Here is a 72,089-nt window from a genome sequence, read left to right on the forward strand (position 1 = left end):
GCTCACAAAATGACTGGGCAAGCTGACCCGCAGGGGCAGGGAGAGGACAAGGAGGGACAAGAGGAAATTGTGCAGTTTTCTTCAGCTTGCTGCCCTGCAGGAATATTGTAACATGATCCTATTTGCTGGTAATAAGGTGAGTCACAAACCCATCAGGAGGGAACGATGTTGTCATATCATTCTCAGCTTCTAAGAAAGAGGTGGGCGACTTTCTGCAGGCTGTTGCAATCCTAAATAAGGTTTCAGGTCAGGAAGCGATGCAATCCACAAAGCCAAAAAAGGAAATAGAGGTGAGGCTGTGGACAGGAGCAGTGTTTTTCTCCAAGACAAACCCACCCACCCCTGGATTTTAGAGGCCTTTCTTTCCTCTTTGACCATCTTAAGCCTATTGCAGAGCCTCTACTCTCAAGCAGGGAAGGTTAGCCTAGTTCTGAAAGGAAGGACGCCACACGAAAGGTAAACCACCTACATCGGAGTGAATTTGCCCTTTCACCCTCAAGAAACCCCTCCGCCAGCTCTCCTTACGCCCCCGCAGGATGATTGGCAGATGCGGTGGGGCTCCTCACCCGCGACAATAAAGGGACGTGAGGAAAAGCAGCCGCTTTCTGCCCTGACGCGCCCTTTCTTCCTGAATTCAAGGGCGGCTCCGGGTGCGGAGGCCGGCAGGCAGTCACGTGCCGGCAGGCGGCGCTACGGCTGCTCTCGCTGCTCCTCCGCGGCAGCTGCTGCCGCCGCCGCCGCCACCACCTCCGGCTCCTCAGTCCCAGTTAGGGCATCCACCGGCGTCGCCTTGTGCTGGGAGCGGCCGCCCGGGAGAAAGGATGCTCGGCTGGGTGCGGCGGCGGCGAAGGCGCAGGAGACGGAGCTTCTCGGGGGCCGCGCGCCTTTTGTAGCCGAAGCCGCCGCCTTCTCCATGGCGAGCGTGGCGGCGGAGCCCCCCGCCAGGTTTGTGCGGCGCGGTCCGGCTTGGAGGAGGAGGAGACGGACGAAGACGGTCGGGGCCGAAGGTGCCCGGGCCCGTTTTTACTCCCGTCTCGCTGCGCCCTAAAAGCGCAACGGCAGTAGCGCCATGGCCGAGATGGAGCGTCCGGAGGAGGCGGCCCGGCTCTGGCGAGACGCCGCCCTGCGCGCCAGGAAGCTGCAGAGCAACCTCCAGCAATTGGAGCTAGAGCTGGGCTCCCGGGGAGAGAGCGGCCCGGAGGCACCGCCGAAGCTGAAATCCTCGCAGCAGCAGCAGCAGCAACAACAACAACCGCCGCCGCCGCCGACCTCGCCGCTGGAGGCATTGAACCTGAGCGGGCGCGGCCTGGATGAGTTGCCGGAGGGCTTGTGCGCTGCCGTGGGCAGCAGCCTGAGCGTCCTCTCGTTGCGGAGGAACCGACTAGCTCATCTGCCCTCGGCCGCCGCCCTTCGGCACCTGGGCCGTTTGGCCGAACTCGACCTCAGCCACAACCGCTTGCGCTGCCTGCGCGACGACGGGCAGGCGCTGGCGCTCCTGCGCGGGCTCCGTAAGCTCAATCTCAGCCACAACCAGTTGGGAGGCGAAGGGACGCTGCCCAGCGGGTTGGGCGAACTGCGACAGCTGGAGGAGCTGGATCTGAGTTTCAACCGCCTTAGCCACCTGCCTGCTGAGGCCCTGGCCCACCTGCGACAGCTCCGCACCCTGGACGTGGACCACAATCAGCTTTCTGCCTTCCCTCAACCGCTGCTGGAGCTGGACGCCCTGGAAGAGCTGGATTGCTCTGGCAACCGACTCTTGCAGTCTCTTCCGGAGGGCATCACATGTCTTCGGCACCTGAAAATCCTGTGGCTCAGTGGCACTGGCTTGGAGGCCTTGCCCGAGGGCTTGTGCCAGCTGGGTACCCTCGAGAGCCTCATGCTGGATGGGAACCGCCTGAGTGTCCTGCCTGCTGGTTTTGGCAGCCTGCAGCGTCTCAAAATGCTGAACCTCTCATCCAACTTGCTGTCTGATTTCCCAGCAGCTGTGCTGGCCCTTCCTGGCTTGGAGGAGCTCTACCTCAGTCGCAATCAGCTTACCCTGTTGCCCGCTGGACTTTGCCAGCTTTGCCAACTCCGCACGCTTTGGCTGGACAACAATCGCATCCGCTACCTGCCTGATTCCATAGTCAAGCTTCATCAGCTGGAGGAACTGGTACTTCAGGGAAATCAGATCGCCATCCTTCCAGAGGGGTTTGGCCAACTCAGTCGTGTGAGTCTCTGGAAAATCAAAGACAACCCCTTGATCCAACCCCCCTATGAGGTCTGTATGAAAGGCATCCCTTACATAGCTGCCTACCAGAAGGAACTGGCTCATTCTCAGCCTGCCCTTAAGCCCCGGCTCAAACTAGTCCTCATGGGCCTGAAAAATGCAGGCAAAACTCTGCTTAGAAAGTGCCTCATGGAGGAAGAGGAAGAGGAGCAGGTAGAGTCATCTTTTGGTTCAGCTAACAAAAATTTTGAAAGAACCCAAAGCAGGGGGTGCTTCATACAACCCCTGAGAGACCTGCCCCAACCTCTGTCTCCAAAAGCACAGGCAAACCATTTTCCCATTGTGGAACAGCCCGAGGCTTCCCCTTTGTCTGTCTCACCCCTGAAATGTTCCTGTTTAGGGTATAACTCCACTGAGAAGAGGGATGTGTTCAGTCAGCCCCCCAAAGTTATTGGTCAGACCCAGGCAGGAGGCTCTGCTGCTGAGCAGCAGGATGATATCCCATTGTCCCCATCAATTAAAATACATAGAGAAACCTGCTTGGGGAATTATCCCCTGAGGCCTCCAGGCTCACATGTAACAGGGTTGCCAGGCAGCAGCAAAGGTATTGAAGTGGCAGACTGGACAGCAGATGTGGAGAGAAGTCTAACCTTCATTGTATATGAGCTAGCAGGAGACCCAAGTTACGATGTGATCCAGCCGTTCTTCCTCTCTCCTGGAGCCCTGTATGTGTTGGTAGTAAATCTGAGCACTTACATGCCACAGGGTTTTTATCCTTCTGTGGGACACTTTCTTCACTGGCTGGGGGCAAAGGTGCCTCATGCCGTGGTATGTATGGTGGGAACACATGCAGACCTGTGTCCTGAACGGGAGGTGGAGGAGAAATGTTTAGACATCCACCGCCAGATTGCCTGGCAGGAGAAATGTGACTATGAAGGCCTCCAGATTTTGGCCCGGCAGGTGGATGAAGCTCTGGGGCAGGATTTTGATTTGCGCTGCTCTAGCCCCCATGTTGCTTTCTATGGGGTATCGGACAAGAATCTACGGCGCAAGAAAGCTCAGTTCCAATATCTGCTCAACCACCGTCCACAAATCCTCTCCCCAGTTTTACCTATAAGCTGCTGGGATTGTGTTCAGGTCCGGCGATTGCGAGAGAAGCTCCTTTCAGTGGCAGAGCATAGAGACATCTTTCCAAATTTGCACCGGGTTCTCCCAAGATCCTGGCAGATGCTGGAGGAGCTGCACTTCCAACCCCAAGCTCAACAGCTGTGGCTAAGCTGGTGGGACTCTGCTCGACTTGGCCTGCAGGCAGGGCTGACTGAGGATCGTCTCCAAAGTGCACTTTCCTACTTGCATGAGAGTGGCAAACTGCTGTATTTTGAGGAGCACCAGACCCTACGAGAATATGTTTTCCACAATCTGCCCAGGCTCATTGACATTCTCAATGTCTTCTGCCAGCATGATGCCTCAGTATTGCTCCAGAAACTGCTCAGCAGCACCCATATGGATGAGATGAAGGCCACACAGCTCCACCACTATGTGGAAGGATTTCTGCTTCATGGCCTTCTCCCTGCCCATGTTATTCATCTGCTTCTCAAGCCCCACATCCAAAGCAGAGAGGACTTGCAGCTTCTGCTGGAATTGTTAGAAAAAATGGGACTCTGTTACGGGGTTAACAAGCCCAAATCAAAACCCTTGAATGGAGCTACAGCGTGGTACAAGTTCCCCTGCTATGTGAAGAACGAGATGCCTCATGCAGAGGCATGGATCAATGGTACTACCCTGGGTGGGCAGTCTTTTGGGGCAGAACAGCTGCAGATTGAGTACAACTTTCCCTTTATTTTTCCCCCTGGATTGTTTGCTCGCTACAGTGTGCAGATTAACAGCCATGTGGTTCAGCGGTCAGATGGAAAGTATCAGATCTATGCGTACAGAGGGAAAGTACCGGTAGTTATAAGTTACAGGCCTGCCAAAGGCACCCAACAACCAGATACATTGTCTATTGCTAGCCATGCATCTCTACCAAATATATGGACAGCTTGGCAAGCCATAACCCCATTGGTGGAAGAACTAAATGTACTGCTTCAAGAATGGCCAGGCTTATACTATAGTGTGCATGTCCTCTGTTCCAAGTGCCTTAAAAGAGGGTCACCCCACCCACATACCTTTCCAGGTAAGAAACTTTAGCTGATTGTCAAGATAATGTCTCCTTTGCATTGAGTTTAGTTTCCTAATTCATATATGGGCACTGCCAACTTGTTTTCTTGGCAATGGTGCAAAAGTGTCTCACAGTTGTCTTTTTCTGGGATGTTTTTGAATATACAAGTCAAATCTACAGTCTTGGGATTTCCTGGTTATTTTCCATCTAATTAACTCCTATGCTTTTGTGCATTCCGCCAATTATGTGCTGCCAAATTTTAAATCTGCAGTGTTTAGATTACAGTTTGCCAATAAGTGCAGTTAGTTGCCTGTAAAAAGGTAGATATAAGGAGCCATTTACCACATATCTGCATGAATTTTTTGATTAAAATCCCGCCTAGCAAGAGTATGTAGAGGATTACATCATGATAGTCCGATTGTTGCAAAAAGAAGAAAAATATATCCAAAAGTAGGTTTGATGCTCTGTACAGGCAAATTTACTTAATTCAGATGTGGAATTTCAGCACTTCCCAGTGTTCTAATACAGCTGGTTCTCAAGTTATGACCAATTGAGCCTAAAATTTCTGTTGTTAAAGTTGTGTCCCATTTTGCTATCTTTTTTGCCATAATTGATTAACGAATTGCTATAGTTGTTAAGTGAATCATGTGGTCGGTAAGTGAATCTAGCTTCCCACGTTGACTTTGCTTGTCAGAAGCTTATTAGGAAGGTTGCAAATAACAATCCCAGGACCTTGGGATGTGCCAACCATTATAAATACATGCTAATTGCTAAACATCCGAAGTTTGATCACCCGTGGATGTCATAAGTGTGAGAACTGATCATGACACTTTTATTAGTGCCATTGTAACTCTGAACAGTCATTAAATGAAAGGTTGTAAGTCAAGGACTCTGTAAATTGTAGAAATATAATAAAAGTTTTTTTGTATTACTTGACATAATAGCATATAGATACCTATAGTAGTTATATATTGAAATTGGTCCACAGTGAAGTAGGTAAAAATGAAGAGTGTTCAAATTTTTGTGCACTATAGCTTGGCATCTATATTACCTTACCAAATGTCAAATGGATCTACAGTATGTAATAAAATATGTGTAAATGGCTATCTGTTATCTTTTCCCAAAATAACCCTGAAATAGTTTTGGTAACTTCTCCTAATTGATGTATTCAGTAGTTATATTGCTGTGGTAAATTATTGCTTAGTAAGTAATCATTAATATACTCTTTCTTGTTGAGTAGATGCTGTAGCACTGTGAGAAAAGGTTCTAAACTTTATGTAGAATGTAGAATGCAACCTGAATGCTGCTTTATTTTGCTCTGTGAGTATTCATTTCCAGGCATTATTCACATTTTGATTGCCGCTGAATCCATATCCTTTTTACAGGTGCTTCTGCAAATTGTTTATGGTTGTGTTTGCACAATATGTTGAGTTAAAATATGGTTGGCAAGGTTGTGGGGAACATTGCTGTTTAATTTATGATTCGTTGTATTGAATCATTGTATGAACCCAGCCAATTTAATTAACTCAGGAAACAGCAATTAAGTATACAGGTTATTCCCTTCCCCGGTGTGTGGTGTGTGTGTGTGTGTGTGTGTGTGTGTGTGTGTGTGTTGCTACTCTACATCTTAATAGGCCTATAATGTTTATGGATCCAAGCCTTGTGCAATGGGCATCAATTAGAAATTTCTTCTATTCCCCAATACTTCTTTTTATACGTTTGTGCCTAAAACAAATTCTTTATATATTGCTACCATGTGGCTTGTGCTGTTTCCAGTGTCACCATGTGATTGACTCCCCACTTAATTTCTCTGTGTGTAAATGGATGGGTGTGTGCTTGTTGCTTTCACCTCAGGCAGTCATAAGTTGTACAGGCCTGATGAATAATATGCAAAATAATTCTGAATGTTTTTGAATGCTCATAAAGCAAACAGCCTCAAAATGTTAAAAAAAAGCAATATTAATTGGTTTTCAAACAGTATAACGGAAGCAAACATATCTCATCAGGACTTTCATCTAAATTGCACGTTAAGGGGAAAATTAAAACCATTAAGTAAAGTGGAGCCTATTTTTTTCTTCTGGAAATTTGATCATATCTTGAAAGAGTTTGTTGAACATGCTCAATATAGGCTTTGTTTATGGATTTATGATATACCTATCATAGTCATTAGATTTCTATCTAGCATTTCATCCTGGAACTCAAGTATTATACATAACATTCTCTCCTCTTATTTTTCTCTCATTGAAAACCATATGAGGTTCTCACATCTCCTAATCCAGCATTTCCATTACTATACTTTCTCATTGTGTGCTCTCATTGTGCAAAATCTATTTCTGTATACACTTCTAAAGCATTGCATAGCTTTCCTAAGCCAATATAAATAGCTAATGATTTTGATGTTTATTCATTTAACAAGATTTTTGTATTTCTCCAGTCTCTGTATATTGGCAATTTGCACTAAGAGCTCTCTACCCATAAAGCAGACCAGTGGCTCCCCAAGAGCCAGACATAATTATTTTAAGTGCATTGTAGCACAAAATAAAGTGCAACAGATATATCTAAGATGTGGTGCCTTTGACAGTATGGGAATTACTACAGAGAAAGATGGCTTTCAGATGGACCCTCTTCTTTCCTATCATGGGGATGAAATCTTAAACAGGCCTGTATATTCTTACCACATAATATATAGAATTTATAGGCAGGATTATAAGCTTGCAGTTACTAAGGGGCAGTTCACAGATCATGCTCATCTTGGGCACATGGTTCAGCATGGAACACACACACACACACACACACACACACACTTTAGTTGATCAAAGTAGAAACCCAAAGAGAAAGCTAAGGCAAATTCTGGTACCATTTCCTGGTTGAGGCTGGAGGTAGTGTGCATTATACATTCAGATAGTATGCTAGTGGCTGATACTTGCTATCCACACCTTTGGGGGCAAAAGGTAAATATGTATGTATGAATGTATAAAAGCACTGTATACCATCAATGCTGCCATTGCCTTATGCTAGGCATCATCAGCCACAATATTAAAGCTTTTTGCTCTGCACAACCAGGCAATATCACATATTTTGCAGCTCTCAGCCGTGCCCAAGATTACATTATCTTATAGGCCTTAAAGGGAGCCACTGAGGCATGAATTATTCCTTTTTCTAGCTTAACCTCTTCCAGAATCTGAGAAATGGTTGTGAAGACCTCTGAACATAAATTAAGTCAGACTGTGAGTCATTGTTCTGAAGAATTGCAAAATGCTATGTCTATCCCATTTTTTAATTGTTTGAGTAGGAGAGACAATCACCCTTCTCTTCCCTCCCCCATACCCGAGACATGACATAGTGTGATGATCACTCTAAATTTTCAGTACAGTATGACAAACTGATTTTCTGATAATGGGTTGTCTTGAATCTATTGCTTTTACATCATGATTGGTACTTTTTGGATTTGTAATGGAGACTTGAATCAGAACACCAAGAGTATTTTTGGGAAACAGAACATAATATGCTGGCAAAAAGTCAAGACAAACATCTGATCTTAATAAGTAATGTGTTTAGAAGGGCTTTCTTTCAGGCCATTCAAGTACTTGAAAATGTGTTTCATTAAGATGGAGAAGAAAAGAATTGAGCAGATTTTACTTTGTTCAAATGGTATGTTTTTACTTTGCTAGAAATGCTGACAAAGAAACATTCAAAAGAGCATCCCAAAGTTGAGGTCATCACATCAAAATATTGTGAGATATCATATTTGAGATGTCCAGGATCATTTTTATCCATTATTTTCAAGGCCTAACTGTACATGTCAATTCCCTAGAATACAACACCTCTTATGGTGTGGTAAAGCAATATGCTGTCTGTATATAGCATCCCAGTATCACATTTGCATCTCTTCTTAATGCCATGAAATTGTTCACTTAAAATTCAGCAATGAAATGGCTGTAAGATTGCAAGAACGGAAATCCGAATGACTTATTTCCCAAAGCTTCCTGCTTTCCAAACTTCACCTTTACGTACCTGGAAAGACCAAAATAAAACCCAAAGAAAATTTGACCATCCCTTTTGGGACATCCTTTTGTATCAGTAGATGATCTCTTGTAGCTCTCTAAAACCTTGAGAGGCTTAACTTCAGTTTCTGAACCTGCAGAGGATGCCCTTCTCTGCTCTAGTGTACAAGGTGAATTATTAAAAGAAACAAGGAGCATAGCTATCCTGAAAAAGTAACTACTCTCTTATCTCATCTGTCATCCATATTATGTGAAGAGAAAGGACTTTAGTTTCTCACAGCACTCACCCTTTCACGCCTAGACTACTGTAACACTCTCTACATGGGGCTGCCCTTGAAGAGCACCCAGAGGCTCCAGCTGGTCCAGAATGCGGCCCATGGGTTGTCATGGGGGTACCTAGGTGCTCCCATGTTACACCCCTTTTAGGCGGCTTACACTGGTTGCCCGTTGTTTTCCAGGTGCGATTCAAGGTGTTAATTATGATCTTTAAAGCGCTCCATGGCTTAGGCCCAGGGTACTTGCAAGACCACCTACTGCCACCAGTAGCCTCCCACCGTCCAGTACGATCCCAGAGTTGGCCTCCTCAGGGTGCCTTCGGCCAGACAGTGTCGGCTGGCGACTCCCAGGGGGAGAGCCTTCTCTGTGGGAGCGCCTTCCCTTTGGAAAGAGCTGCCCCCGGAGCTTCACATAATTCCCGACCTCCGGTCCTTCCGGTGCGCCCTAAAAAGTTGGCTTTTCCAGCAAGCCAGCCTGGCCTGAATAAAATAAATTATTAATTTTAATTGTTAATTTTAATTTAATTTCTAAATCTCATTGTAAATGTCTATTAGGTTTTTTAAATATTCTATTTAATCTTTCTTTTAACTTTTGTAATATGTGTTTTTATGTTACGTACGCTGCCCTGAGTCCTTTGGGAGAAGGGCGGCATATAAGTCCAATAAACCTAAACCTAGATGGGTGGTTCTGAGAAAGTCTTGTGAAGTGTGTGATGGTTATTATGTTATAATGCTAGCTGTCAGATCCCTAGCAGTCATTCAGCACCTCATTTATTGGTAAGTTCATTAGGATGGAGAGTCTTTGATCTTTTTGCTAACTGCTTCTTGAAACAGTGTGGAAATTGCTATTTGGTTTTCTGCTACAGGAAGAATGCGTACTTATTCCAGCCTTGTAATATTTCCCAAACACTATTCACTTGTACAGGCTCCAAGTGACGCTCATTAAGCTAATTTAGTTTAGAGTCATTGGGAATTCTTTTTAACTTCCTGCTTCTAGATTAAATAATTGATTCTGAAAGCTCATTCCTTATATCTCCCTACCCTGGCATTGGAGATGGTGATTCAGCAAAAATGTTTTAATGAGAAATAGCAATAGCAGTTAGACTTAAATACCGCTTCATAGGGCTTTCAGCCCTCTCTAAGCGGTTTACAGAGTCAGCATATTGCCCCCAACAATCCGGGTCCTCATTTTACCCACCTCGGAAGGATGGAAGGCTGAGTCAACCCTGAGCCGGTGAGATTTGAACAGCCGAACTGCTGAACTTCAGTCAGCTGAAGTAGCCTGCAGTGCTGCATTTAACCACTGCACCACCTCGGCTCTTGGAACAAGTCTTTCTTCATGCAAGTATTTTGGGTTGTGCATAGGAAGAATGAGGGAGATTGGGTACTTTTAAGACTCCAATTGACTTCTTGCATGATTGCTGTCACCTATCTGGCTGCTCTGTGCTTCCATGGCTATTTTTCCTTTGGCTGGAAAGACCACACTCTCCCATGTAATCAAGTTTTTAGAATCAAGGAAAGGTCTGAGTGAGCACCTTAAGTCAGTGTTGATTCTGGGTGACTGCCTAGATGCATTGCTACAGTTTTCTTGGCAAGACTTTGAAAGTGGTTTTCCATTGCCTTCTTCCTAGGGCTGAAAGACAGGGACTGGGCCAAATTCACCCAGTTGTTTTCACATTAAAGGTGGTTTCTAGTCTGATGCTTAACCACTACACCAAATTTGAGTTTCCGCATCTCCAAGGGAATAATCACCTCATGGAAAACTTTCCACACAGTCATTATTCCCACCGGTAACCCCTGTGTTGCAACCCAACACCTACCATCACAATGATCTTCCCACAACAACCTCTTTCGTCTGCCCATTCTTCCTTTTCCTATCTGTCTCCCTGTCCTCTAGACACCTTTACCTCCCTTGCTTTTACTATCTTTGCTGACCCTTCCCTTTTTTTTTGTTTACTATCATATGTCATTGACACTCCCAACAGTAGAAGAGCTATCTTCACGTTTGAAAGAATCTGTGCTTGGACTGGATGTTGCATGGGACAAAGAGTGCAGCAGAGCTAAGGGAAAGCTGAAGATTTGTCCTTGGTTGGTAGGGGTGGGGGCAGGCAGGCAGCAAAGGGGAGAAGAATCCTCTTCCCTGCTCATCATTCCCCCAACAGTGGCTGCAGCAGTGAACTGTTGCTCCCTCTTAGCCTTCTTTCAGAGACAATACAGGTAGCTCTTGACTTACAACAGTTGGTTAATGACCGTTCAAAGTTACAACAGCACTGAAAAATGTGACTTGTGAACATTTTGCAGTTTCGACCTTTGTAGTATCCCCATGATCATGTGATCAAAATTCATCTGCTTGGCAACTGATTCAGATTTATGAACTTTGCTGTATCCCACGGCCATGTGATCACCTTTTGTGACAAGCAAAGTCAACAGGAAACCAGATTCACTTAACAACCAGGTTACTAATTGATCAACTGCAGTGATTCACTTAATAGCTGTTAAGAGCAAAACACACTGAACAAATGTCTCACTTAACAACAGGAATTTTGGGCTCAATTCTGGTTGTAAGTCGATGACTACAACTAATAAAAATAAAAAGTGCAATTCAGGGACCACAGTGTTCCAGGTGGTAATATCTCCTCCCATCTGAAAGAAAGCCTGCTGCCAGGAGTGTGGAGAAGAGGCCTAAAAACATACTCTTGTGAATCTCTTGAAATGTATAAATTTAATCCCATCCAACCAATAGCAATTAATTCAAGAAACATTGAGGTCCAGTATTTTGAAATTCTGGAATTCCAATTCAGAATTCTTATTGGAAGCAAATTAAGCTGCCTGCAGTCCAACTGTTCCCATATAATTCCTTTTGTTAGTGATAGTGACAAAACAAACCAGGTAATCTCTATTTTACCTTGTTAGGATAGTAAGAAGTAGAGATCTTCATTCCAGCGTAAGCTAAGCAAGGTATTAAATCAAGGTGCCCTTGATCCGTTGTGTTCTGAGCACTAGTTAGTTTATAACTCCCTTTTTGATAGCTCATATAGCCAAGACAATTGGGTGCAAATTGCAATTTCCCCATTTATTTCAGTTGTGCAGTAGCTTTCAAAAAAGTGGGTGATTGCACTTTTTATGAAATTTTGCCTCTCTGAAGGGTTCTGAATTACTATCATATCAAAACTGGCCTACAAAATTATCATGAAATATTAATTTTATTCAAATTGTGGGTTGTCACATGGTTTTATACAAGATTGTTTAAAATGATATTTTGTACTAAGATGTTATAGTAAACCACACTGGAATCTGTTAGATCTATTAGTTAGCCTTAGGATCAGAAGACAGGAAAGTGTCAGTTTAGCCTTTATTCTGTTCAACTAATTTTCCACAGGCAGGTATATTTTAAATGTAGCTATAGCTACAGGTCAAGGTAAAAAATGCCTTTGAATCAAACACAGCTCCTGATGATTTCATGAATATAACCAAAGCCGTAAATTAGACTGAGAAGTCTAATCAGCTTGGAAGATGGGGAAAGCAAAAACACATCCATACTGCTGCTATGAAAACCATATGTAGCCTGTCTAGGAAGCGGGTAGGAGTTGGGCTTAACTCAAAACGGACTTTCCTACTTTGCTGCAAATACTGAAAAGCATTAAAATTAAGAGAAATTATTGACATCAGTTGTGGTGTTTCAGAACTGAATCTTTACATAAAGCAACAGAAAAGGCATTATTTTTCTAACAGAAAAGCTACTGTGAAACTTTGTTTGCTCGCTGGAGTTTTAAATGATGAATTGTATCTTTATAAGGATCTCTATCTGTTATTCCTAATGAATAGGTCCATAAAGTTATTCTGTTATTGGAATTAAATTGTTCAGCTGATCTCCAAAATGCAAGAATCAAGCTGTTTCATCCCAAGGCTAACAATGAAATAGAGAAAATATTTTGCAGCTTGTTGGGAAAGGGACTTTATAAAACAGAAAGAAACATCCAGTGAAGAGTCTCACACAGACAAATTGCATTTCAACAGAAATATATTAAATGCCTTGTTAATGATAGATTAATACAAATTTTTGATAATGTTGATCTTGTCATCATAAAAATAGCACCAGTGACTATGATTCTTCTAGGAAATTTAACCTAAAGTGGCTCTCAGGACCCTAGTCTTCATTTCTGGGGTGAAATGTTAAAAACATTGTATAACATTCTTTTACATTTATTTCCATCGGTTGCAAATCACATGTCTCAGGAGTAGGTAACCTGTTTCAACTAGCATATTTGAAATATTGAGCGCATGTGGTAGGCACATTCACAAAATGGTTGCCACAGGAGACCTTGTTTGCATCATAGGGAACAAGATGACTCATGAAAAAAAGATTTACAAGAATGTGAATTATCCTAATGGAATCTTTGTGGAGTCAAAACTCATTCCTTTAGCTAAATATGGTGTTTTTCTTTGCAGTATTCATCTTATTTAATTTTAAAATATTAGAATAATGTTTTTTTAAAAGGTGGGAAAAGATTATAGAGTGGCAGTAAAAAGGATGCCTGGGCTATGTTGGTACCAGCCCCACTTCGTCTTCCATTATTGTGAATCAGTATTATTATTTATCCACATTATCGTGAATGAGGTATGATTGATTACAGTATAGGCTTAAGTTTTTCTAAGAGATAATTTGGAGTTATTTTGATTTCATTTCTGCAATTGTGTAATGCCTGACATCACTAATCCTTTTGCCATTACCAGTAGATAAATGGGTTTTCTAATTAGATTTATTTTAAAAGAAATCTGCTCCCTGTTGCTAAGCTTGTTTTGTGATATGCAAACAGAAACCACAGATTATAGAGGGTAGATTTGTGATCCGAGAAGATAATGGTAAATTGTTTATTTTGATCAGCTTTTGAACAGTTATTAAGCCATCCATTTGAAAACCATTAGATAGATTGATATCCTTACCATGAATAATGGAACACATTAACATCTTTAGTAAAAAGCTTTTATGAGGATCTGTGGCTGTTTATATTACTTCTCTGTTCTTTCCCAGAGAAATACAGCATCCTGATAGTAACAAATATGTTTTATGCAGCGATTCAAGAATAGGCAAAATAATTATAGATGTTTTGGATTACACCTTCCATAATATCTTAGTATTCTATTTCTGGAGCTGATGAAAGCTGAAGTCCAAAATATCCACACAACTTCTTGGCAGGTTACTCCAAATCTAATAGTGGGGTCCTTGATGCTCTCTGAGCTTGGTTGTTTCCTTGCAGACATTTTATTACCCAACTAGATAAAAATGGTATCAATGGTACCAGATCGAACCATTCTTCCAGTTAAGAAGCCACAGTCTGCTCTGTGAGGAAATACTTTGGAATTAGTTGCAGTTATTACTCATATATTTTAATCTGTATGTACCACACAAGTATGTATTTCAAAGTTACAAATGCCTGAATATTTTTGGGAGCCTAAAAGTACACTATGTAGGGGAAGTCTGTCTGGTAAAAAGCTTATTTTTATCTTTAACATCAAGAATAAATTGGTGCTGTATATCCTATTTAAGTTGCTTCAGTTATTTATTTGATACTCATTTGGACTGGATTATGTGCAGGACAGTTTTCTCCATAGTGAGGGGGGAGGAGTATCCAGGATGGGTTTGACCTTATCCTCTCGTGATTGGTTTGAGTCAGATAAGCTCTTTGGGCTCCGCCCCCTGGAGGTGAGCCTGCCCAGTTTTCTGACTCAAAACGATCGTGAGATGTTGCTCATTCGAGAGCTCCAGGAATTTACTAGGATCTAAAGGAAAATTCATTTGGACCCGTCGAGTTTTGCCTCCCTGCTTCACTCCTCCTGCAGGATTGGGTCTGCCACTAGCCCCCCGGGGCGGCAGGCTGCCCTGGACACTGAGGACATCCGAAGACTCTCAGTGAGGAGCTTGGCCAGGCAGCAGAAGGAAGGGCAAAAGCCTCTAGCAGACAGCCCCAACCAGGAGGACGGGCAAAAGCCTCTAGCAGGCAGCCCCAACAGCTGAGGCTTGTAAGAGCTGGAGATTTGACTCACCCCAATCAAGGGAAAGGTTGCACCTCTCCAGACCTCCAGTAATTTTCAAAGGATTAAAGAAAATAAACTTGGACCCGGCGAACCCTGCCTCCCTTCATCGCAGCCTCCTCCTGCAACGACCGGATTGCCACAAGCCCTCTGGGGCGGCACGCTGCCCTGGCCATTGAGTGAGGTGGAGTCACTCTGTGAGGACCGTTGCCGGGCAAGCAGGAGAACCGGGCACACATGCCTCCTAGAGGCAGCCCTTGATGAGAGGCTTCTCAGGAGCAGAAGCGCTCCTCCGCTCCCCTCAGCCACGAGGTTTTTTTTTTTTAAAAAAGGAAAACCTGTGCTGGCAGCTATCACCAGTGGACAAGGTGAGAGCCGGAAAGGCTCTAAAACAGCTGCGGGAGATGAGCGGCAACCGCATGGCAAGCTTGAAAAGGCAAAAGCCATTCCCATGTGCTCCAGCAAAGAGAAGCCTTTTGAATTTGGAGCCGGGGGCCATCTTGAAGCCACGTGGCCAAGATGGCGGCCCCCAGCAGCTCAGGAGGCCGGCAGGACAACAACCACCACTTGAGGAGACCTACAAAGGTGAGAGCCGATCGCAGAGGCATTAGCCAAGAGCGAGGGAGGCAGCAAAGGGCAAAAAGGAGTTAAAGAGGCAGGTGGTGGATCAACCCCCCCCCCAAGCCGGAAGAACCACCCCCCCCCTACCTTTCTGGCTGCCAAGTAACAGGAGAAGGCTTCCTCCATAAGAACATTCTCCTTTAATTAGGAGGCTGATCGACATCCCTAGCAAGCTGGGTTTGTCACGGCTATTTCTTGATTCCCCCTTAAGAAAACTCTCCTTTAATTAGGAGACAGAGGGGGGGGGGCGAGAGGCTGACCGGCATCCAGCAAGCTCTGTTTGTCATGGCTATTTCTTGATTCCCCCTTAAGAAAACTCTCCCTTAATTAGGAGACAGAGGGGGGGGGGGGCGAGAGGCTGACCGGCATCCAGCAAGCTCTGTTTGTCATGGCTATTTCTTGATTCCCCCTTAAGGAAACTCTCCTTTAATTAGGAGACAGAGGGGGGGGCGAGAGGCTGACCGGCATCCAGCAAGCTCTGTTTGTCATGGCTATTTCTTGATTCCCCCTTAAGAAAACTCTCCCTCAATTAGGAGACAGAACGGGAGAGGCGAGAGGCTTACTGGCCCCAGTAGCAAAAACTGTGTTTTGTTTTGTTAATCCCAAGCCGGCAGCCCGCTGCAGCCTGGAAAAACGCAGGGGGGGGGAGAATATTCAGCCCAGCTGCTAAAGTGCAGCTCCCAATGGAGCCCCCAATCAGGTTACTGAAGACCTTCCAAGGGTGGGGGTGACTAGGCAAACGGCTAATGCAATACAATACAATACTATGCAATACAATAGCAGAATGGGAAGGAACCTGCAGGCTTTCTAGCTCAATCCCCTGCCCAGGCAGGATATCCTATACCATCTCAGACAAATGGCTTCCTATGGTTGATTAGGCTGACTCTGTAAACCACCTAGAGAGGGCTGAAAGCCCTATGAAGCGGTATATAAATCTAACTGCTATTGCTATTGTCATTGCCACCCAACAGCCTCTTAAAAACTGTTGGGGCTCTCACAATGTCTGGAGGCAGGCTGTTCCACTGATTAATTGTTCTAACTGTCATGAAATTTCTCCTCAGCTCTAGGTTGCTTCTCTCCTTGTTTAGTTTCCACCCATTGCTTCTTGTTCTGCACTCAAGTGCCTTAGAGGATAGTCAGGCAGCCTCCTCTCTGTGGCAACCCCAGAGATATTGGAACACTGCTATCACGTCTCCCCTAGTCCTTCCTTCCAGTAGACTAGACCTACCCAGTTCCTGCAACCGTTCTTCATAGGCTTTAGTCTCCAGTACCCTGATCCCCTGTTGCCTTCTCTGCACTCTCCTTAAGAGTCTCCACATCTCTTCTACATCATGGGGACCAAACTGAGTGCAGAATTCCAAGTGTGGCCTCCCAAGACCTTAAAAAGTGGGATTAACACTTCACGGGAGATTGATTCTAGTCCTCTGTTTATGAAGCCAAAAACTGTGTTGCTCTCCTGGCAGCGGTTGCACACTGCTGACCCACATTAAAGGGGTTGTCCACTAGGACTCCCAAGATCCCTTTCACAGTTACTACTGTGGAGCAAGGTATCCTGTACCTGTGCACTTCACCTTCATTGCCTAAAGGTAGAACATTACTTCCTTGAATCCCATTTTCCTAGGTAGTGCCCAATGTTCAAGGGTACCAAGATCCTTCTGTAGCTTTAGCCTGTATTCTGAAGTGTTGGCTATTCCGGCCAGCCGGGGGTTCATCTGCTAACCTGATGACCCCCCCCCCTCATCAGCCGTTAACAAACAAAGAGCTAACAGTCATTCCGGCTCCTTCTTATGACCGCTTGAGATAACAGCAGTTCTTAAAGGAACAGTACTACTATCATGGCATATATTTTGCTATCCCAAATGTTAGCTTACACACCTAACACCCTCATTCAAATCACTGATGAAGATGTTGAAGAGTACTGGGCTCAACACTGGACCTTGGGAGACTCCCTGCACTCTTCCCTCCATGAAGAGGCAGTTCCACTGAGGAGTACAGGTGGGTACACCAGTTACCAAGGCACCTGGGGTGACTAGGTCTAACCCACATTCTTCTACTTACCTAATAGTAGGTTATGGTCTACCTTATCAGGACTTGCTGAAGTCCAAGTTAACTATATCAATGGCATTCCTATGGTCCACTAGGGTTGCCACCGTAATCTAATATGGCCAGTCTGGTATGATGTGTTTTTGACAAACCCATGTGGGCCTTGGGCTCTCGAGATGGTTTTTTCTTCCTTTCTGAAGGGGGGGGGGGAAAATCACATCAGCAATTCTATAGTGGTTCTCCAGCACTCCAGGATCTCTGATAGATATAGTTTCAGTTGTTTGGAGAATTTGTCCGCCAGCTCCTTCAGACCCCTGGGTGTAACCCACCCGGTCCTGGGAATTGGACCTTGCCTAAGATAGACAGGCTGCCATTCTTCCCTATCTCATCTTGGGTTCCTAATCTGAATTTGGGATGCTGTTTTTGATAGGTTGGATTGTTTATCCCTTCGGGTAAAGACAGATGCCAAGCACGAGTTAAATAGTTCGGCTTACCCCTGCTGCTTGTCACCTTCGGGCCCCTTCTCCCAGCAAGGGACCAATCGTTTCCTTAATCTTTTTTGGTTTTATCAGGCGGGAAGATGCCCCCTTTTGTATTTTATTCTATTTCATTATTATTATTGTGGTTGTGGTTCTTGTTGTTATTATTATTAATTTACCTTTGTGGCAGGCCTTTATTGTGAGCCTTAGCTCCCCTCACTCCATCTTTACACTCTAGTGGCCACCCATTAAACTCCGTCTGTGTTTACATTCTGAATATCTCTGCGCTAATCCTAGCCATAGAATCATAGCACCCTTATGGCTGGGGGGGGGGGGGAGAAAAAGGGTCAGACAGGCTGGTCCCCATGCCAGAACCCACCACAAACTCAGAATGGGATGCCCGACTATGAGAGATCGCAGAAGCACCTCAGATAGCCTATGAATTTAGACAACATTCGCTGAGGGCAGAACATACAGCAGGGGTGGGTTCATCAGAGCCGGCTGGCTCAACCGGACCAAGGGGACAACTTGGAGCGGAAGCTGCAGCCAGTTGACCGCTTGGCGGTGGAGCGGAGCATCCTGAGGAAAGACCTCTTCCCCCCCAGGGTGATAAGGACTATCCAGGCCGCCCGCAGGCCCTCCACAGAGCGCATCTATGGCTCCACGTGACGGGCCTTTGACTCTTGGTGCAACTCCCGGGGGTCCATCCCCATCCAGGCTACGGTGCCTCAGGCTCTGGACTTCCTCCAGGCGGGCCTGGATAGAGGGGTAGCTCCTAACACAATTAGGAGACAGGTCTCAGCCATCTCATCAGTTCTCCCGTGTGGCAGAAATCAGTGCCTGACACACCATCCCATGGTCAGGCAATTCCTTAAGGGGGCCTCCAACCTCAGACCACCTACGGTACACAGGTACCCTTCCTGGGATTTACACAGGGTATTGGACGCTCTAACGGGTGCCCCATTTGAGCCATTACAAGCAGTTTCCCTTAAGTTCCTGACCCTGAAGGTGGCTTTCCTGGTGGCCATCACTTCCGCCAGGCGGATATCCGAACTGCAGGCGCTGTCCACCAGGGAGGATCTCTGTGTCTTCCACCAAGATAGGGCGGTGTTACGGCTGGATCCATCCTTCATTCCCAAGGTGTGCTCCTGCTTCCATCGAGCCCGGGAACTGATTTTGCCCAACTTCGGTCCAGATCCTTCTCACCCATTGGAGAGGAAGTGGCACACTCTGGACGTTAGGAGGGCTCTGAGGATTTTCCTCAGGAGAACCAGGCCAAACAGGAAATCCGAAGCCCTGTTTGTCTCCTTCCAACCAGGATCCCTGGGTAATAAGGTAACTTCCACCACTATCGGCAGGTGGCTGCGAACCTGCATTGCCACTGCTTACCAATCGCAGGGGTTACGGACACCAAATCATATCACAGCCCACTCCACACGGAGTGCAGCCACATCCACGGCCTGGGCCACACAAGCATCCCTGGCCGAAATCTGCAGGGCAGCCACGTGGGCTTCCCCCTCTCCCTTTGTTAGGAACTATAAGTTGGACTCCTTTGCCTCGGCAGAGGCCTCGTTCGGCCGCAGGGTGTTGCAGGTGGTTCACAGGGCTGGACCCATGCCTCAACAGGCCTGAGTGGGGGACATATGGTCTCAGGGATCTCCCTCCCTAGGGACGTGCAGGCTTTGGTACGTCCCATCCTGGATACTCCTCCCCCCTCACTATGGAGAAAGGGCGTTGGTACTTACCTGATACGCCTCTTCTCATAGTGGGGGGAGGAGTATCCAGTCCCTCCCTGACTAGGTTTGTACAACTAAGTGTTATGTTCATTGTTATATTGTTATTTAATTATTGATGTTGAAGACAAAAAAAAAAAAAAAAAAAAAACACCTGAATCAAGAGTCTGGAGTGAATGATGCAACGAGTCGGAGAGAGCTTTTCGTCATAAAACTGGGCAGGCTCACCTCCAGGGGGCGGAGCCCAAAGAGCTTATCTGACTCAAACCAATCACGAGAGGATAAGGTCAAACCCATCCTGGATACTCCTCCCCCCACTATGAGAAGAGGCGTATCAGGTAAGTACCAACGCCCTTTTTAAAACACAGTTTCTGTACTAAAATTAGTTTGATCTTATCAAGTCCCAGAACTGTTTCCAACAACCTGTGAACCATCTATCTTTCTCCAGGAATTGATAGCATAGAAATAAAGTTCAGGGGAACAGAATCCAGTGTTGGAGAAGGGAAAAAAGTGTTAGAAATAGTATCCAAAGTGTGTGTTTATATGTACATAACATACATTACATGCCTCTATGTGCATTTACTTGTCATTATAATAACACTTCCTGAAATTACTATATCTGTATCTTATGTGTAATCCCTCTCCATGTTTTAGTCTACAACCTCAATTAGCCCCAACTAGTATGGTTTATTGGCTTAATAGAAATAGTAAACCAAAACAAAAATAGTAAGTCAGAATTGAATGCTTGCCATATTGAAAAGTAGGAATTAAATAATTTACATGTATTCTTGAAAGCAGAAAACAAAATTACTTTTCAATTACTTTTGGACCATTTTTTTTCTCTTAATTTTGTACTCCATCTTTTAAATTTGAATTTGATTTGTTGCATATACCTATACAGTCGATAATTTACATACAGTAACAAGCCGTTATTTGTTTCAACCATGATTTGTTAAATGGCCATAGTGGTCTGGTTCACAGATGAGATTAAGGCATAAATTATGGCTTACCAACCACATTGCTTGAGTTTGCACATTGGGATATGTCAAAAGCAGACAAACCACATTACAGTTTAGTGTGATGTGGTAGCAGCTGAATAGATGAGTTTCTCTAAACCAGAAGTGAGCCATATGTGTTTCTCATGTCAAGAACCCTATTTTTATCCCATTTTCAGGGCTCAGAATACTTTATATATTTTAAATATTTTAGAAAGTGCGCCTATTTCTTTTGGAGCAGTATATATTGCTCAGAAGTTGCATTATAGCATGCTAATACCTGGCATTTCTCTCCATAGTAGTTACAGGAAACCAAATTGATGGAGGCTTAGACTGTTAGAGTAAACTAGGGGTTGTCACGGCGTCATCGTGTGACATATCACAACATTTCCCCCTTCGCTAAACCAGGCGTAGGCATGGCCAGTGTGTGAGACATCTGGCCTATGGGCTGCGAGTTTGACAGCCCTGGGATAATCCCTTTCATCATGTTCATTAAGTGATCTATCTGAAGAACCCTGAACCGAGAGTTATTTAAGCATCTTCTCAAAGTTTTGCCTTTAAATAATCAAGAACATTATGAGCAAAAATTGGATGGATGTAAACACTGTAAAAAGGAAACTTTCTCCTACTCTTTTTTCTCCATAAAAATAACAAATACTGTAAAATTAGATGCCAACACCAATTTAATTGTAGCAGCATTAATTGTCAAACCTATGTGGAAAAATGGTAGGCAGATATGTAGATATATAATATAAAATATATCTTATACTGGCAGGGAAGACAACTAGAATGAAATTAGACATTTTTTTCTTAAATATGTGGTAGGTTAGCATTAGTCCAGACTGATCTAATAGATTAATGAGAACTCAACTATAATGAATTTCCCTATGAACCAATTGTTTAAAAGACATTTGTCAATTCAATGTTCTTCTTAAACCACAAGTGTTTCAGTTGATGAACATAAAAGGAATATAAAATTAAACTAGTAGATGTTCTGGCTCAGAAAAAGAAAATGCTGAGAACACATTCAGTTGAAACAAGATATAAAAGCTTGCTATAATAATAATGTTATGTAAAAACAAGCTAGGACAAGCACTAATGCAGTTCTCTAGGAACAGATTTCTTTGGAACTAAAACACTGAATGAATTACGTTGAATGTTATGCAAGTGAGCTTCCAATTGTGCAATGGGATTTGGCCTTGCTTTTCTCTCCTCATGATGCCACCAGATGTTTCAGAGAATTTCCCAACGTTTCAAATCAGATTTTCAGAATGTGAAGTGCAGGAGGGAGAATCTAAACTGCTAGCAAATGTTCTGTGAACAACTAAACACAGTTGTGAACAACCCACTAAAGATCTTTCTTTACTTCAAAGAAGTGAAAGTTCCAAGTATGCCTGATAAACTGATAGACTTTTTTGAGGAGAGATACTTGTGGTAAAGTATCTTATCCACAGCTTTAGTTCCTATATAATTCTTTCACAATTAGCTTCATTTTCAAGAGAAAATAGGTCTCTTATGGCAGAGAAGCCAAGGCTTGAGTTCCATGTATCTGGCCTTGGGACCACTGGTAGTCTTAGGGCCGGGATGGCGAACCTATGGCACGCGTGCTACCTGAGCCATTTGTCAGGGCACATGAGGTATTGCCCTGTCAGCTGGCCAGCATGCATGTGCGCACTGGCCAACTGAGTTCAGCCTTTTTTTAAAGTCATTTTTTGCCCTCCCCAGGCTCCAGAGGCTTTATAAGAGCCTGGGGAGGGCGAAAAGAGCCCCCCCGCCCCTCCCGGAGGCCCTCCAGAGGCTTCAGAAGCTTTCCTGAAGCCTCCGGAGTGCAGAAAACCGGCCCTATGGGCAAACCGGAAGTTCGGGAACGGACTTCTGGTTTGCTCATAGGGATGGTTTAAGCCCTCTGGAGGCTCCAGGGACCTTCAGGAGGTTTTCCTGAAGCCTCCAGAGGACTAAAAACGGCCCTATGAGCAAACCAGAAGGTCATTTTTAGTCCTCCGGAGGCTTCAGGGAAGCCTGAAGGTCCCTGAAGCCTCTGGAGGACCTCCGTGGCTGCTTTTGCCTCCCCAGGCTCCTATAAAGCCTCTGGAGCTTGGGGAGGGCAAAAAAAGCATGCAAAAAATGTGGGGGTCGCGGCTCATGCATGCATGCACATGGGGGGGATCGTGCATTGCAATATGGGTGCGGCATGGCCACGCACGACCCCCCCGCGCTCCCCCCCACTTATGGCACGAGAGCCAAAAACGGTTCGCCATCACTATCTTAGGGAAACTGCAGGTGGTCTCAAAATGACAACCCAAATTACCATCAAATCTCCCTTTTCAAGACCCTGTAATCCCTTAATTCGAGGCAGAGTCAAAACAACTGGATGGAGCTGAGCATTTACTGGCCGGATGCTCTTCCTGACACCACACAGAATTAGCAGCAGATATTTTTTCTTTGTATCCAATGCTTTCTTTGTGAAGACAAATATCTGCTGCTATTTAGTATTAAACTCTCAACCTTCTGAATGGGAGGCAAGCATCTACGCCACTCATTTTGGTCATTAAAACTAAAGGTAGCCCTCAACTTACAACAATTCATTTAGTGACTGTTCAAAGTTACGGCACTGAAAAAAAGTGTCTTATGACCATTTTTTTGCACTTATGACCATTGTAACATCCCCATGGTCACATGACTTACAGTCAAATGCTTGATAACTGGTTCATATTTATGACTGTTGCAGTGTCTCAGGGTGATAGGACCATCTTTTGCTACTTTCTGAAAAGCAAAGTCAATAGGGAAGTCAAATTCATTTAATCGTATTACTAATTACTGCAGTGATTCACTTAACAAATGGCAAGAAAAGTCATAAAATTAGATAATCACTTAGCAGAGTTCTCACTTAGGAATGTAAATTCTGGGGTCAATTGTCATAAGTCGAGGACTACTCATACTTAGATTTATTTACATTTATTTAATTTTGGAGTTTGGAAAATAAACATTCTTAGCTTATGTGACAAGTTTCAGTGATAAGGTAGTGGGAGTTATGGCAGTACAGAAAGAATTTTGGCTATGCAGTCATAATAGCGATAGAACTAAATTTGAATCTTGCATTTATTGTACTTAACTATGTTGTTCATGCACTATTGTGCAAGGATAATTTTGACAATTATCCTTGGAGATGTTTTTGCATCTTAATCTTGAGGTGTATTCGTTTTGTGCCTCAATCTAGAAAGAGTGCAGAAAAGAGCAACAAAGATGATTGAGAGGACTGGAGGCTAAACACATGAAGAACGATTGCAAGAAATTTATCAGGGAGAAATCCAACCCAGAAATAAGGAGAATGTTCCTGACAGTTAAAACGATTAATAAGTGGAATGGCTTGCCTTCAGAAGTTGTGGGTGCTCCATCACTGGAAATTTTCAAGAAGAGATTGGATAATCATTTGTCTGAAATGGTGCAGGGTCTCCTGTTTTAGCAGGGGGTTTATTTATTTATTTATTATTTATTTATTTGGAGTTTTTATATGCCGCCCAATCCCAAAGGACTCTGGGCGGCTTACAAGAAATATAAAAAAAACACATAACGACAAAACAATTTAAAAACAACAGACACTCCTCATACATTCATTCTAGTCGGAGTTGCAGTAGAAGATTTCCAAGGTTCCATGCAACTCTGTTATTCTGTAATCCACTTTATTCATGATAACAACTCTCCCTCCTTTGTCAACCTGTTTGATAGGTGCCCCGGCAATCGCCTTAAAAAACATGCTAAGAGATTTTTTTAAATGATCTCTTAAGTTTATGAAATGGTTTGTAGCAGCCAGAGGGAGGTTTTCAGTGCAGTGTGTCATTCCTTTGAAAGAATGCTATTATGTTCTAAATGGAAGAGATTTTGTCAGTAAAGAAGACTAATGCATTTATAGGTCCTCACAGCCCGCTCCCTTTTTTTACTTTGTGAAGAACAGAAGTCAGTAATTTGCTCGGGCAACATGACTTTGTGACACTGATCTGTAAAGCATGTATATTTTCTCACTTGGGGTTTAATTCAGTAAAGCAAGAGATTATTAATGTTTTATTTTTTTCCATTCAGATAACATTCCTATAATGTTTGGAATTGTTTACTTGAGCACAATCTCGTTTCACCTAACTTTCTTAAGATTTCTGTGGTTTTTCATTTGTACGCTATAATGCTTATCTTTGCATCTCTTAAATCCACTTTGCACAGCATCTTATTTTAAAAAAACAGCTGAGAGTTGTGGGAACCTGAGTCCAGATTCCATATTTGGGTTTTTCTTCCATAATATGGAATTGCAGGTTTTGCTGCCTCAAGAAGAGACACTGTGTCAGGATTGCTAGTTTTAACTTTTGTCAGCTTTTATTCTCAGTTTATTTGGAAAGCCAATTTAACATAAGTCAGAGCAGAACAGAAAATGAGAATGCAGAACATATTAACACTTGGCAGTGGCCATTTGATGGAGTCACAGGCTGATTTTATATGTATTTCAAGCTGATTAAGTTTTATTTTTCATCTTCATAGTTTGACACATGATTGCATGTATTTATCAATTGCATGTGGCTTATTTAATTCACTTGGCCAGTGTCTCTTACTGTTGTGGCAGAAGTTCTGTCATGCTGTGGAATTATGTAGAATAGATAAAATGAAAAATAAAATAGCACAGATGCTCAGACAGCTAAGTTATTCCCTGATCAGAAGATAAATATTATTATGGATTTTCACCCTTTAAAATATTTTAATGTATTGTTCAAAATTCTGTCGCAAATTACTTATTCAGCCAGGGATTTGAGGGAGAGTTGTAGAAATAGACTTCTATTTTTATGTTTGTGTAACATAGTACTACATAAATAGCCAAATGCTGATATACTTTCAATAAACATTGACACGAATAGACCTTGATCTAGTCTAGTAGTTTGGGATTGTTTCATGCAAATTCACTATATTTTAATATCTAAGAAATCTCTATATTGAGAAAGATTAAAGTTGTGAGTCTGTAATTTTGTCTGCCTCCAGATTTTTTATATCTATTAATTATAGTTTATTTATTGAAACCTTAGTCTTAGGGAGCACATCTCTATGTCTTCTGAATTTCAGTCTCTTTCTAGTATTTCCTCATGCAAAAATGGACAATTAAGGAAAATATATCTGGCGTTTACAAAGCTGTAAGTAATGTAAAGGTAGCGTTAATGATGCATATTAACTTTCATCAAGGACATTTATAATTCTTTAGCCATCTGATTTTATCAATATTGTCATTATATTGGGTAATTTTTTCTTATTATATTCATCTTCAACTAGTCAATTACATTTCAATTACATGTTCCTGTAGCTGACTGGAAATTTACCACCTTTGTGAATCTAAATCTAAATGCAAAATTGTTACATTAGCTTACTCTATTCCCTTTATTTCAGGAGAATTGCTAAGTCAGCCCAGGCCAGAGGGAGTAACTGAGATCATCTGTCCGAAGAATGGTAACGAGCGAGTGAATGTGGCTTTGGTTTATCCCCCTACTCCAACAGTGATCAGCCCTTGTTCCAAGTGACTGCTGGAAGTCGCCTGCCTTGGCCCCTATTATAAGGACACATCAAATGCCCCTTAAACCCTTGCTAAGCATTTTCGGAGAAGTACCACCCAGAGATGGATCTAATTATTTATGGGGCCTGAATATCACATCTTGGGAAATAAAGGTATAGTGGGGTTGCTTCTTTTGCAAATGGGAAACACACTACAGTTAAATCGGGGGGGGGGGGGGAGGTAGGGTTTATCAGAATTTTATGAGAATGGTTTAATTTTTTTTTTTGAAATTTATACTTTATGGCACACATTGTAGTATTTCTATGCTTCCTGTGCTTTGGATTCTATCAACAACTCATAATCTGAGAAAACATTGACTGCCTGGGGAGTAAATTCTTTGAGAGAGTAATTCATAGTCACCTTTATAAGTTAGAAGTGTCAGAGGAAGCAATTCCTATTTGTATATGTATCTAGAGAATACTAGTATAAAAAATTTGTATATGTATCTAGAGAATACTAGTATAAAAAATTGCAGAACTAAGCAAATTCTTCCCAATATCTTCCAAAGCATATTTAACCAGTTTGAGTTAGGAAATGAGTATCCAACAGGCCATATATAGCATCCTAATGTAACATTTACAGTTCCAACTACTTTCAGATATTGTACCTTAGCACCAATATGATTGGTAGGAAATGTTATTTTTTCCTCCCAAAATAAGAATGGAAATGAAAGCAGGGTAATTCCAGAAATTGAGAATTCTTCCTATTTCTGTTTTCAACCTCCCACAGTCCCCCTAGAACAATCCAAAATGTTACTGCCAGTATACAGCCCTTGTGTCACTTTTTCAAGGATTTTAATCATCCTTATTTTTGGCTATTTTGCTCCTGTTCCCACCCTTAAATACTTGGAAAAAAGAGGGAGGGAATTAATATTCAAACTTGTTCTTTCCAAGACATCAACATGTCTTTGAAAGATTTCCTGCAGCCCCCAAAAGGCCATGATCATTAATTTTGGCCTGTGATCACTCAAAAGTTTACCTCCCCAGTCTCCACTTATATAGTCATTCCTATAGTGAACCAATACTTTTTAAACCAAACATTAATTGATAAAAAAGTTTCTCTACTAACTACCTGGAACAGGTCTGACTATCAATATGAACAAAGTTTCTGCTGATAACGAGTATTTTAGGTGGTCCTATTGCTATAATTATTCTAATAAAAAATATTGAATGTGTAAAGTGGATTGTATTTACCTGAAAGGATGACTTTTTAATACTTTGCATTTAAAATGGAAGGGCTCATTCCTTTCAATTCTGTTACTTCGGAACAAGACGATGGAGGCAGATAAATTGGTTTCAGTATATAAAATCCCCTTTGAATGGAGGAAGGACAATGTTTTAAATTCAGAGTCACCTTTCTTTTAGAAAGAGGCTATATTAAAAAAAATTCATAATAGCATTTAGTTCTGACTGATTTTATGATCATAGGAGTAATACTGAACCACAACTCCCTTCTGTTATTCTTTTGGATTAGCTTCACTAAGGATCACAGAAAGCAGATCAACCACAATAGCTTTGTACAGAGAATGGCTATTCCTATTATGCTCTGTGTGTGGATTTCCTGAAGATACCCAAGATTTGGTTGATATTAGTTGCTCAGTTTAGTAGATGTTGATCTGATTTAGTAAGAATAAACATGCCTGTTTTTTTTAGTTGTTCTTAATTTTATTACAGTCATTTATTTTATTTGGGGCTCTGACAACAATAAGGTAATTGTATGTATGTATGTATGTAGGATTACAGCCTGTGGCCTAATGGCTAAGAAGGCTGCCTAGTATGTAATATAGCCCAGGTTCAAATCCCAGTAAAGGGTATGGCTAGCTGATGAGAGCTAAATAGCTTGAAATAGATCTATACTAGTCTCCCTTTATTTATTTATCAGCACAAATAAAAAACATACATACATACATACATACATACATACATACATACATACATACATACATACATATATATATATATATATATATATCCATAAACATTGCAAACTTTGATACTTCAGTTCTGCCTTCTTCTAACATACAGATTAATGAGAGCAGGTGTGCTGAAGGCTGTGCATTGGGGTGGACACAAATCTGCAATCTACATGAATTGATCCTTTTCACCGATTGGGGTTGGACTGATATGTTCAGAAGAAACAGAAAGCATCATCATCCTGATCTACTGTTGAATCTGATTACCCTGCAGTATGAAGGCTCTCACAAGAACCAAGACCATTGTTCGCTGAGAACACTATTGACCTGTGTTTTGCACTTGTTTGGACTCACGAATGTAAGCTTTTTCTCAATGTATGTACCATTAGATGTACCTGAAGAAATATCTAATGAAAAGGAATTGTTGTTAACTTTGGTGGTTTCTGTGCAGGTAGGTGTTGAATTTATCACTGGTAGCTTCAGTTGGCCTCTCCAGCAGGCAAGAAGTCTAGCATCTATTCACTTCTTCCATATCTTTAGAAGCCAAGACAGACTGTCAGAATGGTGCTTGGGCAGTTCTATTATGTCTGTGGGATATCTTTTTAGTTCTCCTGTGTGTTTCACCCCAATCATGCCGTCTATTAAATCATAGCACTAGCTGTTGCTTGTGCACAAGGATAGCAGTACAGCAAGAGATATAGGAAATTAAATATGTACACATGTACACCTGTTCCTCAGTTATTGTCTGAGGTATCACAGAGATAATCTTGGGCAGAATTATATAAATTTAATGGAGCCGAATTTATTAAATACCAACAATCTTCCTTTTCACCTACAAATACAGTCATCATGATGACATAAATGGTCTCAATGATCCTTATATAAATTCAATACATCATGGAATTTTCACTGAAAAAAACACGTCTTGGATAAATTGTTATCAGGGAGCTCAAGTCAGATTTTGGAGTTCCCTCAGCTTAGTTAAGCACTACTAGCTACGTTCATTTGAATTCCTGAACCAAAAAGCTAGGTTTATTTTCATATAACTACAGCCAAATAACCTAATGTAGCCATGCAAATAAATTTGCAAAAAGTAAACATCTGCAAAATTGTTCCTGTTGCTTTCACAGAAACAGCCTAAAAAGGAAGAACTGGGAAAAGAGAGAATGCACTCTTTTTTTTCTTTTCAGTTTATAAAAACATCTCACTATTTTGCCATAAACAGGCTTGCTCCCTACATAGATAGTTTAGCAGAATGGAGACATTTGAAGCTTGAATATGCAAGGTAGCTACTTGTGAAGGCAAAACTCATATGTAACTTCATGTATAGTCCTCCAAACCTCTTCTTACTTGCCATGTACTTTTAAGGTATGGTAACAGAAATGAAAAGTAGGTGAACTCCTTCCATGTCACTGATTTTCAACTGAACTTTCCCCTGTTGTCAACCAATGAAAAATTCTACTGTACAGTCATGGGTCTTGCCTTGTTCTGCTGGGTAGAAATTAGTACTTTGAAACAAAAGATTTGCCTGATGGCACAATATTTTCTTCATCTTTCTTAACTTGTTCTGAAGAATATTAGCATGCCACAAGATACTATTATTTATTCAGATATCTTTAATTTGTACGTCTACTCTTCCCAGATTTATTACTTCTTGTCTTCATTTCAGTCTCTTTCTGCTAGTGTTGCAATTCCTTTTGGATTGGTTGGAAGTTAATTTGAAATCTGATTCTACCTATGTGGGATGGCAGCAAAGGCAGAGTAAAGTCTAGTATGCCAGAATTATAACATTGCAGAATCTGGGATTAGCTTTGTATGGATTATAAATTCTAAAAACTCTATAAATCCCTTTCAGGATAGGCCCATTTGTTGTGAGCAACCCTTTTTGGAAATGTTCTTCCTTTCCCTCCCTCCCTCCCACTTTTTACTTTTTCAGTTTCTTGGATTTGGTCTGGCATTTCCTGCAAAAGGAATGGCAATTAAGGAGACATTCTTTCTTTTGCTCATTTGGCTCTTTTCCTTTGTTTAGAACATCCATCTGTCCATGGTCATTTTTTTTAGAAGCCTGCTTGAATTAGCCTTAATATTAGCTCAGCTCTTAAAAGGTTGCTGAGCTATGTGAAAATCCAGGAAATGCCGGTCACTGAAATAGCATCCAGCCTAATTTGCACATACTATCTGCTTCCTTTCATTTTTATTTAATTTTAGAATTCATTTTGCCAGCAGCAAGTAAAATTGTACAGCAGGCTAGACTGCTGGACTGAGTTTAAAATAAGAAATAATTAACATTATTCTCCTCTCCCATTTACCTGGAGTCATACTCACTAGCACCATCACAGAAGCAAAATAAATTTGAAAAGAGCTGAATAGACTTTTCCCTCTGCATACTTGTTCACAAATTGTTACTTAGAATTATAGTGATGCACTAATATGGAAGTTTAGTTGCAAGCACCTAAAAAAGCAATTACAAAACTCAAACAGAAGTAAGAGGACATCCAAAGTAATATTCATTCCCTCATTCCAGAAATCAAATGAATATCAGGTTGATTTTCCAATAAAAGATTTAAGAATAGCCAAGAAAATTCCATTCTGGATGTATTTATGAAAAAAGTTGACCTGTTTCAGTAAAACAGAATCATTCATAGAGGTGAATTGATGTTAGAGAAGGTTTGTCAGTTGAAACAAGAGATTAAATTGCTAATTTTTCGCCACACTGAAATTGGTGCCACTTAATTGGCAGGCCCAAATGTTTAACTTGATTTGTTTTCCTCAAATGATTGGATATGTTTGTTTTTACAACAGTTAAATTTGTCCATTGGTTTTATAAATATCCACATAATGAATACGCTGGGTTTGGGGCATACGTGAAGAATACTATTATTCTTCATACTGCATATCCAGCTTTAAAAAGTTTCAAGTCCATTCTAGTTAGTAAATAAATAAGCACTAACGAATCATCAGAACTGTAGCTGCCTGTTTGACAATTTTGATTAGTAGGACAGAGTCCATGTTTATAAACAATAGGCCTGGAAGTTCTCAGTATTTTTAACTGTAAGCAAAAAATCATTTCATTTCAAGATATATATGAATACACTTTGACATTTGCTTACTTTAACCTAGATATACAGTATGTATCTGGCAAACAAGATAAATCTTATTTAAGCAATGAGAAAAAGCTACTGAGCTTTTCTTTCTACTGTCCCATCATCAAACTGGTGTATTGCCCCTGCTCATTATCGCAACTACTATATTGAAATAATATGCATATTGGGATAATAAGAATATTGGACACTGATTGTTGGTTTTTGAAGGAGGTTTGAATTCAGGGCAGAAGATCACAGGCTGCAAGTATCTTAAGACTCTAAAACTATCCCATTTATTTTACCTTCCTCCCCCACCAACGCCTGAAAAGTTTGGCCTGATTCTTATTCTGATGTTGTTTGAGGATTATCTGAAAAGAAATATAATTGTCACATTTATTTTTGTGCTAGACTATCCAGTTTGTTTCAGTTACCCCTTACCAATTGATAAGTGGACAGTCCACCTGGATTGATTGCCGGGGGGGGGGGGGAGATTTCTTACTAATTTGTAGCCACTATCTACACATTTGCAGAGTGCCAAGATGGAAATGGCTCTTTTAACACCGAATAGAGTAAAAAGGGGGAGATTTTGTACTGGCATCTGAGACTCTTTCCCTTTCTTCTATTATGATACCTTCTACCATCTGCTGGCTGATGGTTAAGATTAGCATGGCATCTCTCTAGAAAATCATCAGGCCAGAGGTAGGCGTAACATATTGTCTCTTAAAAGTTGAAAACACTACAGTATACTGAAGAACTACTAAGTCCAGAGTTAAGTTGCCACGGTCGAGAAACAATAACTTAGTCAAATAATGAAATGAGCAAAAAAGGAGAATTGTAAGCAATAGCAGAAGGCGAGTGAATATATAAAAGAGCTTTCATTTATTTAATCATTTTATACCCCATCTTAAATCTTCAAGGTGAGTAACAAAACTAAATAATAGAGTTGGTCTTTGCCTCGGCATCACCCCAGAACCAGATCAAAATAGGGTAACTTGGAGTGGTTTTTTTTAAGTTGCTTGAGTCAAAAATCTTTCTCAAGCAAAGTGAAATTTAGGGGTATTATTTCCATCATAGCTAGGTGGGGATAAGGCATCCTGCGTTCAGGAATGAACAGGTCCATTTTCAAACCAGAGACCTTGAAATTGGTCATCTCAACTACAGCTCTTTGGACAGGAAGAAATAAAACGGGCTGATTCATTCTTTCTGTAGCTGCAATCAACCAATATTTTTCTGTGCTATATATTGCAAATGCTTCTTGTGAATAATTAACTGATTATTTTTTACAAACCTCTCAGTCTTCTATCAATTTATTTGTCTTCCTATTTCTTTTCTCAGACCTTCAGTTTGCTTTTAGAATGAGTTTCCAGTTCTCATTTTATGTAAAAACAATTTTCAATATTACTAGGATGTTTTTTTTTCCTTTGCTTAATTCTTTCTTATTCCCTTATTCCTCCAGTAACAATATTTACTATTAGTTGTAATTTTATAATTGCCTAAGTGACTGGAAATAATGTATTTTTCTTGCATTGGAAGAGAGCATCCATAGTTTTGACTTGTTTCACTTGCTCTGTCAAGAGGAGGTAGTTTTTGCATCTCCTTAAAGAAAAAGAGAGCAACTTTGTGAAATGTTTCTGGTCCTACCTACTCTGATGTACAACAAAAACAGCTCTTTTTCTTCTTCTTTTATCTTCTGCTATGAGAGAAACCCAGGTAGTCTTACAATTGCCTTCAATGCTTCTGGAGAGCATTCTGACAAATAGGGCAACCAATTCTTGAGCTCTACCCCTGGATAAGTGCTTTCTCCAGGGTGCACAATCACTCAAGCGGCTTCACCTGTATGTTTATTTCATAATTTGGCTGTGACACAAATAGCAGGTATTAGTTGCACAACTTTGAGATGATAGGATCATTAATTTTGGAAGTGGACAAAGGGACCCTTGGATCAAAGGTGATGTTCCTTGGAAGGAAGGCTGCTATTTCTGGCTCTGCCAGTGATATGTGGATCAGATTTTCACCCTTTGCAAGTGGTCTCCTCAGCTTGCTTATCCTCATGCTCTCTGCTTTCCAGGACTTCAAGGCTGTTTCTCCGAGAAGCTATTTCTCAAAGCTATGCTGATGGGATCTGCAATCTTGGAAAGGAAAAGGTAGAAAATGGTATTTGTAAACAGAGGTTGTAAACAGAGCCCTCAGCTGATTGTTAACTAAAGGCTACTTGAAGTGCACACCAAACTAATATCCACATGCTTCATCAGGATCCCAAATGTCTAGGCAAGAGTGTGCTTGTTTCACAGTGCTAATTTTGATGCAGAGATCTGAGGGGAGCTGTCACCCTCGGAGAATTAATCTCCCACTTCCAGTATGGAGAATGGAGAACTTTTAAATGAAAGATTCATGGTATACTTTCAGAGGAAATGGGAAGATATTTTGAGATGAAGATTTCCTGCTGCTTGCTAACCCCCCCCCCTTTTACAAAACCCTTACCACCATTTTTTTTCCTCTTTTACTCTGACAAAACAGTCAACCAATCCCTAGATGGTGAACTTTTTCAGCACCAAGTGCCCAAACTGGAACGTGTGCACGCATTTCGGAGCACCGGAAACCCAAAGATTAGCTGGCCGGTGCGCATGTGCAGGCTGGCCACCTGGTCTTTGGGTTTCCAGCATGCGCATGCACGCTGGCCAGCTGGTCTTTGTGTGCGTTGGAGTACTGAAAATCTGAAGTCCAAGTGACCGGCACTGGAAACCAGAAGAGCAGCTGCGACGGCGTGCGCGCCCACAGAGAGGGTTGTGTGTGCCACCTCTAACACGTGTGCCATAGTTTCATCATCACGGCCCTAGATGATTCCAAGGTCAGATAATCCTTTCCCTTAGATCTGCCATGATCATCTTTCATCAGGTTCACAAAAGTTTATTGATTGACAACAAAGATCAACCCTTCATAGTTGAGCACTATGACAAATCTCTACACCCCACTTTGCAAGCTTCAAAATGCCATTGGCAGATGCCATCACTATGTTCCTTACTTGGGGAACAATAATAAAAAAGGAAACAGTAACATAGAAAATATCCTGATCACCCACAAAGTGAACTTGTATTAAATAGGTCTCAGTAACCTTTGCATTCACTTGCATGTCCATTCCATGGTCTGAGTAGCTTGTCTAATATAAATATATGAAAATATCAGTTGGCCAAGACTTCATCTTCACCAAGACTACACTTTATATTAAGGGGATTACTACTGTGATTATTGCCAGTCTTTAACAAGAAGATCCAGTGTTGGGAGATCAGTCACCATGAATGCTTGGGTATTTCACATAAATATTCACAGAGAAGCATCTAGAAATGCTTCAGGTTATCAATCATCATCTTTCTATTTAAGCCGCACAGCTGGTTGGAAAAGGTTGTAAGGATACTATTAAATATTTATAGAATCCAAGAAGAATGGGGAAAGAGTTCCTGGATTATGGGATATTCTATATTGCTCCCACATTGAAGCATTAAAGTTGATTTCTAAATGTCTCCAACAAGGAGACTGGTTGTGTCCATGGACTTCTAGGAGACATACAGGTAGTCTTCAACTTGCAACCATTCATTTACTGACAATTTGAAGTTACAATGGCACTGGGGAAAAAAGTGACTTAGGACCAGTTTCCACATTGTTGCAGCATCCTGAAGTTCGTGCAATCAAAATTCAGGCGCTTGTTAACTGATATGTATTTATGATGGTTCCATTATCCTAGGGTCATTTGGTCACCATTTGCAACCTTCTCTGCCACTTCTGACAAGCACCGTCAATGGGGGAATCTAGATTCATTTAATGAGCACATGATTCACTTAATAACTGCAGTGATTCATTTAACAAGCCTGGCAAAAGTTGTAAAGCACAAGTCACTTAACTAAGTCATAAGTCGAGGACTATATATATTTATTATATATATTATTAATCCATCCCACTGAAGATTCCTCCAATTGGAATGTTTGGTACAGTGCTTCCAGAACATCGCCCTTCCCTTCATGCTACTATCAGTCATGGTGGGGATGAGAGTGTGATGGCACATTTTCAAGATCACAATACATTGTGAACTTGAGGGATTTTTTTCTCTAACTTCCCAGGCATGAATAAAACCCTGCCCTGCCTGCTAAAGTGAGTAGGAGAAATGCTAGCTAGGAATACTCTTCATTCATCATAGAAAGAAGGCCTTCCAAATAAAATTCAATGTTCGATATTGTATTTTCTTCTTTTGAGTTATTGCAATCAGTATTTTCCAGTCCCATTTTAGCCCTAGTGGTATGGGGATTACATATGTATATTAGCATTTTGTTCCAGAGGGGTTGAAGACAGACAAGGATGGCTGGGTGGGCAATCAAATCATACTGGCAAATGGTGACAAAGAAAACTTAAAAATCTATTGTTTCAGTCTACATACTTGAAATTTTCTACTCTGATTTGTATGAAATGTATGCTTCATGTCATAATGTTTATCACTCCTTTAGATTTATGAGCTTTAATAACTAAAGTTAAAGGAATTTTCATCTCCTTTACACCCACAGGTTCATTCAATTATTGGTCCAGTTTCCTGCACAATTATAGATCTGTTAGGCATTTTTCTTGTTCTAGATAATGGGAGGCTAACGTTCCAGATTTCTTGAAGAATGCTCCAGAATTGGAAATGAGCTGATAAGCTTACCTCCACCCCCCAACTAAGACCAAGTGAATCAGACTATTTTCTTAAGGACTTTGCCTAATCCTAAACATAAGGAAAGAAATATAATATCCTACAAATAAAATAAATGAAAGCCAGGGGGAGGGGGTCTTTGGGCCATTCACACTGTCTCATTAAAACCTACCTCACAAGGCTGTTGTGAGGAACACAGGAGAAGGAAAGAGTATCAATGTATGTTTACTGCCTTGAATTACTTAACAAAGTAATAAAGGTAGGATAAAAATCAAATAAATTGAAAGTAGTTGAAATACCACTCTATCCAACTTTGGGAGATACATTTTCCTGAAAACAGCTCAGTCTTTGTGCTCTCTGGATAGTCACTGATCTGAAAATCTGCAAAGCTATCTTAACTGAGGTTTTTAAAAAAAAAAAAAGTTTGTAAAAGCCATCCTATGTGTTCATCTGATCTTGTTTTGTATTTTCTTAAGATTGATTAGAGTTGCTTTTATAAACAGGGATACCCTAGCTCCGTTCAGTATGCCTCCCAATATTTGGGGGACATAAATTGTCTTGCTATTCAGATGGACTATGTTTATGACAGTGTTGATTGGGGAACGTTTATGACTTGCTAGTTGTATGTAAAGATTTTTTCCCCTTTTTTAGTTTCCACAAAGAAAGATACTAAATTCCTGTGACTGTGGTATGCTTTGGAAAGGGACATATAATTAAAATTGGACAGCATTTTCTCTTCTGAAACAATACTTTCCCAGGAACATATAAATTAAGAAATTCCAAACTGAAATGGATATAAAGTAATATATTAAACCTACAGGTAAAATGAACTATTCATCACTTTGATTCCCAGGATTGTTCCTGAGCAAACAGCATGCCAACAGCATGGCTTGAAAAGCTTCTTAATGATTATATTCAGTGTGCAATATAAAAGTTGCCACTGCAGCACTGATAACAGTCAATATTGGGGGCTCTTGTTTCTGTTTTGTGAAAGAAGGATCATTGCTAAAATTCAGTACTGTTCATATTTGCCTCTTTTAAAGTATTATTCATTTTTATGGGCTTCTAGTTATCTATGCAGTCACAGAATTAAGGTGAAATTGGATCAGCATGGCCACTGCGCTAGACAATTGCTGGGTTCTAGTATTATCAAAAAAAACCAACAACAACCCTGCATGTTGTCTGGCTTCACTCTTTCAATATTTGTCCCATATATAATGCATGAACATACTTCATTGTTCAATTTCATAGTACAACCCATCTAAACAAATCTGGGTATACACAAGGTCAAAAAAAGTAATTGAAAGAAACAACTGTAGATTTGAACAACAGTATAACAACACTGTGTATGGAGACAAAGCAATGTATGTCAGCAATTAGTTTGTGACGCATTCATATGGTTAATAGCAGTGAAATAAACCAGGAATTGAAAACAATATTAAAACTGCTAGGGAAAAAGGACTGAGGAATAATAATGGTTAGCTTGAAAACCAGTTACCATCAAGACTTCAGGTCTCAAAAAGGGTAATTCAACTTTTTATTGGAAGAGACCATAAAAACTGGGCTATTTAGATTCAGTATAGTAAAATTAAGAGTTCCATAAACTTTTTTTTCTTGCCTAGAAACTGTAGGCTTGGTAAGCTTCCTTCTGGCTTGCCGGGCTTCATCCAGGGCTCAACAATCAAGGTTTCTTTAGAAACTTGAGCTAACAACCAACAGTGAAGGACACATTTCAGTTGATCTGTTCTTACTGCAGATACAAGATGTCCTGAGAACTTGGAAGTAGGCAATAAACAAGCAAGTCAATAAATAAATAATGAAAATCAGCTACTGAAAAAAAAACCAGCAAATCAATCCAACTCTTTATTTATAGCAGTGTTTTAAATCTTTCATCTTTTTCTTCCCCTGTTACAGCGTAATGAACTTCTTGAGCTCATTTCTCGCCCTTGGATCTGAAGGGCACTGCACTATGTTTTGAAAACACTCCTGTCTGGTCTCGGATTCTACTTCCAAACTGGCCAGGTTTAGTCCTCATACTTAGTCCTCATACTGAAAGCCAAAATGAAGTTTGTGTCACTTGTGAAAGTTAATATTTACTAGAGTTTGAAGGTGGTTCCTCCCCTGCCAGTGGACTTTGGGCCTTATCTACTTTTTGGTTCAGCATTCTGTTGTAAGGCCCGAGTTAAAATAGTTGTTGCGGTTTTAAAACCCTTCTTGGCTCTGTAAGATGTTTTGATATAGAATGGTGCAGACAAGCGGAGAACTGGCTGACCAAGTGTCTCAATAGGACTCTGTTATCATTGCATCAATAGCTGATTTCTGTCAGTTGTTCCAAGAAGATCATGAAATGCTGCCATGTGGAGGCCATTTCTTTGAAAATTGTTGGAAAATTGCCCTGGTATCCATTTCTGACAGGAAAAACTGTTTCCTGGTTATACATCACAATGCTGCCAAAATAAATGTGCTTTTCTTTTAATTCCTTAAAATATCAATTTTTCTTCAACCATCTTTAGGATTAGCCCCTGGAGGGCAGGCATAAAGAGTATAAAATAATTGAGGGGTGGTTCATTTGAGGGCATTATAATTCTCTATAATTTAGTCATCTCCATTTTATGGTACAGGAATTTTTTACAAGAAAAATAAAATACCTTTTTAAAAAATCAGACCAAAAATTGACAATAAACATTTTTAAAATGAGTAATGTATGACTGTTTATTAACCTCAAAATAATTAATTTGGTGTGCATCTTTTGACAATATACTTCAGTTTTGGAAATTTTGAGATATTTATCTCAAATAAGCTTTGCATCATTTTATCTTCTATCTAAAAAAATTAAAACAACATTCTCCATCTCTTCTAAACACCTTTGTATATGTTACAGTAAAAGATTAAACATACATAGAGGTACGGTATTAGCACAGTTTCTATACACATCTGGGAGAAAGGACATGGCACTGGCTACTCCTGGAAGAAGAAATTAAACCTTTCTAACATTTATCTTGACAAAATCACAAATGAGGAGGTGATAAGCCACCTGGGAAAGCAAAGGGAAATCATCAAAGCCATTAAAAAGCGAAAGTTAGACTATATTTTGGATATGTGTCTTTCAATAGGAAAAAAAAAACTACCCTCTAGACTACAGCTACATAGTTGAGTCTCCTAGTACACACAGAAAACATTTGTAGAAAAATATGGCATACTTCACTTAATCCTCTAGGGAAAAATTGAAGCAAACGAGGTCCAGGCAGAAGACAAACATCATGGTTTTAAAACCTAAGGGACTGGTTTGGACAAAACTCAGCAGCACTTTTTCATGCGGCTGTTCACAAAAATAATATTGCCAACATGATCGCCAATGTCTGATGACGGATATGGCACAAGAAGAACATTTATCTAGAAACTATAAAGGATAATATCTGAAATTACAGAGTAAATTTTGAAGAGGCGAATGTTTCACATTTCAAAAGACCACCATCTGAAAAGAGCTGATCATTGTGAGAAAAAATAGGTTGTCCATAGACCCAGCACTGTTCTCATTTCGTTATCCTTGGAATCAAAAGATCCCATTGCAGATAGCCTTACTAAAAATCTTCCAGAGGCCATCACATATTGACTTCTCATATTTTTCTATGAGTATTGCTTTCTCAGAGTTGCTTCAATCTCACCCATCTGAGATGGGTGAGAAATTATTTGATAATAATAATCTGGAAACAGCAGAAGAGAAGAGAAAGAACTAGAGATGATAACAAAACACATAGCCCTACAAATAGAAAGACTGGCAAAAGAAAGCAATGGTAGTACCAATAATAATAGGCGCCTTCGGTGCAATCCCAAAACAACTAGAGCCCCATTTGAACACCATCGGCAGTGATAAAATCACCATTGGTCACTTGCAAAAGGCAGCTTTACTTGGAACAGCTTACATCTTGCGACAATACCTTCAGTTTCATCAAATGTCCATATCTGCCTATCCCAGGCATTTGAGAAGAACTTGATAGGTGAATAATAATGTCAATTCCAGTCTGAACATCTGGGTGACTACAGTGAACCATAATATTGGATTGGGCAGAAAAGATGGAATTAAATTGAAAAACAAAATTTCATAAATATTATATCTTGAAGCAGGATTCAATACATTTTCATGGGAAAGTGTTTATTCTCAGACATAAATGGAAATTCACGTACTGACTTCGCTGCATAGTAAAATAGAACGTTGCATCTTAACATTGCCACATGTTTTTTAAAAGTTTCTTGTATTCAGTCATTATTATACTTGTGGGCCATGTTTAGTAGTAGCCAGTAACTGCTTTTTTAAAAAAAAACACACACCACATATTTAAAGAGTTTGCTGATATCAACAACCTTACTGTATTTCTCTAAACATTTGAATTTAATTTTGAATTTAATAAAATTTATATGCCACCCAATCCCGTAGGACTCCTTACAAATACAAAAATAAAGTCAAAAACTAAAATATAGGGAAAAGAAAAAGATAGATTTAAAAACAACACACCATACACTCAGTTCTAGATGGGGCTGGACCCCATTTTGGGGTCAACAGCCCCAGGCCTGCTGGAACAGCCAGGTTTTAGTGGCTTTTCGGAAGGCCGAGAGAGTGGGAAGGGTCTGGATCTCCAGTCCTCCACAGGACTGGAGCAGCTACAGAGAAATCCCTCCCCCGAGTGGTTGTCAACCGGCATTGCCCGGTCGACGGCACCGGAGGAGGCCCAGCCTGTGAGATCTTATAGGTCGTTGGGAGGTATGTGGCAGGAGGCGGTCCCGCAGATATCCAGGTCCCAAGCCATGTAGGGCTTTAAAGGTAATAACCAGCACCTTGAAGCGCGTTCGGAGACCGATGGGAAGCCAGTGCAGCTCGCGGAGGATAGGTGTAACATGGGTGTATCTAGGTACACCCGATATTGCTCGCGCAGCCGCATTCTGGACCAACTGTAGTCTCCGAACACTCTTCAGGGGCAGCCCCATGTAGAGCGCATTGCAGTAATCAAGCCTAGAGGTGACGAGGGCATAAACAAAGTACAAACATTTTTCCAAGGAAACCAGCATTATCACTGTTCATCCAGCAATATTTTCCATCTCTAGATTTCATTCCAAAGATATCATTCCACTTCAGATTCTGTTTCTTGGGGGGGGGGCGGGTTGTACCACTTCAGGTTCTTTCTCAGTTCTATTTCTTTCTTACTGCTTAAGAAAGGCTTCTCAATACATGCTGGGTGCGCATCCGTGCATTTGTCTGACAGTTTCCAATTAGTCTCTTTCAAATGTGGGATAGAACTGAGAAAAAAAATCACTTATAAAAATGGAGATGAATATCATTAAAATGCCTATACAGCCCCCTGGACACCCCGTCATGTTGCAGTTTTTGTAGTAAGGCATGAAGAAAGATACATTCTGAAGACTCATATTTTATTTAACACTGCTCCCCCTGATGAAGACTGTACAGCATTAAACATGTATCTATGTGTCTGGGGAAGGCTGGGATGGGGAAATTAGAGGCTTGACTGTATCTGCAATATAATGGCTATCCGAACAGAGTAGGGTGGAGTGGGATGTTTAAGAATGTATTTCAATAGGAAAAGACACTACCCTCTAGACTACAGGTACATGGTTGAGTCTCCTCGCACACATACAAAACATTTGTAGGTGAATCATTTTTTTTAAAAAGGGCAGTCTAGGGAATTTATAGAAACATTTGCTGTTATTGAGCAGGTACGTTCATAATTCTAATAAGCATGATTGAGCTACTAAGTTATCCCCAACTGCAGAGGTGGTATTCAGCAGGCTCTGACCAGTTTTGGCGAACCGGCAGCAGAAATTTTGAATAGTTTTGGCGAACCGGTAAATACCACCTCTGACTGGCCCCACTCCCATCTATTCTCTGCCTCCCGAGTCCCAGCTGATCGGGAGAAAATGGGGATTTGCAGTAACCTTCCCCTGCAGTGGGGAGAGAATGGAGATTTTACAGTATCCTTCCCCTGCCATACCCACCAAGCCATGCCATGCCCAACAAGCTATGCCACGCCCAAGTCAGTCCCACACAACCAGTAGCAAAAAAAAATTAAATTCCCCCCACTGCATATGGTGCTCAGAAGCCATGGACTCGACTTGTCTGAATTTAAGATGAGGATGCTATTTTGGGTTTGCAGAAATCAGAGTTGGAAACAAAAGCTTGTCAGAAGTCATAGATTCTGGTTTCTGTTAAATAAAATGGCAATGGTTTCAGATTTGAATTACAGAATAAGCCTAAGAATCTCGTTAAAACATCACAGACCACCATGTACGTTTGCATGTCTGTAAGAAGCTATATGCTGAGCATTATGTGAAATGCTATATTTTTCAGCACCCCATTGTAAACTATCAAACACCAAATTTATCCTACAGATAGTGGGATCAATTATACTGGGTTTCCAGCACCTCCCAATCAAGAAGACCTTCAAATGTAATGGATATTTGGCAGATGAAAATGTAAATGATTGGACAGGCACTTAGCTGGGATGCAATTAAGGTCTCTTGCCTTGGGCGGGATGTTGAACTAGATCTCCAGCGTCCCTTCCAGCCCTATGATTCTATGACTTCTATACATAAAGCCTTTATTCTCCTTCCCCATTATGTACCAAGTGGATTCCTACAGAACTGCAAAAGAAAAAACTTTTGCACTTGGTTGTTTATAGAAATGGGCCCTTCTAAATGTTTGCGGGGGAACATGAGATTTCTCTGACATACTGCCAAGGGACATGAGTATTTTAAAAGTCAGATAAACAAATAAAAAGGAAATGGGACAAATGACATTGCCGAGAAATGACCAAGGTTGTTTTTATAATCAGGTTATATTTCTTTTATGTTAGCATGAAATGTGCTTTATGTACCAATGCTTCACAGTCAAATGCAAATGTGCTGACAGATTACCCATTCAAGTAAATTCTACTTTCTTCTACTGCACTGTTGTCATGAAACTCCACTCTGATGCACGTTTTTAGGAGGAAAAATATTCAGAGGGAGTTATATAGAGGGTCAGTTGGCTGGCTTTCCTCCCAAGAAGAATTTTAAGAGGAAAATGATATAGATTTGGGATTTCTAGATTGAAATGTATTTGTCAGGGCTTCCTTGTTTTATGAATAGGTCACACGGTACTGCTTCCATGGCTACTGTGACAAACAATATTTACATTCAAGGTGGCCAAATGAAAGAAGACTCCCTTCAAGGTATTTCACTATTGCTCTGGTTTATAAATTCAACAGATGAAAAGGCCTAATAAGCTTTGCATGGATAGATTTTGTTAATTTTCTGTCATTTTTCATTGAAGCAGAGATGCCAATTTCTTCAGGAGCTCAAGGACACATTGGATTTGGAGTTGACACATCCATCCATTGGTTTCCAAAAGGAGGCAAGAAACTTTATATGCCTTTCAAGGTGAATTCCTACCTCCAGAGGTATCAATAAAATGACTCTTTATTTAAAACAAAGTACTGCATATTATGATTCTTATGAGAAAATGTTAACTATTGTTCCCCCCCAAGGGAATATTTTTATGGTAACTGAAAGGTCATAAAGTATTTAAGATGTCAAACCTTTATTTTAAAATCTGCAATAGTTCTGTACAAATTATAGAACAATTTCATTAATTAATGCTGATACAAAGATAGTAATTGCTTTCTTGGCCAGAGAACTGTGGACCTCATTTGTTCCCTTAAGATTTATTTTAAAAATACTGAATAATTTGAAATTGTTAACATACTCAAAACAAAACTGATCTTGCTGCATTTCGGATATGGTCCAAATTAATTTTCTTCAGCAAGTAATGAATGAAATTTTATTAAATGGATGAAAGCTTATTATCAACAGCCCAGTGACCCAGTTATAATAAATCAACTGATTTCAGATTCATTTGAATTACAGCATGATACTCATCAAGGTTGCCCACTTTCCTTGTTCCTTTTTTATTTAACTTTAGAATCCTTAAAAAGGTAAAGGTTCCTCTCACACATATGTGCCCAGTGCTGTCCAAAGATGTCTCCATGGTCATGTGGCCGGCATGACTAAATGCCGAAGGCTCACGGAATGTTGTTACCTTCCCACCAAAGGTGGCCCCTATTTTTCTACTTGCATTTTTACATGCTTTCGAACTACTAGGTTGGCAGAAGCTGGGACAAGTAACGGGAGCTCACTTCATTATGCAGCGCTAGGGATTCGAACCGCTGAACTGCTGACCTTTCTGATCGACAAATTCAGTGTCTTAGCCACTAAGCCACCACATCCCTTAGACTTAGAATCCTTAGCCATTAGTAATTGTAAATTGCTTCTTGAATCCAACAGTCTATCTGCTTTTCCTACAGGTATTTATACGGCCACTCTGAAGCCAAAAGCAGACTTTTTGATAAACATTCAAAAGTAAGTGACACTCTTTGAGAAGTAATTATAAATTGATGAATTCAAAAGCCAATTTTAGTCTAAAGATGTCAAAAGGAGAAAAAGCACAAGACAATTATCAAACACTACAAATATATATCAGTACTTCCTGTTTTTTGTGCAAGATCTTGTATTTAATTGTGCCCTAGATAATGCAATAATAAATAATGCAGTCTTTCAATTCTGTATTAAACCCTCCTCACTTTTTTGGATTATATGTATTATTTAAAATCTCATTTAAAATGTAGTCTCATATTTTCTTTAAGAACTTCCATTATCCAGACACACACCCATGGCCTATTAGGAAGAAATCTTTTTCTAAGGAAACATTCAAACCAGGTAAGCTATGTTAATATATATAAAAAAAATCCAGTGCAAAAACTATTTAAGTACTGTAATATTTATTCACCAAATTGTTCTGACAGTATGTATTATTAAAATAATCTATCTATAAGAATAGGTTTCACCTATGCATTTTAGTAGCCTGATCAATGCCAAATTTAAAAAATGAAACTGTGGTGCACAAAACTAATATGAAAATAATGCTAAGCTCTCTGGTATAAATGAATAATAGAAGATAAGAAAAGAATCTCGTTTCACTGGGAAAACCCTATTAGGAATTTTTGAAAACTTTATAGTTGTATAACAGTAGAATGCCTAGGAAATGTGTGGTATTTGTAGGCAAAGCATGGAATGTCTGTGTTATTTGTTTATCTGTTATGTACTGTTTCTAGATACTGTATATAGCATTATACAGTGACAGACTTACCGTATGTAGGCAAAGTATGAAATGAGAGCCATGAAAGTATGAGAAACTGATGGTGCATAGAATTCTTAGGAAAGGAGCACAATTTTAAGCATTTCATACTTTAATGTCCCATGTTTTACATTCTATAATTTCCCAGGCATTCTACAAAATGCCCATTTTCATACACTGACATCATGTGCCTCACATCACAATAAAATGTCACTAGCAAGATATTTTATACTTTGGTTTGCCTTTTGGCATTGCATAGTATACCTAGAAATGTGTGAAATATTAAATGTTTCATACTTTGATGTCCCTATTTTGGCATTCTATTTTTTCCCATTCTGCAAAACACCAAATTTCACACACTGAAGTTAACAGATAGTAATAAATTAGTAACCTGATAAATTCTTTATCACAAGAAGTCACCCATACTGACGTTTTTGTACTGTGTACATCGATTTGAATCCACTGATCTTTCAAAGTTAACAAGGATCATTTTAATCTATTGCCAGATGAAAAGACAATCTGGAAAAATCAGCAAGAAACGACAGCATCCCAAAATGGACCTATTTCGGCTACTAATACAGCGCTTGCCAGCAAAAGAATTATAAAGAAAACCCCAAAACAGAAAACTGACGCAACCAGATCTTCTTTCTGCACCCTGCTGTAAATATCACTGTAGGAATTCAAGGAAGCAGATTTTCAAAAACATCCCGACAGAGACCAAACTTTTAACCAGACTGCAGCATGATTGACAACCACAGACAATAGCATTAAAAGAAACCCAGAACTCCTATTTTTTCTACAACAGGCTGATTTCATCCCTTTCTGTGCATGAAGCGTGCCCAGGACTGAAGTCTTAAGTTAGTCTTCCTAACTAGTGAAGTGCCAAATGCTATCTTTTCCTAATAAGGAATATAGTGCTGAAGCCGGATATTGCTCCAGCGTAACGTTTGCAGAGGCAGAGACCAGCATTGTCTCCTTAATTCCCAGTGTGAACGCTCCAGACGTCAAGATTGAGTAAAATTCTGATTTTTTTTTAAAAAAAATCTTTCTCTAATCGTCGCTTAACAAGAATCTGATTTTGCCACGTTCGCAACGGAATCGGCGGTTCCTGGCAGGGACTTTAGAAAGCAGCGAACAAGAGGAACCCTTCGGCCCGAACCGGCCTGGCCCTTCCCGCGAAATTACAGAAGTAAAAGCCTAGGAGGCCGCGCCTTTCGCTCAGTTCCCAGAGCGGCTCAGAGGAGCCACGTTCGTTATTTTCCGGCGGGCCCTGACGTCACATTACATTGCCGCCCCATCCTTGCGGGGAGGCGTTCCCACTATCGAACCCCGCCTCCGATCCACCATTGAAGGAGCGTGAGGGGCGTCCTGACGTCACCCAATCCGGTGCGGTGTTTTGTCTGGTTGGGGGGAAAAAAGAGGGGTTGGCGCCTTCCCTCCTCTCTCTCCCCCCCCCTCTCCTCTGCAGGAGCCCGAGGAAGACAAGAGCCCGAGGAAGACAAGAGCCCGAGGTTTTCCCGCCGCCAAATGGAGGTGCAGAAAGAGAACATGCCGCGACGAGACCACACCGGGGAGGAGAACGCGGAAACCCGCGAGGCCTCGGTGAGTGTCCCTCCGCGGCCACCAGGCTAGCCGCTTGGCGCCCAGAAAACCAACCGCCCCGGCTGGAGAGCTCCTCCCGTCATCGGTCGAAGGGCTCGGAGCTCCTCCCTCGCCGAAGGCGGGGCAAGCGGCGCCAGAGACTGAAAGCCATTGGACCGCGGCGGGAAAGCGCTCGTGCTTCCCGGTGAACGGGGGTCTCCCGCGGAATCTTCTTTTTGCGATTGCACGGGAGATCCTTGGGCCTTTGAAGAAAACCCATATAAAGGGTTGGGTTTTTTTTTTTTTTTTTGTAGTCCGTTGAGTTTCGTCTTTCCAGTTGGGTTTTGCATCTAACCAGGGTGGATCACTGCCCAAAGGAGGAATCGGTGCTAAAACAAACAAACCCAACCTCGTTACACTTCCAAGAGGGTTGGAGAGTTTGTTGCTGTTGCGAAGTCGTGTCCGACCCATCGCGACCCCATGGACAACGTTCCTCCAGGCCTTCCTGTCCTCTACCATCCTCTGGAGTCCATTTAAGCTCATGCCTGCTTCGGTGACTCCATCCAGCCACCTCATTCTCTGTCATCCCCTTCTTTTGCCCCCTTCCTTCTCATTAGGTGGGCAAAGTATTTGAGTTTCATCTTCAGGATCTGGCCTTCTAAACAGCAATCAGGGTTAATCTCCTCTAGGACTGACCGGTTTGATCGCCTTGCAGTCCAAGGCATTCACAGGACACTTTCAGCACCATATTCTCAATTTGGCACTCAGTCTTTCTTATGGTCCAACTTTCACAACCATACATTGCGACTGGGGAAACCATAGCCTTGTCTATATACACTTTTGTTGTCAGGATGATGTCTCTGCTATAATATATCATAGATATACTATAAAACTTCCACATGCTGTTGGGTTGCTGTGGGTGGATGGGTTGGAAGGGATAAGTTGGGAATATAGGATCATCCAACCTATAGTCCAAGGGACTTACAGGAATTTTCTCCAGCACCATAGTTAAAAGGCCTCAATTCTTTGGCACTTAGCCTTTCTTATGGTCCAACCTTTGCAGCCATACATTGCAACTGGGAAAACCATAGGGTGGGTAGTGTTAATATTAAAAGGTGAAATCATGATTTTTTTAAAAATAGCATGGGCAAACAAGGTGACAATGCCTTGCTTGAACTGTTAGTAAAAACGATGGTGAGGCAAGCTGTTTGTGTTACCTGGAAATACCCAAGAAATTTGCAGTGCTACAGTGCTGAATGTATTTTGCTTAGTGACGCATATTACTTAGCAATTGCAGTCCTGGCAATCCCAGCTGTAATTGTAACTCCAGATGCATGGGCCGTTAAGTGGGAAATAGCAATCGCACTTAGACTTATATATTGCTTCACGATGCTTTACAGCTTTATGCAGTTTTCAGAGCCACATATTGCCCCCAATGAGGTAAAATTTCCTCATTTTACCAACTATGGAAGGCTGAGTCAACCTTGAGACAGTCAGGATCAAACTCCTGGCAGTAGAATGCAGAGTTAGCCTGCAGTACTGCATTCTAACACTGTACCACCACGGCTCTGGTGGGAGTCTCAGGTAAGGGCTGTAGGGAAGGCCCAGTAGAGCTCACACGTGAGTTGTGGATGTGCTGCAGTGTGGAGCCTGCACACACTGGCAGGCTCCACACTGCAGGAAGGCCAGGGAAAGGGGAGGTATGTGTGAAAATGCCTTGAGGCTAGGGAAGGAATATAGGGGCTTGGTGCACTACATCTCTGGCTGTAAGAAGCTCCACAGCTGCAGCATGAAACTAGAGATGTTCCTGGACGCTTCAACCAACCTTGCCGCACAGCAGAAAGTCATTTTAGCCTAGGAAGCACAAAGGGGCTTCTTGGTGTGCCACAGCTGTGTGGCTGCAAGAAGCTCCTAAGATGCAGCACAGTATGAACTCCAGGCCCAACCTAGCTCATCAGCACAGGGCAAAGGGGTTTCTTGCTAATCTGGAAAGTCACAGACCCGGTCCCAGTTGTAGTTATTCTTGCTTCATCATACTTCATTCTACTCAAGGCTATCTTGGATTTTAGAAAAGGATAAGTCTGCCTCCATACATTCTTCCTTCTTGTTTCTCTACCCTTGAAAAGCCCCTTGTGCTTTTCCATTGATATTACAATGCATCCTCAGGCTTACTGGCTCCTTCCCCCACCATTGAATTGTTTCTCATGTGGAACTAAGGCCGGCCTTTATCCAATCCACAAGCATACAGTGGTTTAATTTCTTCAAATTCATACTTGAGAAAACTTTTTCATAAGGGTCTTGTAACTTTTAAATTATATCTACCATATTTGCCTATTCTTAATTGTTGACCTCTAAAATGCACCAGGATGTTCTTCTATTATAGTTTCTACAATTTCCTTTGATGATATTTATCTGATGACTTTAAGTTTAAAAAGATAAAGGTTTCCCCTGCCCAGTTGTGTTCAATTCTAGGGAGTGGTGCTTATCTCCATTTCCTAGTCGAGGAAGCCAGTGTTGTCTGAAAATGCTTCTGTGGTCATATGGCCAGCATGACTAAACACCAAGGCACACAGACTTCTGTTACCTTCCCATCAAAGTGGTACTTATTTATGTACTTGCATTTGCATTCTTTTGAACTGCTAGGTTGGCAAGACCTGGGGCAAGAAGAGGAGCTCACCCCGTCATGCAGTACCTGGGTCTCGAACAACCAACCTTCTGATCAACAAGCCTTTAAGCTTATCTTCAAAAAATAGAATATAAGAATCTGTAAAAATACTGTAAAGAAGGAATGTAGCAAGTTATGCAGCCAGGCTTCAGACCTGGCTGCAGCACAGAAACCGCTTTGGTCGTGTTGACCGATGATCTTTGGAGAGCCAGGGATGGAGGCCACGCCTCCATCCTGGTGCTCCTTGACCTCTCGGCGGCTTTCGATACCATCGACCATGGTATCCTTCTGCGACGACTGCGGGAGGTGGGGGTGGGAGGCGCTGTTTTACAGTGGTTCTCCTCTTACCTCTCGGACAGGTCGCAGTCGGTGTTGGTCGGGGGGCAGAGATCGTCCCTGAGGCCCCTAAAATATGGGGTGCCGCAGGGTTCGGTCCTGTCCCCCCTTCTTTTCAACATCTACATGAAACCGCTGGGTGAGATCATTCGACGGCACGGGATAAAATACCATCAATATGCGGACGATACTCAGTTGTATCTGTCCGCCCCGTGCCAACTCAACGAAGCGATGGATGTGATGAGCCAGGGTCTGGAGGCTGTTAAAGACTGGATGGGGGTCAACAAGCTTGTGCTCAATCCAGAAAAGACCGAGTGACTGCTGTGTTTCCCTCCCGCGAATTGGCCAAGTGTTCCATCTCTCAGGCTGGGGGGTCAAATTATACGCCCCTCAGACAGGGTTCGCAACTTGGGAGTCCTCCTGGACCCACAGCTGACCTTCGAACATCATTTGTCAGCTGTGACCAGGGGGGCATTTGCCCAGGTTCGCCTGGTACACCAGTTGCGTCCCTACCTGAACCGTGAGGCCCTCACAACAGTCACTCGTGCCCTTGTGACCTCTAGGCTGGAATACTGCAATGTGCTCTACATGGGGCTGCCCTTGAAGAGCATTTGGCGACTTCAGCTAGTCCAGAATGCGGCCGCGCGAGCGATTGTGGGTGCACCTCGCTTCACCCAAGTAACACCTATCCTCCGCGAGCTGCACTGGCTACCTGTTGATCTCCGGGTGCGCTTCAAGGTGCTACTTATCACCTATAAAGCCCTTCATGGTAGTGGGCCTGGGTACTTGAGAGACCGCCTACTGCCAATTACCTCCACTAGACCGATACGATCGCATCGATTAGGCCTCCTCCGAATTCCATCTTCCAGCCAGTGCAGACTGGCAACTACCCGGAGGAGAGCCTTCTCGGTGGCTGCTCCGACCCTTTGGAACGAACTCCCCGTGGAGATTCGGACCCTCACCACCCTCCAGTCCTTCCGCACCGCTTTAAAGATCTGGCTGTCCCGGCTGGCCTGGGGTTAAGATTGTAGCCCCACCTGAACTGTGTGACTGTTGTGCTCTTTTTTAACATGTTGTATTGTCTACTGTTTGTCTTCCCCCCCCCTTTTTTTTTGAATTGTGAGCCGCCCTGAGTCCCCCCAGGGAAAAGGGCGGCATACAAATAAAGGAAACTTAAACACAGATGCCTATTATATGCTATTCCCAGTTCTAAAATTTAAAATAAAATAGTATTGCCTTTGGGCCTGTTTTGAAATGTTGCTAAATTCCTTAACCGTAGGAGTTATGCTCATCTACATGGTGCCACATTGATGACAAAGTAGGAAATTTGACTAATTGATGGGCCATAAACAAGATTAGGCTCACATAGCAATTACGGTAACAGGTTCCCATCTTTAAAAGAATGCATTTCAAAAGCTGGATGTTAGAACTGAATAAATTACACCTCTCAGTATATGTAAAGGCGTTTTCAATATAATACTATGATCATTCCTGCCTTTGGAAAATTACCTAATGTCATTGTTTCTAGATAATGTTGAATAAGATTATTATTCAAACCTTTGAAGATAAAGACAATTGTAACCATCACAACTTTTTTTCTAATCATACAGACTTTCTGTCAGCATAAGCAGTGCTGCAAATTTGATTTTCAAGAAGAAAATAATAAAAAATCTAATTCAAGTGATTTCAGCGATCCAATCTACAAAGAGATTTCTCTGACAAATGGCTATATCAATAGAATGAATAGAGAAGAGCTGAGAGCTAAACTCGCTGAATTCAGACTTGACACGAGGTAACTGTGTGTGAGTGCATACATTTTCTGATGTGTTTCTTACTACATATATAAAGGTAGCATTAATAAAGCCACCTCTTGTGGATCTCTCTTCTGAGATGTTTTATCATTTGTAGAAAGAAGAAACTACATTATGAATAATTATTTCTGCACAAGGCTTTGTCGTTGGAAGAGTTTGTTGGCAAAGAATGATTTCACACTGCAGAGTCATTAAGCAGATTTTTCAGTATGAAATCTTGTGTGAAGTTGTGATGCTAGAATTTGAATTGTAGCATTATATACCGTATTTTTCGGAGTATAAGATGCTCCGAAGTATAAGACGCACTTAGCTTTTGGGGAGGAAAACAAGAAAAACAATTTGCCTCTGCCTCCCAGCAATTTGCTTCCTTACAGAAGACAGCCTGTTTCAGTTTAGCCTGATTAACACAAGGAAAAAACAAATCTGCCTCTGTCTCCCAGCAATTTGCCTCCTTGCAGCAAACAGTGTTTCAATTTCAATTTCAGCACAGCTTGATTAGCACAGCAGCTGATTGTCAGTTGGATCAACCTCCCAATCATCAACTGTTTCAGGCTGCAGGGATTGCCATTGCCTATTGCCACCTGCACCACTGTTCCCTCTAAGGTGCGCGGCTGCGCGGCCGCACACGTGGCAAGAAAACACCGTGCAGCCGTTTCTAACTGCGCAGTGATTTCTGTCACAGGCTCCGGAAGCTGAGGGGAATATCTGCTGCTGCCTCCTCCTCCTCCAACAGCACTGCCGGATTTGCCGCCAACCCTGCAGCTGAGGTGAAGCTGCCAAAGCTCCCGTCAGCACCCCCGCCCGTGGCAGTGGTGCCTCTCCCTCCACGCAGAGCACCTGAGCTGGCCCCCGCGTTATCCCTCCCCCTTCCTCCTCCGCCATGCTTTTGAGGAGCCATTTAGCCGCGGGCGCTAGTAGGAAGGCGGCGGAGGGGGCGGGAGCAGAAAAAAAGGCCTCATGGCTTCTCAAAAGCACGGTGGAGGTGGAGGCGGCGGCAGGGGTAACCCAGAGCCCAGCTGAGGTGCTCCAAGCGGAGGGGGAGGCACCGCCGCCGCTGCCATGGGCGGGGGCGCCAGCGGGAGCTTTGGAGGCTTCACCTCAGCTGCAGCGCTGGGCAGCAAATATGTTGGTGCTGTTGGAGGAGGAGGAGGTGGCAGCAGCTATTCTAGTGGCGGTGGGGGCTCATTGGCATCTTCAGCGGCAGCCCTGCCCCCTGTGAAAAAACCCGAAGATGGAGCAGATCCACGCAGATGACGTTGCTGCAACATGACTGGAGGAGGAATTCTGGGAGTTGAAGTCCACAAGGCTTAAAGCTGTCAGGTTTGAAGACCCCTGGGTTTTTTTTCCCTAAAGGGTTAGGGGTGCAAGAGTCTTGTAACCTGACAGCTTTAAGACTTGCATGCTTCAATGCCAGAGTTTCTGAGCCAACATGACTGGAGGAGGAATTCTGGGAGTTGAAGTCCACAAATCTTAAGGCTGTCAGGTTTGAAGACCTCTGTTTTTTTTTCTAAAGGGTTAGGGGTGCAAGAGTCTTGTAACTTGACAGCTTTAAGACTTGCATGCTTCAATGCCAGAGTTTCTGAGCCAACATTTTGGTTGCTAAGCAGGACTGTTGTTAAGTGATACTGATATTATATAACACTTTTAATTAAGCGGGTACCTTGAATAAACATAACTTTAAGTTTCAAATAATACTGATTTTGTTGTTGTCTTAGGTGACATCTGTGAAAAAAATTCAGGTGCTCAGGCATGAAAATATGCCGCTCAAACACTATACTTTTCTGCTCACACTGAAAAAAAATTAGAGGGAACATTGACCTGCACACGCCCTGTTTTCAGCCTCCGCCTGCCCCGTTTTCGGCCTCTGCACAACCCATTTTCCGCCTGTTCTGAGTGGTGGGGATCGGAATGGGTAGAAAATGGGGTGCGCGGAGGCAGAAAGTGGGGCCCATATCTTCTGTTAAAGGGATACATGGAAATAGCTTCAGGTGAACTTTTTGGAAAGGCTCATCTGATAGAAAAAAAGAAAGAATTCAGTGAAAATTGAATTTAAAAAATTAAAATCTTTTGTGAAAAAAAGAAAACCTAAATGGTAGAAGAGTTTCTTCTTCATTGAGTGGTGTGATAAGAGGGATTCCAATAGCAAACATTTCCTTGTCTTCCTAACAGCCTGACTCCTAGGCAAGGAAGGCCCCTACCCTAATGTCCTCTCAGAGGCTAGTAAAAACCTGACTTTTCTATAATGTGTTTGGAGATAGGCTTATATACATTTGTTGTTTTATATGTACATACAGTACAATATTTAGTTTTAATAATTTGACATCATCCTAAATATCAACTTGGACTGAGGCTATGAATAAATTGCATACCTAAATTAAAGTTGGAACAAGAAGAATAAAAATAATACTTTGCAGTTGGTGGTGGTTTAGTAATTTAGTGGTCGTTTAGTGAATGTAGGCTTCATGGACAAATTAACCCAGGTGTGATTCTTGGCATTTTCAGGTAGAGTTGAAAGAAACTCTTGATTGGGCCACCTAGAATTCCTCTCAACTATAATTGACATTATTGGGGTTAGGTGGAACTGTGGTCTGATTTTTTTTAGAAAATAGCTTCCTATGTCAGATATGTAAAAGCGTCACAATTTTTTATATACTGTTTTTTTGTAAATAGTGTACATGAAAGTGTTACTTCTATTCTCTGCCCTAGAGACCATTTAATTCATCTGAAATGTAAATGAAAAGATTACTTGTTTGTGCAGAAATAACTTTTCATGTCATTGCAAACAACTTAAGTAAAAACTGGAATACATTTTGTCTAAAAATAATCTCTTAAATTTCTTAAAAGCATAGGGAATTTTATAATCCCATCGAATGTTTCTGTTCATGTTTTATCTCTTTCTCAGTGGAAAATTGCACAGTAGGAGCAACTTCCTTTTGAGGCTAGTTTGGTGCAAACAGATCAGAGTAGGCAATTCTTGTCATTTCTGTTGGAGGAAGTTATTAAAAACCAGACTGGCATTTTCATGGAGAGATAATGTCCAATTGGATTAGGAAAGGCTACATTTCTGTTCTAACTCAACAGTATACTAAAATATCCTAGAAATAACCACTATTTTTTTTAACAGAGGAGTAAAAGACGTATTAAAGAAGAGGCTGAAAAATTACTATAAGAAAGAAAAATTAATGCACAAGCAACCTCCAAATGCAGAAGACTACTACAATTATATCTGTGTTATTGATTTTGAAGCAACTTGTGAAGAAAAAAATCAGCCTGAATTTACACATGAAATAATCGAATTTCCTATTGTTTTACTAAATACACAGACGTTACAAATAGTAAGTATTCCTGTCCTCCCTAATTACTAGATAGTTTAATAAATTCATGAGAAATTGAGTTTTTCATTTTGAAAACTGATAGGCAATCAAAGGTATTATGTTGCCTTGTGTGCATTCTGATCAACAAATTAGGCAGTTTATGACTCTGACTGCCATAACCATTTTTAGACCTTAAGTTATATCCATAAGAAAATAATTATATATATATATATGCTGCTTAATGTACAGGCATTTTGTGTAAGAAAAAATCCCTTCGCTTTTCTCTTGCTAAATGGAACAAGCATAACAGAAGTAAATACACGGGTAGATTCCCACAAGTAGACAGTTTGAGAAAAGGAAAATGACTGAATAGAATAGTCCAAATGCCCTTCTCTGCTACTCTTCTGCTCTAAATGATGCCATCCTGAGGCTCCTTTTCAATTTGTTTTTAAAATGTTGATTCTAATATTCTGCAGGCAATTAACACGGATGCAGTTGCATATCATGGTAAGCCATAAAGCTTAGCATAAATGCACATGCTCCTACTCATTAGTTTTCTGCTATGGAGTGGCCCATCATTTGTTGTTTAGAATTAATCATGTTTCAATATGGGCTACATTCCTAGCAGGATAAATTGAAAAAACAGGAAAGGTATGTGGCTTATGGCTATGTTCTCTGATTTGTTTTGGCTGAAAAGAACATAGTCTGCATCCTGTATTCACACAACATGTAATAATAAAAAAGGCATCAATACATGGTTCAGTGGCTATGCTGGCTTGAGTAAGGATTCATCAATTGTGGGTATGACGTGGAATCACAGGTGTATTCCTATCACATCAGATGGGGCTTTCTGTATTTCTTGGTTATCTTCTCATAGCTGTCCAAATACAGTGCCCCTAATATACTTTGACAAGTGTATAATGATTGTATATCGTGCCTTATGGGCTTCTCTGTGTTATAACTCTTGGTACTCTTTGTGAACCTGAAACTGAAGTGGGAGTTGTAAGAAAGCCCTTAACCATAGCAGCGGGAGCAGCAGAATATCCTACCTAAAGCACAAGTATGGTACTGCGGTATTTGTTGCTAAGATTCAACTAATCATTATTGTTGTTGTTGTTGTTATAAACTTATTTATTAAACATGAAACTCAATCAACTGAACATTTAAAAATGTGTCATAAATATCATTGACTGGCTCTGATAGTTGATACGGGTTGCTGCCAGTGTCCTAGGTATCAATCCAGTACCTTTTTAAGATGCACAATGTTCCGAGTAGTTCATTTTTTGCAGTTCCACTGGTGTTATTGCAGGAAGCTGCAATTTCTTGATGTGTATCACTGGTTGTTGTTGTTATATTGTTATGTTTGACTGGTGGTTATTCCTTTGGATTAATGAGCTATGTAAGGAGCAGATCTGTGTTTTGTCTGTATCATCATGAAATGACCTATGTTTAACTTCAATTTTGTAGGAAGACACTTTCCAGCAATATGTGAAACCAGAGATTAATCCTCAACTCTCAGATTTCTGCATTAATTTGACGGGAATCTCTCAGGTAAATAGTCTGTCAGACTACACTCATTAAGCAAAACCTTTTAAAAAGATAAACGTTTAGGCATTAGATATACTCCTAATACCTGGCTGCAAGCAAAGCATGTAAATGAGGTGTGCTCAGATTTAAGCTTTCAGATTTCTCTTTTTCTTTACAAATGCATTTATTTTAAATCAGTACCATGGGCTGTAAGTAAAGTGATTGTGATAAAGAAATGTATAACTATAGATTAGAATTCTGAGTTTCTCTGAACAATTTGAGCAAAACTGAACACACCTCACCATTTCTAACACCATACTGGTAGCAATCACTATGCCTGATTTGGCTGAGTCAGAGGCAAAATCTAATGTCCAGTCAGTGCTCTATGCACTTGGACAGCTTGCTTGTACAATCAGTAATGTGAATTGTTCAAATGGTACATGTATTGATTAGAAGAGGATACTATACATAGAGTCCTTGACTTAACAGTTCATTTAGTGATTGTTTGTGTTACAATGGCATTGAACAAAAATGACATGACCATTTTTCACACTTATGACTGTTGCAGCATCCCCATGGCCATGCAATCAAAATTCAGAGACTGGGCAACTGACTCATGTTTATGAAGGTTGCAGTGTCCTGGGAGCATGTGATCATCTTTTACAACCTTTTGATAGGCAAAATCAATGGGGAAGCCAGATTCATTTAACAAACATGGTACTAGATGGTACTAGCTTAACAAAGATTCACTGTAGTGATTCACTTAACTGTGACAAAAAGGTCATACAATGGGGTAAACTCACTTAGCAACTTTTTCAACAGAAATTTTGGGCTCAACTGTGGTCATAAGCCAAGGACTGTATGTAATTCTTATGAGAGTTCTACAGTAGTGGTCAAAATTGTGGAAACCTTTGGGGAAAAGAGTATTTTCTACTATTTTCTACTCAACTAATAACACCACTTTTTTTAGTAGTACCATAAAATTATATATCAATGGAAAGATAATTTAATGAAGAATGTAATGCAATAACTTTTATGAAGGATTTGCTATTAGAATAGAAGTTATAGTATAAAGAAGAAAAGTGAAACATGTAGAAAAAATGAGATGTACAAAAATTATCACATCAGTTAATACTTTTACAGTTAATACTGGGTAACCTTTAGCATGAATTATGGCATTACAACATCTTCCCATGGAGTGAACCAAGTATTTTAGTATTTAGCTTTACAGCCTTATCTACCGGTAAGTGGTTTACAGAGTCAGCATATTGCTCCCAACAATCTGAGTCTGACCTCGGAAGGATGGAAGGATGAATCAACCTTGAGCTCTCAGAATTGAACTCTTGGTATGAGTAATGAGTTAGACCTGCAGTACTGCATTCTAACCACTGCGCCACCACGGCTCTAATGCAAAGACTGCTTGGGGTAATTTTACCTAGTTACATTCTTAGTAACTTAGTAAGTTACAAGCACCAGAAAAATGTACATGTATACATTTTGGTTTGTAATGGTTTGTTCGATATTAATCTGATATAGAGCAATAGACATTTTAGATGCTTTTGAGATAAAGACCCTTAATATTGATGTTAACTTGCTACTGCTTAAAGCCTTAGTTCTTTTCTTATACATTACAGTTAGGCTCTGTGGAGCAAAAAAAAAAAAAGTCTTTTTTACCATAAATTGCAATTTTCTTCCAGTTTCCCAAGCTGAGAAGGGATGGAAGAAGAGAAAAGAATAACCAGGATGGTTGACAGGCTGCAGGATTTTTGAAAATACAACTTGCAAGAGTTGGATCTAGGAGATCCTTCCCTCCTGCCCCCCCCCCCTCAGCCATTAAAGAATATTAACATAATGCAGATACTTCAGTAGTTATAACGAAGTTTTCTCACTGAATATAATAAGAATGTATATAGGATATTTTGTTGCATTAATCGTTATTGTAGAAAACCAAAGAGAGTATAGTAGATTTTTAATAATATGACTTGACAGAAGCCCTCTTTATATTATTCTCACATTGTATAATTAATATTTGAGTTTCTTAATATACAGTAATTGTATTTTCATTCATAATATTTCTAGGAGCTGGTAGAGAAGGCTGATGAATTCCCAAAAGTGCTGCAATGTGTTGTAGACTGGATGAAACAGAAAGAACTAGGAAGCAAATACAGCTATTGCATATTAACAGATGGGTATGTGTTAGGGAGAGATATACATATATTCAGTTGATGAATCATACTTACTTTTTAATTGCAATTATTGAATTATGTCAGTGTTCTTAAAACCATACTTTAGTTTTGACAGAATTGTATCTCTGGAATTGTTCAGTTTAGTTGTATTTGCAACAATAAGCTAAATAGGATACTGTGACTGGAATGTCAGATCCCCTTGGATGTTTTCCCTACTTGCTGTACCACATGATTAGAAGAAATATTTTCTATTCTGAAAAGGTTATAGCAAAGGTACTTTGATTAAAATCCAGCGTGTAGTAGATTACAACTTGTTGAATTCAAGAAAAGTAATCTGCATAGGTAACTCATTAACATTCATAAATGAGCATTGAAGTCAGCTGTTTTTATTAAGTGCCTATACATGAGCAGGGGATTATAAATATGCTAACTTTCTCTTTGACAAAGATAGTTGAAGAATGCCATTTGCAGAACCTTAAAAGGGAGTACATTCATATATCTGTTGATTATTTAATGTTTGGGACATATCTTTTACATTTTAATAAAAAGTATCATTAGTAATAAGACAATAATAAACTACAAAATCATAGTACAATTGTACAAATTAATGAATTACAAAACTAATGAAAAATATAATCAATAAAATGTCAGAAAAAAAATCAACAGCATTGAATAATACAATATTTCCCTAACAAAATTTAGGCAAATAAAATTCTTAGTGCATATTTGAGCCACTGAAAGAGGAATTTAACAGTAGGTGTTGCCAGAAATAAAACTGGTGGTCTGTTTAAGATTCAGGGACTCTTTAAAAAAAGATTTACAAATTGTCCCAGAAAAATTGGGGAAATAATCAAACAAATATCCAAATAATTTGCAAAAGAAGCTTAAAAGAGCCTCCTGATGAAAAGCTAAATTGGCATCCTTAAAATATTGTGATTTATTTGTTTGCTTCTTTGTTAAAGGTCCTGGGATATGAGTAAATTTTTAAATATCCAGTGTCGTATTAGTCGTCTGAAGTATCCTTCATTTGCTAAGAAGTGGATTAATATCCGCAAATCCTATGGAAACTTCTACAAGGTTTGTTGTCTCCTTGTTTCCTGAAGCATTCAGATTCTAGTTGAGAAAAGTAGAAATTTAGAAATAGAGTTATAATAATTGGCAGTAATGAATTTATCTATGTGCTGCGGCTAGGACAGCAATGGCAAATCTTTGGGGCTTGGCATGTCAAAAACTCAGAAAATACAAGTTCATTCTGATGGCATGTCACATACATACACATTGGAGAGGAAAGAGAAACAATTTTCTATTCCCCACCCACCTCACATCTTGAGCATTGGCACTTGGCAGCAATGCTAAGGCTGGGCCTGGAGTCATGGTCTGACCTCGGCTTCAGCCCTAACTTATGTTGTCGCTGAAAAAGGCCACTTTGCACCATTCCAATTCCTCAGCTTCCCAAAATTGTGCTTTTGAAAGTAGTTTTTGAATGTTGGTAAATGCTGGTGTGTTACCAAAAACTTCGTGATGTGTCAGATTTGTCACACATGTTACAGGTTTATCATCACTGAGCTAGGAGAACTATATAAAGTTTGGGCTAACGATTGCCCCTACTGAGATCTGTATGACAGATAGGATATAAATGGAGTTTTATACTGCCATTCAATAGCCCTTCTGCAACCCCTAAATGAGATGGAAAAGGGATGCCTTCTTTTTTAGTTTTGGATCCATTTTAAGCAGGGAAATGGATGCCTTAAGTATCCCTCTGATTCTGGTGATGTCCATAGATCACTCCTGTAACTTTAAAATACAGACAATTCTCACTGATCACACTTGGGACAGCAACACCATCACTAAATGGTTATTAAATGAAATGTCACGTAATTATGTGGAACTTTTGATGTCAGTTCCACTACAATTATTAAGTGAATCAGATCTTAAGGACTTCCACAGGTCCCTAAGCGCAATATCATGTGACTGTGATTTATGATTTCCTGCTGACTTTTCTATTGACTTTGCTTGTCTGAAGCCAGTTACGAAGATCCCAAATGGAAATTGCTTGACTGTGGGACGCTGTGACCATCGTAAATGGTTGTGACCTGCTTGAATTGTGATCATGTGAATGTGGGGACACTGCACTGGCTACAACCTAGAGCACTGGTCATAAGTATCCTCTTTCAGTGCTGTTGTAACTTCAAAGTCGGTTAAGTGAGGACTATATATTGAAGAAGACCATGTAGATTTTATTAGGAGCACAAATACCCTGCCTACCTCTGCTAGATACTGCACTTATGAAACTCAGAATCTGAATGTTGCCTTTTGTTGCCCATTCCTCATTTTTGTACAACTGCAGCAACTGGAACAACAGACCTACAAACATTCTTTGGAGCAATAGGCATTATTTGAAATGTGAGAACGAGTCCTATGTGCTCTTATAACATGGGCACCTTGAAGGACGTGGTCTGTTGTAAAAGATCCCTTTGCTGAAGGAAAACTGGTTCTCTTGCTCTCCACTATCCTTCCCAGTATTCCCCTCCAGGGTATGCTCTTAATTCTCCAGCTTTACCCTTTTTGATCTTCTTTGGTGCAAGTGAACATATTTTCAAATAAAACACCCATTTCTGTTTTCTAAGAATGCCTAAATACCTAGGTTATCACAGAGACATTCTCAGAAAAAAAAAGGGAAATGGTTTGGTATGCCAAATATTGTCCTTTTATTTATTTAAATCAAATCAGTTTACTTTAAAATTTCACCCCTTCATGTAGGAAATCTGCTGGACTTCAGAGCATAGCTGGAATATGCAAAAGCCCACTGCCATCTCACACATGCGTGGACAGGGGTAGAATTTAGAGCAGCTAGTACTATATTTTTGGCGTATAAGATGCACCAAGATTTTGAAGAGGCAAATTTAAAAAAAAAACATTTTTGCACTCTGCAGACCTCCCAAAAATGGCCAGTTTTTTGTGAAAATGGACTTGTGTTTTTTCAAAAAAGGGGATGCATAGCTTTTAGGAGGCTTATAGAGTACTCCTGGGGCAGGGGGGGGCAAAATTGAGCAAACAAAATGGCCCGTTTTTCACTCATTTCTGCCCTCTACAGCCCCCAGGAGCACTCTGAAAGCCTAAAGGCTATGCATGGCCATTTTGTGATGGGGTGGAGTTGCAGGAGGCAAAAAATGCTGTATTCAGTGTATAAGATGCACTCAGATTTTCAGCCTCTTTTTTGAGGGAAAAAGGTGTGTCCTACTCCAAAAATATGGTTATTGTTCTGACTCAGCCTTAGCAGAACCAAGAAACAGACTCCTTGTCCTGAAAACCTCCTTTTTATTTAGATCCTGTGAATTACTGCCATTCACACACTGAAAAGTCCAGGCAATAATCCTTCAAAGACTTAATTGCAGTAACAGGCCTTATCAGTTTCTTGAGATAATTGCCAGGCTGGGAGCTTCCAGTTGCAAAGCTGCAAATTAAGTTCTGGCAAGCAGTCTCTGAGGCACGAACCAGGATAAGCAAATCTTGCAAAATAAATCCAAACGCTCCTCCTGCAACAACCCCTCCCCTTTCCTCCTATTTATTCTCCAGCCAGGGAGGGGCCATTCAGCATCCATGTGTACCTTTCTCCCTGAGTCGGCACCTTGTCCTCAGTTGTTCTCTCCTCCTAACAGCTGGAACAGGCCCCAGCTATTCGTCCTCCCCACTTATTTCTGACTCCAAACGCAGCTGGGAAATGTTGGACTTCCCTGGCTCTATCTCTGCTTTTGATGCAGAGCCCTCATCAGAGCCTTCCCCAGACTCCAAGACTGGTCCAAGTTCCTCCTCCAACCTTCTCATCGTCCGAGTATGCCGTCAACTCCGCTGGCAGCAGGCAGGCCACAACAGTAATGATTCAATTCATTTTCCAGGTTCCTAGATGCCAAACAAAGCTGTCAACCATGTTGGAAAAACTTGGGATGGACTATGATGGACGGCCTCACAGTGGGCTGGATGATTCCAAGAACATTGCACGAATAGCCATTCGAATGCTTCAGGATGGATGTGAACTCCGTGTAAATGAGAGAATGCACGGCGGGCATCTGCTAGCAGTCCCTTCCTCGACTCCAATAGAGGGCGCTCCAATCCCACAGATGCCCAGGTTTCGATAAATATTAGAAAGTGAGTTACCCTGTCTTTCAGGCCCATATTCTTGGTATTCAAAAGCCATTTCAGAGAGTTGAGTTTTTAAAGGGGGCTCTATCCCCAGTTTAACCCCTTGCAGAAATATACAGATCACAGAGCACCCACTGAAAGTCTCTCTTAATTTAACACTCTAAATTAGTCACGCTAAGTTTCATTTTAGTTATTCAAGAAATTTATGCACGTATTAAAATGGTTTTCTTTGAAATAAAGTCAAACCAAAGTGTAACATTTGATCTGCAGATATAACAACACTAATAAGATGTTTAACATAGTTGAATACCATGGGGAATGCATCTTTGCTGATCTTTTCTTTTACTGTTTAATGTACCAGAAAGATCTTTTTGATTTCATGTCACAATGACCAAATTGTTTCCTGGAATGTGTTGGTTTATCTGGGTTTGGTAAATTCTTCATAAAGGGGATTTGTTTTTTCAAGTTTGATCTTCCTTACACAGTTGATAGAAAATTCCAGTAGTAATACATTTTTTGATGTATGTATTGATGTTGAGAGACTTATTGAGCCAATATTAGTTACCTTTTAGCTTTATTAAATTCTGGTAGCAATTAAACATTTCATTACATTTTTATAAAAATAATGGAGATGTGTTTAACAAGGATTATTGTACTTTTTTCCTTCCATTGCATAACTTACTTTAATATCCTTCCCAAGCATTATTAAAAAAAAAAAACAGGGAAGCAAATTATTTCTATAATAATTTAAGCTTTGGCATGGATTTCATGCCAGTATTTCATTTATATAATCAAAAAGAAACAAATCACTTCTCTGTAGATTATTATGCCAACCTTTGTTTTGACATTTCAACTTATTATTTTTTTTGAAAGACTTGCTTTAATAAATACAATTTATGTTTTTAATGTCCCGAACCATTACATAGCATGGCACATTTTAATGTTAATTGCACAACTGTTACAGATTTCTAACTTCAAATTGGTTTGTTATATTTTGCCACTTTCGTGGGAATTCTGCGCAAATTGTTGCCTAGAATGTTCTGAGGGAATGGATGATTCATTCAAGTCGACTAGTGACTTCAGGTCTAAACAAGGATTCAAGCCCATCTTCAATCTATTATACCTCACAGTGGCTCTGTACAGTGTATAGTTTGGCACTGTATGCAGCATTGGTTTTCTCCTGAAAGCCCATTTTGTAAATATTATGCTTTCTTGTAATCTGTCCAGAGCAAAAGTGAATAATGATTTGAAATTACACTTTCTGCTGCAGCCTGCAATCTTAATATTCTTTTCTACTTTAACACTTTAAATCATGTGTAAAATCTTTTCTACATGTTTTGTTCATGGAATTGGGATGAATTTGAAATTGGAATTTGAAAGACTATGACTAGTTCACACCTTGTGATAAGTAAAAATAGGCTTGATCAATTTATGGACCAGTCAGTCCACATTGTTTATGACTCAGGTGAATCTAGGCTTTGGGGTGAATCTACTAAAACTATGTCATATGTTGTTATGGACACAGCTTAAGATTTTGTGCTAGGTCAACTTTTTTCCACTGCACAACTAGCCATTCATCTTCTGGACACTTTAAATATCAGCTTTTGGTATAAAAGTTTATATTCTTTTGAATACAGTTTGTATATTTTTACTTTAAAAAAGGTTTCAATCCACTGTAATCATTTGTATTTCAATTTAATGTGTTATATCTGTCCAATAAAGGTACTTTGTAATGTTATCCCTTAGCTCCTTTTCCCATTCAAAAATCGATTGTGGGAACAGATAGAAATTTTAGCTGGTTGTTGCAACTGGAGTTAAGACAGTGGACAACAAAGGACCATCTGTGGCTGATCTCCTTTGGGGTATGCATGTATGTTGATAAGGCTGCTGTGGGCCACAAGAAATAATTTATGAACATTTTAGTTACATAGTGCCAAGCAATCACAAATGGACATAATGCGGAGATTTCTCCACTGCAGAAGTCCTACTTATTGATAGATTTTTGAATTAATTAATTAACATGCTGCATTGCACACTGACCGACATTATCCAACCAAGCTTTGACCTAATTATTGCTGGATTAAAGAAAGATTAGTAAACTTAAATCAAATTAAACAGTAGTAAGTGTGTTTTGAGAACACACTTTTGAGAGCAATTGATTATCCAATCTGGGAAGTAGATCAATCTTTGGACTGATTCAGCAGGACTTGTCTTCCTGTTGTTGTTTTATAATCACCTTCAGAATTACGTGAGTTTACATTCTTGAATGAAGGATATGGTATTATGGTATTACTGGATGGAAACACCAAAGGAGAACAAGTCGAAACATTTCAAAGAATTCTGATATGGAAAGTCAGTAGAATAAGGCTAATTGCAAATGGAATCAGCTAGTTGGGTATATTATGGGAATATAGTTTTCAAAAAAAAAGTTTGTTCAAGAACACTCTTGTTTTATCTCTTCAATTTGTTACAACATCCTTATCTACGAACAGAATTCAGCCAAAGCTAAATAAGTCCCATTAATTTCAGCATTAGGACTGTTAAGCATACATTTAAATCTCCCAGAGGAACCAGTGGATGTAAAGATTTAAAATTGAACTTAACTGTTAAGACATACTACAAACATTGAGCTAATGGGAAAATGTTTACATCATATCTCTATCAGTTTTGTACTGTTTATATGCACTGATTGGACCACCTTTAGATCCAGATGGGAATTTATATCTGGTGTGCCTCTGGATTATTTGATTTCGGGCCATTGTAAACCAGGCACTCAGCAATAGAATTTTAAAAAAATTCCCCAACCCAATAAAATAGAGCTTAAAAATAATATATTTTAAAAAGTAGAAATCATTTGAAAATAGTAAAAGGAAAACAATAAGCAATGTAAAATATCTAATTCTGATTAGTTGCTCACTTATAAATCTGTGGCACATCTTCAGTTGTTTTCTGAAAAAGGAAGCATGGGGAGAGGCTAGACAAACTTCACTTGGGAAAGAATTCCATAATTAGTGAGCTACCACTGAGAAGGCCCTACCGGTCATTGAACTCAAGCCACCAATGGGAAAACAAGTAATTTAATTGAATTTTGAATTTACTTTATTTGTATGCCACCCTTTTCCCTGAGGGGACTCAGGGCGGCTCACAATTCAAAGGAAGGGAACAAAACAAACAAAATTACAAAACATAAAGACCATACACAGCTAAAAAACACAACAATCATACCATTACTAATGCCTCTGCCCTGGATGTAGATGCAGAGATTGGGGTGATGCTGTGCAGGAATAGTAGAAGTAATACTTATAGTCATCCAGACTTTATAATCCCAAAGCAGCAACCACCACAAATATGTTGACTGGACGATAATGGGAATTGTAAAGAAAGTGACAAGAGAGCTACATCAGAAAATAGTGTTGCATAAATGAATAAAATGTCTTGGTTTATCAAGAAAGTTTAACATGAAACAAGATAGGGAACTCAATGATTAAAATGTTTCCATTTTTCAACTACAATACTATGGGTCTCTTAGGACAGTGCCCATATCCAATAGCTGTGGAGAAGCTAAATGATATATTACTGAGTGCATTTAACATGCAGATGACGGTAGATTCTTATTCAGTAGTCAGTGACCTACAATATATTCACCTTTCTATAATTATATTATTTCAGAAATAAGCTGTGAAACTAAGTATATCCCAAACCTGCATTTTCGAGTGTAGGAAGACATTTGGCCATTTTTATGTGTTGTCAGCAGTTCTGCTTGGGATTGTTGAAAAATTGCTTTTTAATATTAGTATATGCCCTTGTACAAGATATGAAAACAATAGATTATGTGTTGCTCTCTTGTTTGCTCCGTCTACTGGGATTTGCATAGAAAATGTTCTCACGCATACACTGGGTTTGGTGTTCCAGAACATTTGGTTGTGATATGTTCTGCCTCCTCTCAGACAAAATTAAATCTTTTGATGATAAAAGTAGCCAGGACTTTGGGGTCAGCTGTGAAGATTTCGGCTTGTTTATCTCCATCAATCTGGAACGTTTGTGGACGAAATAGTATGAGAACTCCTATGGGTGAAATAGTATGAGAACTCCTGAATTAGCTAACTTGGTATTATCATTAGTTAGCTTTGTAATTAATACACTTAACTATCCAAGATATCTAGGAGGTAATATTCTGAAATCAAGTTAGGGAAATAAATAGTGATGCCTGGATTTGTTCCAATGCAGAAAAAAAATACTAAGATGTGTAACAATTTTTGTTTCAAACTAAATTTTGGTTTGACCCTTCGAAAGTAAGAGTCCCTCATGGTCACCTTGGTCATGATTACTTCTTCATTAGAGTATTATAATAGCACTAGAAGGGTTGCCCTTGAAGACTTCTGTGAAACTACAGCTGGCCCACAGTGCACCAGTACAGGCAGTCATGGGCATGTTGCTGTAACCACATCTGTTCCTGCTGCTTCATGAACTGCACCCATTGCCAAGTGGTTTCCAGTGCAATTCAATGTGCTGGTTATCACTTACAATGCACTGTGTGGCAGAGGAGCTGGTTACTTGGGGGACTGTCTCTATTTCTGCTTGTCCAGTGAGGTCAGTTGGAATTGGTGCATTCCAAGTCCATCAGTTATGCAGTATTATCTTGAAGGATCTAGGAAGCAGGCCTTCTTGGTGATGGCTCCTGCCCTTCACCACTCTGGTGAGTTTTTTGCAGTCTGTTTAGATCCGGCTGTTCTCCCAGGTCTTAGGTTAGGATGGTGATTGAACCTCTTTATGTTTTTGTTTGTTTCTCTGATCTGTTTGCTATCTTCTGGCACATTTTTTTCTGATATGTTTGGTTTTCTTTTTAATTTTTTCATTTGTAAACTGCCCAGAGTTGCTATGGAATTGGATGGGCTCAAAACTGAAATAATCATAAATAAATGAAAATTAAAGAAAGATAGCTAAGGACCTAAGCATTTTTCATGTGAAAAAAAGGAGAGTTGTGGGCTCTCTAAAAGGTAAGGGATATTTTGAGACTGAAAAATGAAGGCTAAAGGTGATTGAGCTATTTCTCCCTTCCCTCGTATTAGAGCGGTCCAATTAGTATTTGCTATCTCAAGCAGAACAATTGCTTGAGATACCAAAATCTCAGAAGGCTTCCTTTAGTGATTGGTGTAATAGACAGCCAGTTCCTCAATTGAGTGAGTCCATGTTCTTTAACCTGTACACTTCAACATTAATTCACTAACGGATTCTGCAGATAACACTCAGCACATCAACACAACATTGTTACAGTAACAACATCCACACTAGAGATCAGAATTTCTATCATATTTTTGCATTTTAGACTACAGCATCTTAATTTACTGTGGGGTGTTCCATGAGTTTCACGTGGTTCAGTTTCTATATATATAGTTTTTCATAATTTCTGGTAAAGTAAAATAATTCAGCTTAATATGCTGTCAAACACTTTTCCCTTTTCCTGTGCTTATCTAACATACTTCAGTCTGCTTCCTCCCATTGTATCAATTTCTGTTTGTTTCTACTGTATTGTTCAAGAGTTCTGATGAATTTTCCGAAGCAGAAAATATTCAAATTAATTTGCTTGGGGAACATTTCTCTCTAACCAAGAAGTTAATTAAATCTTACTCACGAAGGCATCTGTTTCTAACTAAGCCCAAATATGAAATATGCTTTGCAATATTGCAATACACTTCATTACCTCCACCTCCTTCCCTTTATTAAAAACATTTTCTTAAAAATTATACTTAGGGAGTTAATAAAATCTTTATAAAAAATGAGGGGGGGAAAGCACCCCACCCCCACCCCAAAAATACAAGCTAAAAAAGAAGGGGGAAAAACCTACCTTATACCTAGTGAATACATTAGTATAACATGATCATACAGTTCAGAGGTGGGCGTCACATAATGTAACAACCAGTTCGCCCAGAACCGAAAATGTGAGTGCACACCTTCCGCGCATGTGTGCGGCACCAAACACAGTGATTATATAGGGCGGGATAGGACCGGGGTGGGTGGGTGGGCCCAGCCACTGGTCAGAACTACCGGTTCACCTGCACCAGTCCAAACCAGCAGCAGCCCATCTCTGATACAGTATTATACTAATACAGTGATGGCTAACATTTTTGTTGTTGGGTACCAAAAATGCAAGGGCGCATGCGCGATAGCATGTGTGTGCCAGCATCCATAATGCAAAGCACGCTACCACATGCACATGTGTGCACAACCCCCTCCACCTCCCACGCGCACCGCACTACTCACTTCCAAGCTAGGCTTGGTATTTCCTTCGGGGTGGCCAGGGGAGGCCGTTTTTTCCCCCCCTTCAGGCTCCAGGAAAGCCTTCAGAGCCTGAGGAGAGTAAAAAACAGGCCCAACAGGCCAACTGGAAGTTCAGAAGCGATCCGTTTTCAGCTTCCAGAGGGCCTTCAGGGGACTGGGGATGGCTGTTTTTGCCCTCCCCAGGCTCCGGAGGCTTTCCTGGAGCCAGGGAGGGAGAAAATGGCCTCGCCCGGCCCTCCAGAAAGCCTAAAATCAGCTGGCCAGTGTGCACATGCACACTGGAGCTGACAGCTGGCATGCCAGCACATATGGCTCCGTGTGCTACCTCTGGCATGCACGCCATAGGTTCGCCATCACAGTACTAATATTCACTAAATATAAGGGTAGGTTTTTTTCCTTCTTTTTAGTTTGTATTTTTCATTACAAAATATTGTAAAATACCACAAAATCTCTGCCATAGTAACACCCATTGCTGCATCCCCTCATCCCCTTCCCTGGAAGATGTATATCCTGCTCTTATTAAAAGCCAGGCACCTTCCAGCTTAACAGAATTAATGTGGGCATTGCCACCAAAATTTTAAAGAGGGATATTTTAGTGAAGTGTGAAATATACATATTTATAATTTGAGAGTAGCTTCTAGTTTTTTATTAATGGAATTCTAAATTTTTTATACCATATCATTAATTAACATTTTGGGAAGAGGGGGAATTAGGAGGCTGCTCGAGATTCATTAGTTGGCCATTTCTGCTCAGAAGAAAGGCTATTCCATACCTGCCTTCTGTTTTGCATGACCTGAAAACTAGTTAAGAGAATGAAATCGGCTCATTCTTGGGAGCTGTGCCTGTTGTGTTGCCTTGAACTCCTAAGCCACAGTAAATCAGCAGCTGATGTGAAGGGACACTTGAGTTTGAGGATTAGAACCAGTAACCAGACCGTAACCCACCAGGGGGGGAAATTTAATTTCTAGGTATCTATGGAGATTCTCAATCATCCAGGTCATGGTTGTCCTAATTTCTAGACTACCAGCTGCTTGGTTAGTTGGAGATATAAGGAAATGTCCATTTGAAGGGTGGATTTACCATTTTATTATATGTGCTTTAGTCTACCCTAAATCCACATTGCATGCCTTTTGAACAGAATTTATGCTGACACATTTGCTTTTCTTATTAGCCTTTTTTCCCCTATTCTTGCACCCTTGGTGTTTCATTCCTGGGACATTTTATTTGAGAACTGGATCTTGTAAAAGGAAAGATCAAAATTTTGCTACCTGGAAAGTAAATAAAAAGTCTTGTGGCACCGTAACACATTTTTTAATGCATGAGCTCTCACCTATTACCCCCTATTTCATCAGATGTGCAGAGTATAATCCTGAGACTCTGATACACATATATACACAACTCTTAAGCATCTAGATACTTTTATGGGCTTATGTGTGTGTTTGCATACGCACTTGTAGGTTCATGCCTCTGAATATAGACTACAAAAGTGCAGACGACAGCACCTTCAAATAAAGTATTTCAGATTTGTTGCTATTTGTGCAGAAACAAGTCAAACCGGTTAGTCTGTCTCTGTCCACAGTCCACAATCCACAAGCCAGTTCTCTCCTGTTTGCTTTACAAGGAATGGCTTGAGGATGATTGCTTCAGCTTCCGGGTCCGCCTTTTGCGTGCATCCTCCTGAATGTTTGCTTTTTTCCTTCTAGAAATATTTAAGGAGATTAGCTAAATGTTGATTTTTATTTCCTACTGACAGAAGTGGTCCAACTATGGCTCAGAAAAAACAATAGATGGTTGATATTATCGGGGTGTCAGAATGGGAGAGAGACTTAACTTACACAGTGGAGAAATGAAGGGAATTTCTGCTCCTTCTGCTACTAGTATTTTCAAGTACATCTAAAATATCAATGAATGAATGAATGATTTTCTCTAATTTTGAGAAATTACTTGGAGATTCACTCTCCTTTTACTATAGCAGTCTCTAGCAGTTTACAAAACTCTTATCAATAAATATGATTTACAGAAGTTGCTTGTTGCCCTACTCACATCATCATTTCTACAATATTTTTTTGATGACTGATAAATTCTGAATACTGTAAAATTAAAGCAAACAGCCTCAATTGTTTCTAAAGAAATAATGTGAGGGACAGTTATTAAAGACAAATTTAAAATCTCCTTTGAATGGAGCTTCATCACTGTGGACTTCATGGACACATCCATGCCATTTTCCTAGCAGTAAGACAGACAAGTTGGCTACTATTTTTATTCATGGATGTGTTTTCAATTTAACAATCTAGCATGTAGCCTTAGAATTCCCTTCACTAACCAGGCCCAGTATTATCATGAATCCATTGGAGTCTATTACCTAAAAATAGATTTTTTTGAAAAAATGGCAAAAAAATAAAAAAAGGAAATAATATTTAACTTGTTGCTATCAGCAAATAATAGGTACAAAAAATGGATTCAATATTAGAAAACTGAAACTCATTGCTGTACATGAAAATGACAATTGATACAGAGAAGATAGGATAAAGTTATTTTAAAAATTAAAATACATTTTGTAATGTTGAACAGAAATAGTAATATGAAAGCAAAGTGATGTATCGAAGTATTTTATTCATTGTAATATGAGTTTATTGTGATTATTTTAATTCATGGTTCATAGAGAAAGCCGTAAAAAGATACAGAAGACTTCACATGTATAGTTCTAACAGCTAATAACATGAACAATATAATGTGGGAATGAAATTAAGTTGTAAACACTAAATTGCAGGGCAGGTTTAAAGCCTTTTTTGCTAATTACAGGAACATTTTTTGTAATGCCACCTCACCTCTTTCCAGAATTTGCTTTCCAGCATTTATGAACTTGCTTGTCCACTTAGATGAACCTATTTCTTGATTTCATTTGTCCCTGGTGTACCATCATGTAGACAAATTGGGTCATATTATGTAGCCAACATTCTCATCTTGTTGACTCCCAATCAGCTTCTAGAAAATGAGAGACTTCTCCAAAAAGAGGTATTGTACAAAGTGTAAGGATTTTAGAAGGCCACAAAGTATTTGTTGAAACAAAGGCACCAGAGCTGGGTTCCTACCAGTTTGCACCTATTTGGTAGGACCGGTTCATCAAATCTACCGAACCGGTTAGAAGAGGTTCCACCAGTGGACCCGGAAAGCAGGCCACACCTACAGAAGAGGTTCCAAAAAATTTTGAAACCTACCACTGCCACACACACACACACACACACACACACACACACACACACACACACAC

The 72,089-nt window shown here is 40.5% G+C and overlaps 2 protein-coding genes and 1 long non-coding RNA gene across 4 annotated transcripts; all 3 read left to right on the forward strand.

The window, feature by feature from the left end:
• The first annotated feature begins 740 nt into the window (after positions 1–740).
• Positions 741–28,471, forward strand: MFHAS1 (multifunctional ROCO family signaling regulator 1). Its single transcript, XM_014062257.2, has 3 exons — positions 741–4,382; positions 25,966–26,241; positions 28,153–28,471. The coding sequence occupies exons 1-2, from the start codon at positions 1,070–1,072 to the stop codon at positions 26,094–26,096; spliced, it is 3,444 nt and encodes a 1,147-aa protein (XP_013917732.2). The 5' UTR covers positions 741–1,069; the 3' UTR covers positions 26,097–26,241; positions 28,153–28,471.
• A 14,642-nt stretch (positions 28,472–43,113) lies between these two features.
• LOC148045516 (uncharacterized) lies at positions 43,114–45,811 on the forward strand. Of its 2 annotated transcripts, none has more exons than XR_015696766.1 (4): positions 43,114–43,246; positions 44,150–44,204; positions 44,489–44,561; positions 45,486–45,811. It is a non-coding gene; the product is annotated as an uncharacterized LOC148045516 (long non-coding RNA). The 2 variants fall into 2 exon arrangements; XR_015696767.1 differs by having other exon boundaries at positions 43,120–43,226.
• Positions 45,812–46,461: 650 nt separating this feature from the next.
• Positions 46,462–64,277, forward strand: ERI1 (exoribonuclease 1). Its single transcript, XM_014062258.2, has 7 exons — positions 46,462–46,581; positions 51,172–51,353; positions 54,497–54,707; positions 56,154–56,237; positions 58,293–58,402; positions 59,362–59,476; positions 62,296–64,277. Exons 1-7 carry the CDS (start codon positions 46,507–46,509, stop codon positions 62,533–62,535), a joined length of 1,017 nt encoding a protein of 338 aa, XP_013917733.2. The 5' UTR covers positions 46,462–46,506; the 3' UTR covers positions 62,536–64,277.
• The last annotated feature ends 7,812 nt before the right edge of the window (positions 64,278–72,089 follow it).

The sequence above is a fragment of the Thamnophis sirtalis genome, unplaced genomic scaffold (assembly GCF_051295495.1).
Source record: "Thamnophis sirtalis isolate CommonGarterSnake01/CBP01778 unplaced genomic scaffold, rThaSir2_p1.2 scaffold_5, whole genome shotgun sequence".
Lineage (NCBI taxonomy): Eukaryota > Metazoa > Chordata > Lepidosauria > Squamata > Natricidae > Thamnophis > Thamnophis sirtalis.

Excerpts from the sequence above, each read along its gene's own strand:
- MFHAS1 (XM_014062257.2), top strand. The coding sequence starts at position 1,070 with ATGGCCGAGATGGAGCGTCCGGAGGAGGCGGCCCGGCTCTGGCGAGAC. Across the intron at positions 4,383-25,965 it reads CCACCCACATACCTTTCCAG|GAGAATTGCTAAGTCAGCCC; the intron begins GTAAGAAACTTT and ends CCTTTATTTCAG.
- ERI1 (XM_014062258.2), top strand. The coding sequence starts at position 46,507 with ATGGAGGTGCAGAAAGAGAACATGCCGCGACGAGACCACACCGGGGAG. Across the intron at positions 51,354-54,496 it reads GAATTCAGACTTGACACGAG|AGGAGTAAAAGACGTATTAA; the intron begins GTAACTGTGTGT and ends TTTTTTTAACAG. Across the intron at positions 59,477-62,295 it reads CCTATGGAAACTTCTACAAG|GTTCCTAGATGCCAAACAAA; the intron begins GTTTGTTGTCTC and ends TTCATTTTCCAG.